Below are 72,089 nucleotides of genomic sequence, written 5' to 3'. Positions count from 1 at the left end.
TATTTTTTCAGAAACATTCCTTGCATGAAATTCTTATTCTCAAGTATCCAATGCACATCATTTATTCCTATCATCGTGAAATATTTTATAACATATGCATGGCAATCCTCAACCTTTTCGATACAATTCTTGGCACGTCGAAAATCAATGCCTTAATCCTGATAACATATAACTTTCTCCACTACGAATAGCTTACCTCATTACGTCCCACTTAACGCAACTTGATAACTTACATGTCCTAAACTTCATTCATATAAGACTATTCCTGAGAGCCTACTGACTCCGTCAACATACGTCGTCTTCTAACTATCTTGCAACCTTGTTCTGACATTCCAGAATATCATAACCCATTCCAACAACAACTTTCACCGAAACTTTCGGCCATGATTATATATATCCAACTTCGCCACTTACGGGTACATGAAGTATTGCTAACATCTTACCCGACATGGTTGGAACGTTCCTTCTTAACGTATCTTACATTCTCAGAGGATTCACACTTCTACTTGATTAGTTCACCGGCCACCTTTTGGCACGATCAAACTTCTTCATCACATACTTCGTTCCTCCTGGGTCCTATTCAGCTCTCAGGTACCTATTCCAATCGTTGAATGCTAAATTGAGTTGATCAGGCTCAACTAACAACAACAACTAGAACATTTACCTGGAACCCAATGGTCCCACTTCCTTAGTTGTAATTTAATGACCCAAGGCACGGTCTGAATCGACCTGCTCTGATACCAATTGTAACACCCATACCAGACGTATCTAGAAAGTCTGGCACGTGCGTTAATATTAGTACGGGATACATTAAAATATACAACATAAAATTTTACGAATGAATAATAATTACATCAAGTCACGTTCGTATAAATCATAATACAATACAACTCATCCATACATAAAATACATCCTTGATGTCCATATCGTCCCGTAGCTTAACGAACGAACCCTTGACGAAATATCCATCCGGCTCCGAACATGCATAACATCCTGCTTATCTGAAACAAATAAGGATTGGGATGAGACATAATGTCTCAGTGAGTTCCCCTAAATCCTAGGCTATGGGCTACCTCGAGGGGAAACCTACGGTCACCACGTGTCTACATTACAACCTGACGGTTGATTATACGTGTGTGGGGACATGCATACTTAGACGGTAGTGCATACTAGAGCCGTCTTAGTCTTACTTGTTATAGGTTTCACTTCCTATACATGTCATGGCGGCCGAGGGAACCTAGGACCGCATTGCCAAGAATACGCTCTACGTATCGAGGCCTAAACATAATATAATCATGACACGATTCTAAACCGGACGATTAGGGGAAACCTAAGATCGTCATCGGAATCATGTTCATATATTGCTCTATACATAACTTATACTTGTCTTAAAGCATCTAATGCTCTTGTCCTTAACATGGTCTTGCATGAATCATACTACATGCCATAACATAATCATAAGGAACATAATCGTATTCATATCATGCATAAACGTATCTAAGTTGATTCAATTATGTTAGCGTTGAACAAACAATTATTATCTTGATTCATTTTACGGATAGTCCCGGGTGGAGTAACCCCGAGATCAATCCCATACATGACCGATGTACGTACATCGGACTCCCTCGGTGTCGTGCGGGTCCCTTGCGGCTTAAACCGTTCCCCTTAGGTCGAGAACCTCCCGTATCCCCATGGCGTGGATAACAAGAGACACGAGCACCTACGTCTTGTTACTCAGTGACATGCGGGTCCCTTACGGCTTAAATCGTTCTCATAATGAGAACCCCTTGTATCCCCCTGATGTGGATATCAAGAGACATGTCACCTACACTTATTAGTCATGGTCTTGTCGTGCATAAGTTAAACATATACATACTTACTTGCTTATTACCTCGGACCCTTGAGTCGATCCGATTAGCGGTAATCTTATACTTGTACATACTTAGTCTTAGTGGAGAGATTAACTAATCAATCCATGGCTTAACATGCTTGAAATCTTATTCTTATTCATGTGCGAAGATATGCATTTCGCGTATGAACATTCTAGGGATTCTTGCTAACTTGCTAGTTCTCGACAGCTATATCGAGGCTCTAGTTTTCCCCTTGCTTATGGATTATCTAGCTACCCCAGTTCGTATCGTACATACATGTCATCCTCTCATATACCAAGCATCACTAAACATGTTTAATACTTGCTTCATTCATAAGAAAACTCTTTTAGAAATTCATCATATAGTACCTTGGTTTGAGGGGTTTGTTTTTATAAAAGATTGCACGGGTAACACCAGCTCGAAAGATGACAACAGGGCCTGAGGCGAGCAAGTTGTGCTCTGATGCACAAACTCACTCGCGAGGCGAGTAGCATCACTTGCCATGGCGAGTTGCTTTGCTCGCGAGGCGAGCTCAGGGCGAGTAACACCCCCCACTCGACTTTCATACTCGCCGTGGCAACCAGCTTGCTCGCGAGGCGAGTTATGACAGTCCAGCACCTGCATAATTGGTGTTTTTGACCCAAAAACCTCTAAACAAACCATCCATATGCATAACATGACACTAGAGGCCATAGAAAACTTGTAAAACATATATATAGCAAGTGTAAAACATGTTTAGCATGCATGGCATAAAAAGGGGTAATCAATTCATTCATAAACCCTAGAATTGTCATATTATCCTACAAGACATAAACATAAACCCAAAGGGTAGGATAACTACCTATGGAACTCACCTAGCATAATCTTGAAGCATTAACAAGCTCCAAGCTTCCAAGCCCAACATCAACCCTAATTTGCTTCTCTTGCAATCTTAGCTTATGCCATTCCATCTTGTTGTTTTCTTGAACTCTAGGACACCATAATCCTTGCTTTATCATAAAGAAACCATACTTGCATCATCTTAGTGTTCACCAAGAACCAAACCCTAACCTTAGCTTTCTTTCATGAGGGGAGAAGAGAAGAGATCAGACATAATACAAACTTCCTTAAGTTCAATAGGTTCATAAGGAAACATGATCTAAAGCTTGCCATGGGAGGAGAAGGATTTGAGAAGATTGATGGAGATGAAGAGAAGAGAGTGGCGTGAGGGAAAAGAAGAGAGAAGGAGAAGAAAATATTTTCCCAACCAAGAGAGAGAAAGGGATAAGGGAAATGAGATATTTTCCCACACAAAACATATAAATATTCCTTTCCATGTGATATTACCATATTGCCCTTGCCTTAAGCGTATTTAGTACAACTCTGATACTTTATCCGTATTATACTGACATGTCATAAAATATTAACCATTAACTTACTCTCCATAAATTAAATTCATTTGACACAGTCGACTGGTAATATCTCGATACTGTCAGGCGGGATATTACAAAAATAATTATAATAAATATGTTTCTAAAGAGTAATAATATATTAAAATAGGTTGGTGCTTATGGAAATAAGATTATAAAAATTAATAAAGAAAATTTTAAAATAGGTTGGTGTACGCATCCTCTGCACCCGCCTGATAGAGCCAAACCGCAAGCGCACGGCCTATCGAAGTAATAGTAGTAAGTAGAGTATCGTTCCGCTAGGGAGTTGGTCAATTCAATTAACTTTTAATGAATGATTAGAGGAGAGAAAGTTGATTAGAAAGGGTTTGATTGCTGAAGGTAAAAACAATAATAATAAAGGGCCTTAGGATCATTGGTTCATCTTAATAACTAATCCTTCACTAGACAAAACCTAAACATCTAATTTCATGATTTACACACTAATTTCTAAAGACCGGTTTCCCTTAGCCCCTCACCTTTCCGATGAAAGTCCGGTGAGAGTTTACTTCTAGCAACCAAGCCTATTTCACTGACATGATTACTAGAAGATGCATAGAGGATTGAAACTACTCTTTGTCTCAATAGTTGCAAAGACTATTTCACTGTTTTGCAACTATTGTCTAAATTCACTTGTTCCAACATCAAAGCTCCGCTCTCGCTTTATGAATTGATGTTTGGGATGATGGATTAACGATTATCAAACCCTCCGCTTTCGCTTCCACAGTTTGATAATTGTTAATCCACGTTAAGACGGTGAATCTAGATTAGAAATTAGGGTTACATAGAAATTAGGGTTTAGACATGTTTTGTTTAGGATTGAGTCATTAGACTCCCCAATAATCCTAAGACTAAGAAGTCTACTCACTCATGTTCATCGTAGACATGGAGGAAGAAGAGAGAAATGCGGTAAAATAAATTGCAAAGAAAGTAAAAGAGAAATAAAAGACTTTTATTAAAATTGCAATTGAAATAAACAAGGTAAAGCATGATTGTTTATGGTGGAGAGCTACTCTATTTATAGCTTTACAATCGACTTAGAAACTAAGCAACTAAAAGGGTAAAACAGTAAAGCCGCAACAGGGTAACTTGTCCTTGAAGAAAAAGCAGTAAAAGTGGCTCTGGGGACGGGCACGGCCGTGCCACATGTTGGCACGGGCCGTGCCAAGCTTCTGGTAAGGGGAAATGTATTTTTGCCCCGTATCTTCGTATTCTTGCGCTGTATTTTGCTCCAGTCCTCTTTCTTTTGCTTCAAGGCACCCTCCACCATATATTTATTCCTAAAATAAAATAAAAGACAATTTGAAGTAAAATATTCTAAACTAAAATAAAATGCAATAAAATAAAATCAAATCTAAAATAAAACTAAACTAAATAAGGCAATAATTAATACTATCTATGACTCATCAAACTCCCCCACACTTGAATCTTTGCTTGTCCTCAAGCAAAAGGCAGCAAACATAGTAGCAACAAAGATTGATTTATGGCAATATTAAGAACATAAGTCTCTAGAGAAAGGCCTTGCCTCAAGTACACTAATTACAATTTCAAATACTTCTCATGAACCTATTCTACCCAACATCAAGTCTCAAGTGAGTGTGTGTGTGCAGTCCAACCCTTTTCTTGCTCCTGTATAAGACAGATATTATGAGGAATAGGTTCTATCCTTAGTGCTAAAGTAACCGAGAAAAGTCCTTTCTTCATTTCATATAAGAGTGATGGGAATTTGAGTTAAAATTAAATTAGATATAACAATTAAGCACAAAGGGGTTGCAGATGCTTAGGGGCTATCTATCCTCGTAGGGAGTCTTCTCGGATGTAATTGTCCTTTCCCCCTAGATTCAAAATCACCCTAAGTAGTGCTGCAAATTTATTGTTTGTTTCATCTCCGCGTAGGAAGTCTTTTTGGATGTAATTGTCCTTTCCCCCTAGCATTGATGAATTTGTTTTACTTTAAGTTCAAATTAGGGAGTCACCACCACAATTAGGAAGTTAGGGATTGTCCTTTCCCCCACATGTTGGTGCCATTCTCCCGCCCCATTTAACATTAACAAATTAATAAGAATATAACAATTAAGAGCAATTTGATTAATTTTCCCACACAAACTTATACTACTTTTACTCTTAAGACTTTAAAGGGTCTAAGTTAACACTAAAGATAGAACGTGTTCCTTAAAATACCTATTCATACAATTACTCAAGGATTGCAACCGGGTGCTTTTCTCATTGGAGATTTTCACAATAAAACAAGATGTGGGTATAGCAAGAACATAAGAAACATAAGAAACTACTTTCATGTACAAGAGGCGACCTTTAAGAAAGAGACAAAACAAAAATTTTATGCCATATTTACATTAAAAACAAGCTACTTAGTCGTGCCTCTTGCTATAAAAACAAAACAAAAGAATAAAGTTCAAGGGAGTTTGGGAACACTACGACTCTAGACACTTTATTAGGCCCCCCCCACACTTAGGAGAAGCGTTGTCCTCAATGATTCAAAAGAAAAAGAAATTAAAAGAATAGAAGAAGTAAAGGAAGAGGAAAGAAGGAGTAGAAGAAGAGGAGTAGAGAGAGAAAAGAAGGGAAGAGAGGAAGAGGAAAGCTCACATGTTATTGAGGTCCATAAGGGGGACCTTGAAGTTGGAGGTGTTGCATCATCCGACGGAGCATCTCATTATTTTCATCATTGACACGGTTGCCCCTTTGAACTTCATTGCGAAGGCCGGAGATCTCAACACCTTGCCTTTGTTGCTCGGTGCTCATCCTCTCGATTTCATTGTGAATCCATGTCCATCTTTGATTTTCATTAAGCTCACCGGCTTCATGGCCATGGTGCCCCTCTTGGTGCAAGTTAGCACCTTCTCCTTCATCATGGTGCAAGTTAGCACCTTCTCCCTCATCATCATCTTGCTCATCAAGAACCTGCACATCATCAACATACAACCAATTTTCTTCCACCTCGGTAGTAGTCCGAGGTGGGTTAGGCAATAAAAACATGATTGGCACATTAAGCTTAAGTTGGTAATGGAGTGGTGGACGATGTTTAATGAAATTCATAGCAATGAGGGTTTCCCGGTTAAGCTTATTGTTTCCCTCAATTGGTTTGATCCCCTCATCCTCACTCACACCAAAACACCTAGCTATGTATGTAATGATGCCACCCACCACTATGTCTCCCCTACCGGCTGGTCTAGTAGCTACAAAGTCTAGGTAATCAATCAAATAAAAGCCAGTGTTGACGGGGTGGTTATAGAGCATTGCCCATAACATGAACAACTCATCGGTTCTAGTGTTTCCTATCTCGGTTCTACCCCAAATAGTGCAAGCCATGACCCTCTGAAGGTACCTAAGTACGGGGTTGTGAATGTTGCTAGCTTTGTTGGCTCTAGGGACATAGTTATCTAGACCGGTGATACGGTTCCAAAAGGCAGCTGGGTCATAGTTATCCGGTTTTAGACTATCATCCCAATGATCATGAATATACCCCTCATTGACAAAACCTAAGGCTTCACAAAAGTGCTGAAGAGACATATTATAATCAATGTTCATTAACCGGAAAACAACTCTATGGTTAGGGTTATCAAAATTCAACTTATCTTTAGTGAAAACAAGTGAGCTTAAAAATTCATAAGTAAAATTCTCATAACCCCTCATAGGTGTTAGCATATCAGTCCAACCTAGCCTACCTATCAACCTAAAAACATCATCTCTAAGCCCTAGCACTTGCAAATCATAGGAATCAGGATATCTAGAGGGATGTAAGGTTTTAGAAGTAAGAATTTTGTACCTGTCCCTTTGTTTGTTGTCTTTGAACTGAATTCCATGATTCTTGACTTGTGTTTGCTTCTTTGGGGGAGGACCGGAAGAACTTGCTGGTTCCTTTCCACTTCTTCTTCTTGAAGCCATTTGACCTTGGTTATGGTTGGTATGAAAGTTTGGGGTTTGGGAAGATTTTTGGTGGAAAGGATTGGTTTAGGGTTGGGGTGGATGTTTAAGTAAGGTTTATGGGTTTAGTTATGGAGATTGGTTGAGGTTTTGTGGTGATTGGGTTAGGTTTTGAAGGATTAGGGTTTTGGTGAATTATGGGTTTGGGTGGATGAAAGTTGTTTTTGATTGGTGGTTTTTGTTTTGGATGAAGTTTGTGATTGATTGGTGAAAGAATGGAGTAGATTGATGAAGATTTGAGTGAGATATGGAGGTTTGAAGGTTTGTAGGTTATGGAGGTTTAGAGAGAAGTTTGAAGGTAGAGAGAGGTTTGTGGTTTGAGAATGAATGGAGAAGAAGAAGAAAAATTAGGTTTATAATGGCTAGAACACGGGCACGGCCGTGCCAACCTTGGCACGGGCCGTGCCAACTTTCTGTGGCTCCCAACCTTTTTTTCTTTAAAAACACTGGCACGGCCGTGCCAGATCCAGCACGGGCCGTTCCAACACTCTGGTCAGAGGGACTTCAAAATTTTTCATTTTCTTGATTTTTCTCGAATCATACTTGGACAATTACCTACAAAACAAATTAAAACAAAGAAAAACAAAACAAAAGCAATTAAATGCGTGGGTTGCCTCCCACGAAGCGCTCTTTTAATGTCATTAGCTTGACGGTTAGAAAGAGTCCTTAGAATGGATCAAAGATATCATGTTGTGTAGATGGCGCTATAAAACGTTCTTTCACAACATGATCGTTAAGCATGCAACAAGAGTAAAGAGCAGGACCTTTCATAACGTTTTCCAACTCAAATCCTACCATCTTATCACTCACTTGAAAGACTATCCTACCAAGTTTAACATCAATGAGAGCTCCTGCAGTTGCGAGGAACGGTCTACCTAGGATTATAGGGACGTCATCGTCCTCTTCAATGTCAACGACTACAAAATCAGTGGGGATGTATATCCCTTCTATCTTAACGGGTATGTCCTCGACAAATCCTACAAGTTTCATGGTAGAACGATCAGCAATTTTCAATTCCATCTCGGTAGGTTTCAATTCTCCTATCCCTATCCTTTTAAGAAGAGACAAAGGCAGCAAACTAACACTAGCTCCTAAGTCACATAAGGCTTTGTTTATGGATTCATTCCCAATTTCACATGGTATGGCAAAGCTACCTGGATCTCTAAGCTTAGGGGGTGCTTCTTGGATGATTGCACTAGTTTCCTTAGCCAAGGCTATTGTCTCATTATGCTCTATAGCTCTTTTCTTTGAAAAAATTTCCTTTAAAAACTTGGCATATAGAGGCATCCTAGACAAAGCTTCAGCAAAGGGAAGTTTGATGCAAATCTTCCTAAGTATGGTAACAAATTTTTCAAATTTACCCTCTAGTTTAAGCTTATCAGGATTTAATGGGGATGGAGTTTTGTTTTCTCCAAGTGATTTAGCTTCGTCTATCACAACTTTATCACCTAAGGGCTTGACATTTTCTTTCCCAATGTTTTTAACCTTAGCAAAAGTTTCGCCTAACTTACTACCCCTAAAAGATATGACATTAACTTGGGCTTTGGGGTTGGCTTCGGTTTGACCAGGAAAGACTCCCGGTGTTTGGGAAGATGTAGCCACTTGTTGGGCTATTTGAGCGATTTGAGTTTCAAGCATTTTAGAGTGAGTAGCGATAGAATCAACCTTGGTATTGAGCTTGGAAAGAGAATCATTCAGAAATCCAGTTTGGTTTTTGAGTTCTTGAAGTTGTTTGTTTTGGTTGGCAATAGAGTTTTCCAACAAAATTTCCAAATTGGATTTTTGAGTGAATCTTTGGTTGTTTGCATAACCGGGTGGTGCTACTTGTTGTCCATAGGGATTTTGATTTTTATAAAAATTTTGATTTTGTCGCATCCCTTGGTTGTATTGAGCATAATTCATTTGCTCAACACCATTAATAGCACTACCTAGTTGGCAATCAACACCAGCATGACCAGCTATACCACATATTTCACAAGAAGGAGTAGATGCAGAATTGATAGCACTAACATTGAATTTTTCAAGTTTTTCAGTTAGTGTATCAATTTTAGAAGCAAGGTGATCATAGTTAGAGACTTCGTGTATACCTGCCTCCTTTTTGGAGGGTGAAGAACTAGAGATGGCTCTCTCGTCGGTCCATTTGTAATGATTCTGAGCCATGTCTTCAATCAAGGCATACGCCTCCGTGTAATTCTTGTTCATAAGTGCTCCACCTGCAGCTGCATCAACAGACATCTTAGTGGTATAAGACAAGCCATTATAAAAAGTGTGGACTATAAGCCACTTCTCTAGGCCATGGTGGGGACAAAGTCTTAGCATTTCCTTGAAACGCTCCCACGCCTCATAGAGAGATTCCCCATCTTTTTGATTGAACCGTGTGATTTGGTCTCTAAGTTTGGCGGTTTTAGATGGTGGAAAGAAACGGGCAAGGAATGCTTGCCTCATCTGATCCCATGAAGTAATGGAACCGACTTCGAGGGAATGGAACCAAGCGCTAGCTCTATCCCTTAAGGAAAAGGGAAAGAGATGAAGTCTTACGGCCTCTTGGTTCTCCTTCATGGTTCCACTAATTCGTAGGAAAACAGAGATGTGAAGATTGGGATCCTCTGTGGGGGATCCCGAGAATTGGTTTTGCTGCACCAAGTTAAGTAGGGCAGGCTTGATTTCAAAGTTGTCATCCTCAACCGTTGGGTACACAATAACAGCTTGTGGCTCAGCCGTAGACGGCGTTGCATACTCTTTGAGAGTGCGATTGGCCATGGCGGTGTTATTTTGTGCTGCTCTCCTCCTTCTATGTAAGAACCTTTCGATCTCGGGTATGAATACCGCTTGATTTCTAGTTCTTCGCATACAAGGTTGAGAACCCAAGAAGTTAACGATAACAGAAAAATAAAAAGGTAAAAATAAAAATAAAAAGAAAAGAGAAAGAAGAAGAGAGAATTCTAATCACTAAGAAAAAGCTAATCAAATTAGTTAACTCCCCGGCAACGGCGCCAAAAACTTGATAGAGCCAAACCGCAAGCGCACGGCCTATCGAAGTAATAGTAGTAAGTAGAGTATCGTTCCGCTAGGGAGTTGGTCAATTCAATTAACTTTTAATGAATGATTAGAGGAGAGAAAGTTGATTAGAAAGGGTTTGATTGCTGAAGGTAAAAACAATAATAATAAAGGGCCTTAGGATCATTGGTTCATCTTAATAACTAATCCTTCACTAGACAAAACCTAAACATCTAATTTCATGATTTACACACTAATTTCTAAAGACCGGTTTCCCTTAGCCCCTCACCTTTCCGATGAAAGTCCGGTGAGAGTTTACTTCTAGCAACCAAGCCTATTTCACTGACATGATTACTAGAAGATGCATAGAGGATTGAAACTACTCTTTGTCTCAATAGTTGCAAAGACTATTTCACTGTTTTGCAACTATTGTCTAAATTCACTTGTTCCAACATCAAAGCTCCGCTCTCGCTTTATGAATTGATGTTTGGGATGATGGATTAACGATTATCAAACCCTCCGCTTTCGCTTCCACAGTTTGATAATTGTTAATCCACGTTAAGACGGTGAATCTAGATTAGAAATTAGGGTTACATAGAAATTAGGGTTTAGACATGTTTTGTTTAGGATTGAGTCATTAGACTCCCCAATAATCCTAAGACTAAGAAGTCTACTCACTCATGTTCATCGTAGACATGGAGGAAGAAGAGAGAAATACGGTAAAATAAATTGCAAAGAAAGTAAAAGAGAAATAAAAGACTTTTATTAAAATTGCAATTGAAATAAACAAGGTAAAGCATGATTGTTTATGGTGGAGAGCTACTCTATTTATAGCTTTACAATCGACTTAGAAACTAAGCAACTAAAAGGGTAAAACAGTAAAGCCGCAACAGGGTAACTTGTCCTTGAAGAAAAAGCAGTAAAAGTGGCTCTGGGGACGGGCACGGCCGTGCCACATGTTGGCACGGGCCGTGCCAAGCTTCTGGTAAGGGGAAATGTATTTTTGCCCCGTATCTTCGTATTCTTGCGCTGTATTTTGCTCCAGTCCTCTTTCTTTTGCTTCAAGGCACCCTCCACCATATATTTATTCCTAAAATAAAATAAAAGACAATTTGAAGTAAAATATTCTAAACTAAAATAAAATGCAATAAAATAAAATCAAATCTAAAATAAAACTAAACTAAATAAGGCAATAATTAATACTATCTATGACTCATCACCGCCCCCATACTAAAACTCTAAATTTCCCCCACACCCGCACCTGCATCCGGTTAAATCGGCTTTTGCCCATTAAATTCGGGGCGGGGGTGGCCGGATCTATCGGGGACGGGGTTTGTTGTCATGTCTACATCGGACAGGTTAGAGTCTAGTTAATTAATTAATTAAAAGAAGTTAAAAGAAAATTCGCGAGACATGCCTTACGCGAGGGGGGAACAAAGACGTAACTTACCATGAGTACTATTAGCACGTTCCATTAGTACTACTAGTATTATATAAGAATATTTGCGAGACATGCCTTACGTGAGGGGGGAACAAAATACATAAGCCAAAATTATAGCCCTTACATAAATGTCATACTAGTAGCACGTTCTATTAGTACTACTCCCTCCGTCCCGGAATAACTGACCCATTTTTTAAAAAAAAAGTGTCCCAAAATAACTGACCCATTTCAATTTTCAATACAACTTTCATCATTCTCAATACAATATAACACTAAATAATACTACTTTTATCATTTCCAATACAATATATTCCACTTTCCCCTTTATTTATACATTTTTCTTAATATGTGTGAAAAACAAAATTTTGTCAATTAAATTGGGACGGAGGTAGTATTATATAAGAATTAAATAAAGACAACAATAGTTAGGCAAATATCCATCCATAATATTCACATAACGGTTCGTGGAATTTTCTCTGTAGCTTTTTCACTTTTCAAGGATTTCGTTTTTGCCATCTGTCATTGCAAGTTCTGTGGTACATTTCGCGCCTATCAATTGTTTTGAAATTTGAAATTCAATTTGAAATTCAATTGCATATGGATAATTTGGAAGCTTCTATTGTGTCATGTTTTGGCAGCTTATGTTGTGTCAGGTACAGAAATAGTACCAATTATGATTTGTCATTGTATATATGTCATGATGGTTTTTTGTTGCAAACTTCTATTTTGTCATCGTGTGGGTATGTGGGGTATGGAATTAAATTATTTTGAGTTTCAAATTTCAATTCCATAAATATAGACTTGGATTTGTGTATATATGTGATGATGGTACTTTGCTGTAAATCTTCTATTTTGTCATCGTGCGGGTATGTAGGGTATAGAACTCAATTATTTTCATTTTGAAAGTTCAATTCCTTATCATTATCAGTCTTCCGATTTTCTTATAAATAGTTGTTTACTGAAACCATTTTTTCAAACACACACACCACAGAAAATCAATTTGCGATAGGGATAATGGACAAATCGTTTGATGCGTTGTCTGATGTTGTTCCTAGAAGGGATACCTGGAGAATCAAAGTTAGAGTTGTTCGTGTGTGGGAGGTACCTACTTTTCTGAATCCCCTGCAAACCAATTCCATTGAGTTGGTTTTGGTCGACGATAAGGTTTGTATCTGAGTTTATATAATTTATATATTATTTGCAATTTCTTGTGTTTTCATATGTTGTCTGTTTCTGGAAATTAAATCGAATATTTAAAATTGTAGGGGAGTAAGATCCATGCCACAGTGAGAAAACAATTGTTGTATTTGTTTCAGCACAAACTCATTGAAGGGGAGGTCTATAAGATGTCTTATTTTTCTGTGTCTCCTGCTTCTGGATCATACCGTACGTCTACTCATCCATACAAGCTCATGTTTCAGATGAAGACTAAGGTACAGTCATGTGTGTGTCCAGATATGCCGAATTATGGGTTGGGTTTGTCGACCATAGCTGATGTTTGTAGCCATACGGTTGATCACGACTACTTGATTGGTATGAACTCCCGTACTCCTTACTTGAAGGCTCTGTTGCATTAAATGATTCCTGATTGTGTTATTGTTTTTTGCGTATGTAATATTTTTGAAGATGTCATGGGCTTCATGACTGGAATATCCGATGAAAGGGAATACGTTAGGGATGGGAAAATCACTAAGATGGTTGTCTTTGAGTTAACTGATAAAAGGTTTGATCAGACAAGTTTGTTATAAATTCTTTTAGTGTGATTTAAGTTGATTATCAAATAAAGTTGTATATTAGTTTAGTTTGTCATTTATTCTTTCTATTTTTTGTCAGTGGGAAAGTTGAATGTGCACTATTTGGTGAGTATGTTGGAATGTTGCAACAGATGATGAGCAAGGCTGTTGATGGGGTTCCTGTCGTTGTTGTTCAGTTTGCGAAGATAAAAATATTTAGGGGTTGGTAATTATTTTATATTTTTTTGTTGTTTGATTGTCATTGCGTTTTTAATTTTTATTTATCTATGTAGAAAAAGTTTCTATTCAGAATGTTAAGGGCACCAACAGGGTCATGCTTAACCCTCCAATTCCCGAGGTTCATGAATTCAAGAAGGGGTGTGTCATTTCCTTTTTCTATTAGTGATCATTGTATGTGTTGAAGTTGTGTGTTATGATGTTTTATGAGTATCCTTTTTTACAACTTATCCGGTCTTGGTGTTGAACCCTCTTCCGGTGTATCTTTGTTAACTTCGCGTTCTAAGCCTTCTTTTGAGGAGGAGTTCATTCGAATGTATCCTAAGAAGAGTCTTGCTCAGTTGAATGAGTCGGTTGAGGATGGTTGTTTTGTTTTGAGTGCTGTAGTTTCTGGATTGGCTGAAGGAGAGGAGTGGTGGTATCCTGCATGTAAGTGTCATAGGATTGTTGTACCGGATTCCGGTGCATACTATTGCAAGGGTTTTGTTAAGCATGTCTTTCATATGGTTCCCAGGTATTTGGCCTTATTTCGGTTTTTTTATCTTCTTGGGTTGTCATAGGTTGGTTTGTTTTATTGATAATGTTGGTAGTTTTTTTCATTTATTTAGATTCAAGGTGAAGTTAATTGTTGAAGATGGTACTGGGGATGCTATTTTTGTGCTTTTTGACAATGATGTGCACTACCTTTTGGAGAAACAATGTGCATCTTTGGTTGCAAATGCAAAGGTTTGTCTGGTCTTTTGTGTGTCTATGATCTTTTGGTTGTATGATATTTATTGTTAAATGGTCTGTGCCGTATGTTGTGGGTCTTTGTCGATACGTTTGTGTGTAGCTGATGCATAAGTTTTGGCCGTGCAGGCTGAGAACGCTGGGTTTTACCCACCTGAACTGGTGATGTTAAAGGGTACCAGACTTCTGTTTAAGGTTGAGAAAACGAGTGTTTCCAGTGCACTTTTTGATGGTTCTTACAGGGTGAAACGTGTTTCCAAAGATCCATATATTGTTGAGGCATTTGCTATTGTTGGGGATAATTACACCCCTTCCAAGGTATTATCTCTGACCATTCTTTGAACGTGTGCTGCCTAGATTATTCCGAATTTAGTCTATATATTTTTGTATATTGTGCAGACCGTATCTCCTGCTGAAGATAAGTCTGAACCCAATTTATCTCATGATGGTGATTATGTGAAGAGCTCACATAGTATGGTATGTGATGATGTCAATCTTGGTGACGATTGTGATTATGTTCCGGATACTCAGCCTGATGCCTTTTTGTCCGATTTGGTGGTGTTCCCTACTCATTATGCTGGTGGAACGTCCAAGTTCCCTGATGATGTTGGGGAAGCTAAGCGAAATTTAAATGTTGCATTTGATGGGGTTGTTGAGGGTCGTTCTGGGAGAAAGCTTAAGAAGGTCAAGATTGAAAAGGAATGAATTATGTTGGGCGTTTCTCCTGCTTATGTAATGGAATAAATGCTTGGAATAGTTTGTATGGTTGCTTTTCTACATTATATGCTCTGTTTGTATTTTAATTTTTAAAAAGTAGTATGATTATTTTATTCCTGCTATGTAGTTTGTTCTTATGTTTTTTGTAAGCTTAGTGCTATTAACGTGCTGGTTTGAATGTATAATATTTTGTTGTTCTGTTGTAACCCTGTTTGAATGTAATATAATTTGTTTGGTACATTTTGAATTTTTTTTGTTTGTTATTCTATTCGGGTCGTTAATGTAATCTAATGTAGTATTATTTATACACAATTTCGTATGCTTTGGCTGTCACATAGGTTGACACAGACTGGTTGTCAAAATATCATTTCTTAAAGATATAAGTGTTGTTACAGACATAAAAAAAAAAAACTATATCATTTTTTACGGCAATAATTGGTTGAAGGCTTCTAAGTCATTTTTAGTAAATTTATGAATTAGGTATTGACAAGTTTATTTTTGCGTTATATTGATATTGATTTGCATGTTTAGTAGTAGTCTATTATATCTAGCATTCATGAAAAAATGGCATGGGTTTATGAATAAAGTACTGATATAGATTTCCAAAATCTAACGCAGTCCCCTCTTTCAAAATGATCCTTTTTTGTCACATTTATTTGTACTTACAACTTCTATTGGCCATGCATTTGAAATATAAGGTCCTCATGCATTGTTACCACTTGAGTTATAATTATCTTGGGATTGTATCATAGATATATTTATATTTATTTAATAAGATTGTTTTTTGTCATACATCATAAATAGGTAAGTACTATTCTAAGTTGACTATATAACAAATTTTCATCTGTTGAATGGATAGTTTTGTAATCTATCATGTATAGTTGCTCATATCAGTATATGTTTATTGAATTATTTTACTCACAAAATTACTTCAATAAATTACTTTGTAATCTACCATTTGAAATGATTATGCTTAATTAGAATTTTTTGTATGTGCAAGGAGCAATTATAATTATATCATGGTTGTTTAAGAAATGGACCTTTTTTGTTTATTTTGTTAATTTTTTTGAATAGGAAAAATGTATATCTTAACCCAATAATATGTATTATTATTTTTGTAGTGTTTGTTTTAGCCTTCTGACAAAAAAATATTTTGTTAAATAAATCATTTGTAGACTTTAAATGAAAAGTTATTTCAAGTATCTTTTACAAAATCTTTTTTTTTTGTAAGTTCGATGAAATAAAATGTAAAAGGTTGAAATATTTAACAAATGACTTTTATGATATCAAATAGAAAAAAAATTATTAAAAGAAGGATACATTTTTTTCATAGTGCTAACTCTTTTTTTCATCTCTATAACCATTGAGTAGATAAATTATTTGTATAGAATTATGTAATTTGTCAACTATATTCTATAATAGTATTTCCAGTGTGGAATGAATTACTTTGTGATAGTTGTCCATATAAATAATTCTTTTGTGGACTGGGGTTCGAAACTCGGACTCCCCACTTCTCCACACTTAAAATGGGTGAGGTTCTGTCAATAGGCTAACTGAAGAAAAAAAAACATTAAGATTATGTAAATACGAAACTTAGTCAGTTCTTATATTTTTGCGTAGGTTAAAAAATAAAATGCAAAAGTTTGTGTAGGTGCAATAATATCTTTCCTTAATCGGTTCTTGAATTGTTAAACCGTGGAATGCTATGGGTTAAAAAATTATTGGAATTGTGTACTTTGAGATCTTCTACATACGTTTTTGCATAATGTGTTAATTATTATCTATATATTGTGTTATGTGTTTTCATTTCAGCAATATTTTGTTGATTGTCCAATTGTACATGTGTATGAGCTTGGCCAAGTATTGATTTTTACTGTCTATTACTTCTCTTAGAAGATGTTATTTTAAGTTACTATAAATAGAGCGATGTCCATGAGCTTCTATGAGTCCAATTATAGAGTTAAGGTGGTATACATGTTCTATATGATTGCCATTTAGAATGTCCATTTTTAGAAAAAAAAAATCGTAGAGAGGTTTCAAACATTTATAATTCTCCTCGGTCTCCTGTTGCAGTTTTTGAAACCGTACATGTACCGAATGAGGTAAAAGTATAATAATTTTTTTTTGTTGTTGTTATTTTTTTTGGAATGACTTTTCTATGTTAGTGAAATCTAATACATCCTTAAATGATCCATAATGATTGTAGTATTGTTTTAATTTTTTTAGGAATGTGGGGAGGTTGATCCTACCTTCTTATATAAGTTCAGTTGCAACTTTGGTAATCATTGGACTTTTCTTGATGATCGTGGTAATGTTCATGATATTATTTTTAATGGTGATTATAGACATCCTTTGATGGTTGGTGGTTGGGGCCAGTTTCGAGATTTATACCTTCTGCAAGGTTTTACAAGGGTACGAGTTTTATATTATGGAAGCGATTTATTTCAAGTGGAGTTTGGAAATCAGGTCGATGATACGCTTCACATACCAAGTTTTCACAGCCATAGTACCGTTGAAGGAGAGACCAAGTATTTTGATTTTATTCTTGAAGGGTTCGGTGGCTGCCTTGACACATATTTGGTATGGAATTTTTACATTGTGTTTTTTATTTACGTTTGTATGAAAGTATGTGTAAGTTTTTCTGTTTTTTTATAGGTTTTCGACGACTCTTTTACTGATTATGCGACGACGAATGATCTCGAATATTTGGTTTTGTCTGGATGCAATGGTCGAAAGGTTGATTGTCAATTATATACTGAATATTTTCCTGATCCATACATGTTTATTGAAGAAGGATGGATTGAGTTTTGCGAGGACAATGATTTTCAAGTTGGTGACTCCATTCGCTTTAAGTTTGCCTTAATTGATACTTCCTGCATGTTTCACGTTTTTAAAATAATGATGTAGTCTTTTGACTACCTATTTAGGTTCAAGCCCCGTGTTTTTTCGATGTAATGAAACCGGTATTCGGGTTATATATAATGTATTGTAGTGTGTTGTTGTTTGGGAATAAATAATGTATGTATTCATGTAATCTCAGTCGGTGAATATGGTAACGTGACTCTAATTGTTACCCATAATGAACGTTTATTATTGCTGTTATTTGTTCTTTTATTTTTTTAGTATTTGCTGGTCTTTTGGCATCTAGCTTAGTTAGATAATATCTTTTTTAGATGTAAAATAGTAATATTGTTATGAAAATTGTTTGTTATCCAAAATATTTTAAAAACATCTACGACCCTTGATTCAGTTATAGTTTAAAACAAATGAAGTGAAGACCTTGGAAAACTCATGTTTGCCGGAAAAAAAACGATAAAAAAATAAAAGAGTTTATTGGCTTTTGATTTTTCGAGTGTTTTGACTTGCCGTGATATGAGCGGTCAACAAATTGAATGAACGAACTAAATACATATTATTAATACACCCTCCGGTCAATATTGTGATTTAAAATTTGCATTTTAGACTTATTATAGACCACATACATCATTTAATAAATAAGTATAAAATGTAAAATTTTGCTTATAATAGTGACCGGAGGGTGTATGTTAATTCTGTTTAAATTTTTGTTGAGAAACATTTTTATTTGATAAGTTTTAAGTCATTTAATTATATCATTTATTTTCTATAATTTATGTAAGCTGAAATTGTTGATCAATTATTTCATTGAGCATAGCTAATTCTGCATGTAGTTGATGAATTCAAACATCTTATGCATATATATTTGGACAATTTTCAATGTTATATTTTGAAAGGTAAGTACAATGGGGGGATTGTTTTTTCAGATCTATGTTAGGGGGTATGATCATTGCAACTGTACTTGAGTATAATCATTGAAAGGAAGTACAATTATTGAGTTGTATTTTTGGATTTTTTGTTATTTTCTAAATTGTTATTATTATTATTATTATTATTATTTTCCCTCCAATATTTGAATTTTGAATTTTTTGTTGGTTTGTTATTTGGTTCCAATGACCTGCTCTTTATTTGCTGCAAGGTTTATACTATATATAAGGTGTTTTGTATTGCAAGTTTTTATCATTATAAGTTAGAGAGGGTAAACATTTGAGTTGTTGTGATGACTTTTTTTGACGATCATCGGAAGAATATGCATGATGCAATGACATCTTACTTGAAAAAATTCATTGGACACGATGATGTTGATAATTTTGGTTATTTTGTGTCGACTAGAGAACAAGGTGTTGCTGTCGTTGTTGCATCCTTTTTTGGTGTTGTCGAAGGTGTTGATATGTGGTCTTCTGTTGACCCTGCTGTGACTGGTCCAAGGTTTTTATGTAGCAACAATTAAATAAAGGGTTAATAGTGTTTTTCACCCCTGTAATATAGGTCATTTCCGGTTTTCGCCCTTGTAAAATTTTCGGTTTGATTTGCACCCTTGTAATTTTTTTTTTTCCGGAATACACCCCTCCAACTCAGCAGATTCGCTGACGTGGCGCTGACTTGGTTTTTTTCATTTTTTATTTTTTTTAAATGGCCAGGTGTAAAAAAAAATTGCCTTATCATATTTTTATTTTAAAAATAATTAAAAATAATTTTAAATAAATAAAAAAAATCCAAAAATAGTAAAAATATTCAGTTTTTTTCCAAAATTTTAAAAAAATAAAAAAATCCAAAAAATAATAAAAAAAATTCAGTTTTTTTCCAAAAATTTAAAAAATCAAAAAATAATTTTTAAAAAATAAAAAAATCCAAAAAATAATAAAAAAAAATCATTTTTTTTTCCAAAAAATCATAAAAATATTCAGTTTTTTTCCAAAAATTTTAAAAATCGAAAAATAATTTTTAAAAAAAATTAAAAAAATCCAAAAAACCATAAAAATATTCAGTTTTTTTTCCAAAAAATTTAAAAAAGCGAAAAATAGTTTTTATAAAATTCAGAAAAAATATTAAGATTTTTTCCGAAATATAAAAAAACAGAAAAATAGTCATATTTTTTTCCCAAAAAATTTAAAAATCGAAAAAAAAAATTAGATTTTTTTTCAAAAATTTTAAAAGTATTTTACCATCAACATTTAGAATAGCGCAGATTATATAGTATTGAAGAGTAATCAATGCTTTTTTTTAAAGTATTTTACATGCATATAAATTTTAGAATAAATATTTTGTTAACGTATCTTAGCCGTATCGTATCCTGAATTTTAAAAAATTCGCGTATCCGTGTATCCGTATCGTATCGTACATGCACCCGCACTAAATATACGGACCTCATAGATGAGAAGCTGTGACTTGTTTATTTCCCTACGGTCCATTTTTTAAAATTATTTTTCGATTTTTTAAATTTTTGGAAAAAAAACTGAATTTTTTTATGATTTTTTGGATTTTTTTAAAATTATTTTTCGATTTTTTAAATTTTTGGAAAAAAAAAACTGTATTTTTTTATTTTTTTTGGATTTTTTTATTTTTTAAAAATTATTTTTCGATTTTTAAAATTTTTGGAAAAAAACTTACAAGGGTGCAAATCAAACCGGAAATTTTACAAGGGCGAAAACCGGAAATGGCCTATATTACAGGGGTGAAAAACACTATTAACCCTTAAATAAATTAATTATTTAATTTTTATGTAAATTAATTTGTGAGGTTTTTATTAATTTATGTACACTTGCTTTAATTTACTATTATTTGATGCAGGTTTAGGCTACAGATTAAAGTTGGTGAGATAGACAATGAGGTCACTTTTGAACTGTTTGATAATGTTGTTGATAAATTGGCCCATGAGACCTGCATGGTCCTACAATCAATGGTAAATATTTCTTTTTTGTTTGGTGACGTGTTTTTACGACTATGAACTTAATTTTTTTTTTTGTAGGATGAGGATTGTTCAATTTTTCTTGATGAAACAGAGGAGTTGTTTGGTGATCACCTTATTTTCAAAGTTGATAAGAAGCGTGTCGAAGTTTCTGATCAGACAACGGTGTTTGAAGTGTTGGATGTCTGTCACGACCCTTTCATGGTTGACTTCTTTCTTAATCATTATCAACGTGATTTGATATATCATGTGAGTGTTTAATTGCTTCATCAATTTCTTTAGTGGATCCGTTATTGTAGAAATTATTGTATAATGCGTGGTTAACAACCATTAATTGCTTTTTATCCGACAGCAATCCACATGTGCTAAAGTTAAGCCTCACGATGGGGATTTGTTTGGTTCTGAGGAAAAGGTTTGTCCCTTTGTTCAAAAAGTGGAACTTAGTTCCACACCATCGTGTGATTATACTGAAGCTCAGGGTGATATTAAAGTTGGTGCCAAACGCAAGCTTGATTCGTCCTCGGTGGAATATTTGGAAGTTAATTCGACAAAGTTATCCAGAAGTGTGAAGTCTAAATAAAAATAAATATTTGTATGTGCACCCCGAGAAATAAATTGATATTATTCGTCGCAGTTAATTGTCGTTCCCTTATCAGCATTCGGTCTGAAGGTGAACGTTGATTAACTGTCATCGAAAATAGTTATTTTGTTTAGAGGGGCATATTAGTGTATGACATCATAAAATAAGTTTAGACTGATGTCCTTTCCTGTGTGTGGTTTTTTTATGTTTATTCATTTCCATATTGTTTAGTAGGTCCTTTGAGATCACATGTGAGTTTGGATGTGTTATGTATTGTTGCTCTATATAATATTTAACCATTATGGAAATGAATGAGATTTATCCATTAAGAAAATTTATTTTTGGAGTTGCTATTATGAAAATTTGCATGAGATTTGACCAAGGCTTTCCTTTGTTGCTATGTAAGAGTTGTGTCAAGATACCTATATAAATTCATCTTTCAAAAATAAAAAATACCTATATAAATTCAATCACCTTATAAAAAAATATGACAAAAACAATATGTGTTTGGATTGGGTGTAATGCGTCTAACTTTGTGGTACTAACCTTTTCTACATGTGATTAATATCCTGGTTGATAAAAGGGTTTATTTTAGTAGATGACCAGACATTATTCACCTTTTGAAGTGATTATATGTATGGGTCCAATTAAGAATATTAAGAAAAAGGTTTTGTCCAAAAATTATAGGGGACTTGGTTTTAAATAAGGGAACTTGTGGGATACATCTCACCAGTTGAGGTGGTTTCTCGCCATTGCTCCATAATTTTGTACATCATCAAATATTCTACGAAATATATATTTCGTTTGTTTGCTTTGGTATATTAAAATAGAAGATTCCGATAATAAAAACTTAATTTAATTGTCTACAAGAATGGTATAATATATTGTAACTTTTTGTCCTAAAAAGTAATCAAATTTTTCTTATCGCTAACTCTTATATAAATTAAGAAAACTTAATTTTATGCCGTTTACACTCTTGGTAATTAATATTTAATTAATAAGACTGTTAATGGCATAATGTTATTATTTTTGAAGAAAAAAACTAAATTAATTTTTTTTTTAGTAATTGGTGTATCGGTGCATTCAAATTTTTAGTCAGATCTTATAATTTAACTTATAGTTAAGTACAGGGGTTTTTTATTTACGTTAAAAACAATTTCAATAATAAAAGTCTGACAATAAATCAAATAATAATACTGCATAAATGCAATGCGGAGTTTCTACTCTATGTTTCCAATTCATTAGTAACTTATATAATTTTTTAATCTTCCTTTCATTATTAGTGTAGATTGTCATGTCATTGTTGTGTCCATAATTTGAGTGAGACTTAACAAATATACTGTATTTGAAGTCTGACAATAGTATACTGTTGTTGAAAACCATTTTTTTGGTCTACACACGTTTCATATCTACCACATTCTTGTGTAAAGCTATTACACTATCAGTAAGTAGCTATTGTATATTCAAATTATTTCTTTATTTCCGTATTTAGATTTTTTTTTTCATGAATCCTTATATTATTCTCTTATCTAAGCTAGGGACTTCATAATAATAAAGATATCATGGTCAAACATTAAAAGAAAGTTCCATCTTTATGAACAAGTGAGCAAAAGATCAGTTGCATTATGAAATTTCCAGTAAGAACTGTAACTGCGCTATTGAGGATGGTTATCAGTATAATATATGTGAGTTGTCACAAAGGGAAACAAGTCACTTATATTATTCTAGCTAGAAACTCTAAGTTTTGTAAATTGTATTATCTTTTTTTGGTTACGTAAATTGTATTATCTTATATTAAATATATATTTTCTACTGTGCAAGAAACTTATTCATGTTATGTACGTGTTCATTTTTTTTGTGTAGTGCTTAATTAATTTTTTCTTTTAATCGGTGGTACATCTTCATTGTAGAATTTGTCCTAATAAAAAAATAAAGTAAATATAACGTAAGCAAATATAAATTGGGAAAATTACCTCCAAAATGAAAATGTAGTGTAAATGATTTCCTTAGTTTTAGTATTTGCATGGTACTTGGAAATTAAAGTCGTATACATACTTTTCAATTTATAAACCTTGGGTACAATGAGTTGCCCTTGCAAAATTTGGTTCATTGTATTTTTAATATCATGGGTTTATGATTTTCTACTCTATGTTTCCCATTATTTAGTTACTTATAGAATTTTTTAATCTTCCTTCCCTTATTAGTGTTTATTGTCGTATCATTGTTGTGTCCATAATTTGAGTGAGACTTAACAAATATTCCCTCCGTTTCAAAATGAGTGTAGTTTTAGGTGTTTACACACATATTAAGAAATGCAATGATTAAATGAGATAGAATGAATATTTTACCAAATTATACTTATTAAATATTGGATAGTTTTAAAAGTAATACTTTGGGAGTAGTGTGAGTATTAATTGGGTTCAGACTATTGAAAAGAAAAAATTATTATTGCATTGTAAATTGGAAGTTATAATTATTTTTCAACAAATCTTTTTTGTCTAAATTGACACTCATCTTGAAACGGATGGAGTATACTGTATTTGAAGTGCGACAATAGTATACTGTTGTTCAAAACCAATTTGATAGTCTACACACGTTTCATATAAAGTAAGTGAACAAGTAGGTTGCTAGGTGTTTGGCTATATGGATCCATGTGTGGTAATATTAATATATTAATTTTAAAGAAATTATTTTTCCATTGTTGCACGTAAGTGGCCCCATTTTCATTCACGTGAATTGTTTTTTCCTCATAATTCAACTTTCTGTGTTGGGCTTTCTCAATTATAAATATACCACACCTTCCATCAATCTACAAGGTAAAAATAACACTATAAGGTTACAATACAAAACAGGTCACAAATTTAACACAATTCACAATTACTTGATTTTAACTTAGTGATGGGGTTCCCAGTATCCACTCTCCTAGCCCTAAGACCCGGGAAGATCAACTGGTCTGTTATGGTGAGAATTGTTCGTATGTGGGATGTTTAGAGTAGTTTAGTTCCTGGGAGAATTAACTCGGTGGAAATGATCTTGCTTGATCGCGAGGTTTGTTTTCTAAAAGTTTGGTATATAGATTATGTGATTTGTTTCGTAGTATCTTTGCATGTCTTTATGTGTACAGTTTTACGTGTGATAATTATTTAGTGTTTATTGTGTTTGTAGGGTGACCATATGCATGCTACTGTTCCTATTCAATGTGTGGATCGCCTGAAGCCACTTTTGGTTGAAAATCGTGTTTGTCTTTTGTCTATTTTCCATGTTGTTACTAACCTGTCTGAGTTCATGTCGACTCCTAGCAAGTATCGCATAATAATGCAACCAGCGACTGAGGTAATGGCCACGACGAGTTCAATCATAAAGGAGTATTGCCTCTCTGTGGTTACCTCTAAGGATATATTGCGTCGTCGATTTGGATACAGTTTCGCTGTTGGTTAGTGAATTTGCTTAAGGTTTAGCAACATGAGTTTTTTATTGTTGGTTTGTAATCTATACATTTTATGTCGTTTGTGGTTTTATTAGATAGATGTAATGGGTGTGCTTACTGCCCTTCATCATGAATACTATCTGAACTCTTCTGATGGTATGAGTACGGTTGTGAAGTTTCAGTTGACAGATCAGAGGTTTGTGATATTTTGTAGTCGATTGTTTTGTCATTGTATTTATGTCGTGTGTTAATTTGTGTGTCATTATTTATTTACGGTTTTCGTATTTATTTCTGATTTTAGAGGTAGGTTTGAGTGTGCTCTTTATGGGAATTATGTCGAAGAGTTTCAACAAATGCTTAGGAATGCATCAGACGGTTTGCCTGTAATTGTTATGCAGTTTGCTAGGATTTCGAGTGAGAGAGGTATTGTTATTTGGCTAATTTTTTTTTCATTTATTTTGATTGTGGTTGTATGTATGTCTTCTTATGCTATGTCATCGTGATATAAGGGTTGCTTTTATTAAAACTGAAAAAGACATTACAAGGGTTTTGGTGAATCATCCGATTGCAGAGGTTCTTCAGTTCAAGAAGAGGTATAATTTTGATAAGTAGCCGTGCATGTTTTTATCATTTGTTTCGAAATAATTATGTAGTTTTATCGTTTTATAATTTCTTCGCAGTATGGTTATGATGGGGAATCTATGCCCACTCAAGAAGTATAAATCGTCTATGGTACCTGTTGATAGTGGTTCTTGCTTCCTTCACCAAGATTATCCGGCTAAAAGTATAAGGGAGCTATTTTCCACTGTAGAAAATGGTATGTTCGTTGTTAGTGCAAAGGTGATTTGCGCACAACCCCTTGACAAATGGTGGTATCCTTCTTGTGAATGCGGAAGGTTTCTAAATAGCAACTTTGGATTCTACCGCTGTGATCATTGCAACCGCACTCTTTTCAATGTTACATGCAGGTGAATTATATTTTTAATTGTTGACTCTAATTGACATGTTTTATTTTTGAATATGGTATGTTATTTGATTGTTTCATGTTTGTAGATCCAGATTTGAAGTCTCTGTTTATGATGGCACCAGCAATGCAAAATTTGAGATATTCGATCATCTTTTACTCGGTGTCAACTCTGTTGGTTCTTCGATTGTTGTGAGTTCTATGTTGTGATTTGTGTTTCGTTCATGCTTTATTGATATAACCATTATTATAGTTGCATTGTCATTGTGTAGGAGGGCAAATGCCCTTTACCCCGTGGCGCACTTGGAAGGTTGAGTGGACAGAATTTTGTTTTCATTATTAGAAAAATTGCGATTCCAAGTCGTTCAATTTCTCATGCTTGTGAGGTTGTTCATGTCTCGGATGATGCTGAATTGCTCCGTCGTTACAGATTTGTTGGGAGTTGTCCTACGCCCGATCCGGTTTGTTCAACGTGCCATATTATTTTATATTGATTGATGTGTTATTATAGTATATGGTTGGGTTACATTTCAGTGGTTGTTTGTGGTGTGATCTCAGGATCTAGAAATGACGTTGTCAGATCTTGCTGCTGCCTCCAAATCTATTGCTGCTGGGAAGAATATAATGTCTGGAAAGTGTGATGTTCAGCCAACCCCTTACAATAGGGTACGTCGTCGCACCGTTTTTATGAAGACTCTTGCTAAGCGCGGATTGCTGAGGGTTATGGATAAAGTTTTCGGTGATGGTGCAGGTTGTGGGGGAACAAATTGACTTATGTCGTGTGTAGTATGTGTCTAATGTGTTATGTTTAATTATAGTATGTGTCTTATATACGTGTCATCTGTGTCTAAAACCTTTTGGATTTACGTTATAATAAAGTTTAGTCTGTAACCATGATTTGAACTTCGCGAGTCACTACTCGAAGGTTTGTTTAGTTGCGATGGATGGCCAACGACATGTGAAATTCGGGTGTTTGCCGAGTTATGATCAATGTTGAAGGGTTCGATGTGCTTGGTTGTTTGATAAATGTATTACAAAGGGTTGTATTTGGCAGATTGAGTTTATTAGTTGTTTGTTTGGGTTGGTCTGCTATGATTTATGTATGATGCTTGGAGGGAAAGGTTAGAAGATGTAGAATATGCCTCCATACAATGAGGAGAAATCCTAGCCACCGGGGATGATATCTTCATTTTCTTGCTTATCAATGCCTTCATGCTACTTTTTTCTCTTATCAGGGAATGAAGCCATATGGTCCGATTATTTGCTAGATCGAACAAGTGTTTTAATTTGTGTTGTGTAATTAGCTCATTATAATATGTAAATTGAAGATTTAAGTGAAGTATAATTTGTAATGTATTGTTGTGTATCTCATGTATAATGTATAATTTATAATGTATGCATGGTTTTGTGGCTGCGTATCCCAGGGTTTTTAATATGATACGTAATTAACTTTTAATTGGCATAAAAATACCCAAAATTATATGTAATCGTATAACATATCTTTATAATGTTCGCTAATTACCAATAATGCATCTGCTCTATCATTCTGATTGGTAATGTGATGATTGGTTTCACTCGTGGCAAGATGACTCCGTGTATGAGAGGCATGAACAATGGATTGCTAGATGACTCCATGTAAATAAAAGTCTTACAAGACAGGCATTTTTCATGTTTTTTAGATCCAAGCTTGATGTTTTAGGTAGTGATTTAAAATTTATTGTGGTGGATGTTAATCCCATTGTTATGTTTTGTGTGTTTACTGAAGTTTTTGGCCGATTTTACTTGAAATGTAAGTTTAGTACATTTCATTGGATTGTTTTGATTCAACTATGTACTGCAGTTAAGTATATCTCTATATTCACGTGTGTTATAACTCCTTGTCTTCACATACGTTGGAATATGGTACCAAAGCTTTTCATGTGATCAATTGGTTGTTATTAACAAGCATGCATGATGTTGAATTATTGTCTACCATCTCTCTTAGGCAGGGTGCGGATGTGTATTCTAAAAGTTTTAATTGTTATATTGGTTTACCTGGATTAGTAGTTTGCCTAATTATAATGAAGACTGAAGGCTGAAAATTGCAATCTAGATGTCTTGATTTTGCATTTCTTTCTTTTCTACTAATGTTATGTAAAGCAAAAATTTAATTGAGCAGCATGTTAATATTTCGTTACTTTAAATTTTTGATAATCCAAGCACCCTTTGATATACACTCTGTTGCAATAGAGGGTGAAAATTATAAATATTGTTCAAAACATACTCTCATGGATACATGATGAACTTAAACGGTTGGAACAGTAAACAAGGAACTTAAACATACTCTCATGTTTGTTCTGTTTTTTGTGTCGTTTTGTTTTTGGTGAGTTTTTTTATTCTCTCATGGAAGTTATTAACTGATTTCCTTAAAATTTAGCTCTAGGTGATTTATTGGGGTTTTGTATATTTGTTTGGTTTGTGTGAGGTGAAGGGTAATGATAATTTGGGTAATTATGTTGTTGAGGTTTTACCTTAAAAGTTGACGGGAATAGTCAACTTTTAAGGTATTTTACGAGTATCCGGCAAGGTTTTAATTCTGTGTATGGTATGGCAAAAACGCCGCGACTAAACGGTATGTTTAGTAATTTATAATGTTATTAATTGTATTGAGGGTGAGCTAAAAATTCATTTTGATACTCCCATTATGAACGTGTACTGAGGGTGAGTTAAAAAAAAATCAGTTTTGCTTTTCTTTTGGTGCCGATGAGATGTAGATGTGTGTTATTTGAAGAACCATTTAAGTGACAACTTTTGTGACAACCACTAATTTACAAAGGAAAGTAGATAGTGTCACAGAAACCAAAGTAATATAAAGAGAAAGTAAAAAAATAATGTGAGTATGAGAGATATAGTTATCACATAGGTTGTCACAAAATGATTGTCAAAATATCATTTCTCTAAGATGTAAGTGTTGTTACAAAAATAAAAAAAAACTACATCATCTTTTATGGCAATAATTGGTTGAATGCTTCCAAGTAATTTTATGATAAGGTACTGACAAGTTTCTTTTTGAGTGATAGTGATATTGCTTTGAAGGTTTAATAGTAGTCTATATTATGTAGCCTTCATGAAAAAATGCATGGGTCTATCTATAGATTTTCAAATCTAATGCAGTCCCTTATTTCAAAATGATCATTTTTTGTCACCATTATTTGTACTTACAGCTTTTTTTGGCCATGCATTTGAACGATATGGTCTTCATGCATTGTTACCACTTGATAAGATTGTTTTTTGTCATATATTATAAATAGGTATGTACTATTCTAATTTTACTCTAGAACAAATTTTCATCTATTGAATGTATAGTTTTCTAATCTATCATGTATAGTTGCTCATATCATTAGATGTTTAGTGAATTATTTTACTCACATGTGATTCACTTCAATAAATTACTTATTTAATCTACCGTGTGTGATGATTATTCTTGATTACAAGTTTTTGTATGTGCAAGGAGCAATTGTAATTATATCATGGTTGTTTAAGAAATGGACCTTTTTTTAATTTGGTTGATTTGTTTTTATAGGAAAAATGTATATATTAACCCAAGAATATCTTTTATTATTTTTGTAGTGTTTGTTTTAGCCTTCTGGTAAAAACATATTTTGTTAAATAAATCATATTCTGATTAAAAAATACGAAACTTATTTTTTTTTCGGTTTTTTTTTCAAAATGTATGAGTCTGTTGAACAAATCGTCTGTAGCTTTGAAATGAATAGGTATTTTAAGTATCTTTTGCAATATCAATTTTTTTTATAGATATAAGGAACTTAAATGTAGGAGTTTGAAGTATTTAAACAATAATTCTCTGATAGTAAATAGATAAAAATAGCTTTGTTTCTTTTTTTTTTAAATATGTAGATAAATTATGTAGATTATTTTAACTCAAGCGCCTCTTATTAAAAGACATGTATTTGTTGTGTACTTAATCGAATTCTTTAAAATCAAACGCATCTTATTAAAAAAATGCATCTTATTAATCGAGTAACTTTCAGCGTTTATTGGTCATGCATTTGAATGATATGGTCTTCATGCAGATAGAAAAAAAAATGATTAAAATAAGAATATATTTTTTTAATATTATTAAATATGTGTTTCGTCTCTTTAACCATTGAGTAGATAAATTATTTGTATAGAGTTATGTACTAGGTTAACTCTATTCTAGAATAGTATTTCCACTGTGGGAATAATAACTTTGTGATCTATCATCTATAGTTCCCTATATCAAAAATTCTTTAGTGGATCGGGGTTCGAACCCCGAACTCCCTACTTCTCGACATTTAAAATAGGTGAGCTCCATTTAATAGGCTAACTAACAAAAAAAAAATAAGATTATGTAAATACGAAAATTAGTCGGTTCTTATATTTTTGTGTAGGTTCAAAAATAAGATGCAGAAGATTGTGTATGTGCAGTCATAACATTCCTTATATTTTTTTGTGTTTTTTTTTGGTTGTTTCAAAAAATAGTATGTTGAACAAATCGTTCGTAGCTTTGAAATGAATTGGTATTTCAAGTATCTTTTGCAATATTTCTCTCCAAAAAAAAAGTATCTTTTGCAATATCTTTTTTTTTTTGTTTTATATATAAGGTACTCAAATGTAGGAGTTTGAAGTCTTTAAAAAATAAGTCTCTTATAGTAAACAAATAAAAATAGCTTTTTTTTTTTAAATATCTAGGGAAATTATGTAGATTCATTTAAATCAAGCGCATCTTATTAAAAAACATATATTTGTTATGGACTTAATCGAATTATTTAAAATCAAACGGATCTTATTAAAAACGCATCTTATTAAACGAGTAACTTTCAGCGACATGCATTTGAATGCTATGGTCTTAATGCATTATTACCACTTGAGTTCTAAATATCTTGGAGTTGTATCGTATCTATTTTTATATTTATTTATTACGATGGCTCTTTGTCATATATTGTAAATAGGTATGTACTATTCTAAGTTTACTTTATAACATATTTTCATCTGTTGAATGAATAGTTTTGTAGTCTAACATGTGTTGTTGCTCATATCAGTAGATGTTTAGTGAACTATTGTACTCATGAAGATAATTTAATAAATAACTTTGCAATCTACCATGTGTGATGTTTCTTCTTAATTAGAAGTTTTTGTATGTTCAAGGAGCAATTATAATTATATCATGTTCGTTTAAGAAATGAACCTTTTTTTTTAATGTTTTGATTTTTTTTGAAAATGAAAAATATGTATCTTAACCCATGATTTTTTTGCAGTATCTATATTTTATATATATATATATAAGGAACTCAAATGTAGAAGTTTGAAGTCTTTAAAAAATGATTCTGTGATAGTGAACAGACCAAACTAGCTTTGTATTTTTTTTAAAATATCGATAGAATTTAAGTACATTCTTTTAACTCAAACGCATTATAACGCAATAGAATGTTTTTTTTTTTACAAAAACACAACAGCATCTTATTAAAAAACATATATTTGTTATGGACTTAATTGAATTCTTAATAATCAAACGCATCTTATTAACGGAGTAAGTATTTGTAATCTTCTTAACATGTACTAGAAAGATTATGGCTATAAATGTTTAATAGTCTAGAATAATTAAACAAAATTAGATTTGGTATGTAGGTAGTTGGATTGACAGCATAAATTATTTGTAGGTATTTAAAAAGCCATTGAGATCCCCCGTGAGCTTAGCTCAGTTGGTTGAGACAGAAGCATTTTATATGCAGGGGGTGTGGTTCGAACCCCGGACACCCCAGTTCTCCACATTTAAAATGGGTGAGCTCCAGTCAATAGGCCATACAAAAAAAAAAGATTGTTAAATACGAAACTTAGTTGGTTCTTATTATGTAGGGATCAGTATTGTAATTGACCACGGTTTATATTTATTTTTGCAATAATTTATTTTATTTTTTGTTAAAACATGTAATGCCTATGTGGTGGAAAGCACCGAATGGCATAATAATAGACGTAATTTATCCTCTTGAGATATCTCAATTATAGCCAACAGTTATAAACCATTAGAGGAGCCAAAGAAAAAAGACTACATATCAATTGAAAAGCTTTAGTCTTAAAGCATGGTACGTGAACAGTGTTGTTAACGTTAACAGACAAATGGTAATGGTAACAGTAACTGTCAAAATTACTGTGCAAAATCACACCATAAATAGGGCAATTTCGTTCAGAATTTCATACCATTCTCAAAATATTTCACCATATTCTCAAAATGGCTAAATTTTTTCTTCTCTGCATCACTCTAATTGTCATCGTTATGTTCGTCGTCAGTATCATCAAGATGGAAGAGTTGGGAATGATTTTTCTGGGATTAATCGTGTTTCACGTTTTTCCATTGTTAGCCTTAGCTTGGTCTATTGCCCTTAACGCTGATAAAGACAGAGACAGGGATTAGGATATTGTCTTGATGACTGTAGTTGTTCTTGAAGAAGATAATATTGTATTTTTTTTATCCTAATTTGTACTTTAGATGTTTATTTTAATTAGGTGATGATCCATCTGTGTCATGTTTATCTTATTTTTCGTTTACTGGGTTAGGTTAATGTTCGTCTGGTGTTTATGTAATTTTTCCGTTTATTTTTAATAATATATGAGGTCTTATGTTGATGTAATCTTGCTCTTATATTATCTAAATAAATGTTGATTATGAAGATTATTCTTTATTTTTTCGTCTTATTTTAACTAATAATTGATGTCCTTGGAACCTTACCCACTTGATCTTATCCTCCCTTCAATCAATTTAGATGCCAATTCTTTGGATTTGGTCATATTATTATATGATTTATTTTCACTAAGTTGTTATATTCCCTGCAATGTACTATGTTTGAAAATATTTTTGCGTGAGTCAGTTTTTTTGTAAGAAATTGTTACTGTTTGTCATCAGTGGAAAAAACAAGATCAATAATTGTTTGTACTTCAATGTCTTAAGTTAGAAACAAAAAGAATAATTATTTGTACTTCAATCTCTTATAGTGTTTTAACTATTGTATATTTTGTACATGCAGAAGTGGGCCAATGAATTTTGTTGCCATATGTAATTGCAATTTGAATTTGAATGATATCTTCCGCGCTATCTGTTGGATAGTAACCTATTTATAGAAACCTATTTATATAGTTGAATGATATGTGTTCAATCCGTGTGTTTGGTAGCATTGTGCAATTTTTTCATTTTCAGTTTTTTCAAATACATTGAAGTACACAGGATGGACATCTTTACTTCTCTGATTCGTGCATAGGATGCCAGGGCAAAGCGGGCTGAAAGAAGAGAGAAACTAAAGCTCAGGAGATGTGTGATTCAGTCCGATGGCTTGGTGTATAGCGTTAATCATGGTGGTTAGTTGAATTTGTACGTTTTTTTTTAAATCAACTAAATTTTTTATTAAAGTTCATGTCTCTGCACAAGACCAAGAGTGACCCATATTACAGAAATACAAACTAATGCGTCGTATATGGGCGGAACACCCGTAGATAAACATTATCAAACACATCCATTCAATATCATTTACATTTGATTTGTTGTTAGTTAAATATGATTTAATTTCAGTGCCTACCGAGGATATGCGGGCGAGTGACCAAGATGCTATCGACCGTGCCCGCATTGCTAGATTAAAAAGAGCAGAGAGAAGAGAGAAGTTAAACCTCAGAAGATGTGAAATTCAGTCCGGATTTATTCTATCTGGTGTCAGGCGAGAGTGTAAGTTTTTTTGTTTGTTTTAGACATGTATGTGATTATTTTGTTTGACAAGTTTGATTATAAGTAGATGCACTTATTTATTTATTTTTTTGTTGAAATAAACATTAGTGTCAAGGAGTGGTAGACTTATTCATCAAAGTTTTAATTTAAATCCATCCACCTCAAGGGTAACACTCTCAGGTTGGATATTTATGTAAAAGTTATTTCTTTTGTTTGGTAGTATTTGATGGCCTATCTTTTCGACATGTATCTATATTTGGTGTCTAATTTTAGTTTGTGTTTTTTTGTAATTATTATGATAGATGTCATGGATGATTTGTCTGATCATGTGACTTCGCCAGATGATCCCCGTTCAAGTAATGTTGATATTTTTCGTGCTGCTGAGGAACAAGGTAAATTTGTTACTTACTGATTTGATGAAACATGTGCATGTTCTTAATCAATTTGTGACATTTTCCAATGTAATACAATAATTTTTTCAAATTGGATAATTAGTCTTTATTATTTTTATATAAAATATAATTCATGTTGATCATTTTGTATGATCATTTGCTATTATTCATAGAGTTATCAGACATCGGTGATATGACAACTGTTTGCCGGGATTGTGGCGCATTGGTTTGGTATGCTGAGAGGGCTGAGAAACGTATGAATTCTGTTACGCCCAAGGTGTCCATATGTTGTATGAAAGGAAAGATAATTATTCCCTTCATGCCTCAACCACCGAGTTTGATAAGAAATCTGTTCATTGGTAATGATCCTCGCAGTACCCACTTCGTTGCAAATCTTAGGTCCTACAACAATATGTTTGCTTTTACTTCACTTGGTGGGAGGATTGAACATGGTATGAACGATGGTCGTGGTCCTCCCCAGTTTGTGATATCTGGTCAGAATTATCATAGGATTGGAAGTTTGGTTCCCATTGACGGTGGCAGGCCCAAGTTTGCTCAATTGTATATATATGATACAGAGAATGAAATCTCAAATCGTTTGTCTCACTTTAGGTGGGGATATGATTGTTTTTTTACTATTATCTCTTGATTTCCTTTGATCGGATTTGTTTTGGAATTTATTAAAAATTAATTGATAGTTACTATTTTTGTGTTTCAGCTCTCTTCCTAACGATCAACGACTCGATGAGTTCTTGATTAATGATTTGTTGGGTGTTATGGATCAGAGTAATGTATTGGTTAAAAGTTTTAGGATGGTTCGTGATTTAAGGGAGGTTCATGCTAATGTTCTGGTTCGGCTACGTCTATTTCGTAATAGAAATTACGACCCTCGGACGTATAATGTCCCCGAAGTTGGTGAGGTTGCGGCTTTGATTGTCGGAGATTTTGATAGTGCTGAAGATGGACGAGATATTATTGTTAGAGAGAATGATGGTAATCTACAACGGATACACGAAACCCATGCAAAATACCTTCCTTTACAATATCCATTGCTATTTCCTTTTGATGAAGATCAGTACCAAGAACACATTGAACTTAATGCATTGACGGTATTGTCCTCAGTTAAAAAACATGTTCGTGTTTCAATGAGGGAGTTTATTGCCTTTAGATTGCAAGAGAGGGATAACGAAGATTCAGTTATTTTCCGGGCAAGACGGTTGTTTCAGCAGTTCATTGTTGATTCATATTCTATGATTGAATCCCAGAGGTTGTCTTGGATTAAGAATAACCAGGGTAAGATTCGGTCAGGATTCTTATTAGGTGTTGAGGATGTTGTTAATCGTGGGGATATTGATGCGTCTTCTATTGGGGCCCGTGTTGTACTTCCATCTTCGTTTACAGGTGGTAAGAGGTACATGTTTAACAACTGTCAGGATGCAATGGCAATATGTAAGAAAAATGGATATCCTGATCTATTTTTGACCGTTACGTGTAACCCCAATTGGCCTGAGATTCAACGTCATTTATCAAGAAGTGGGAATCATGCTGCCTACAGGCCAGATATTAGTTGCAGAGTATTCCAGTGTAAACTGGATGAGATGATGAAAGATTTTAAAAATGGAGTCTTTTTTGGAAGGGTAATTGGAAGTAAGTTTTCTATATTTATACTATTTATTGTTAACTATATTGGATTATAGATTTTGTTATTTTTTGTTGGAAGTGTTTTTGTTAATACAATATTTGTTTTGTCAGGTCTATATACAATTGAATTTCAGAAAAGAGGTTTGCCGCATGCTCATATACTTCTTTGGTTGGACCCACGCGATAAGCTTGATACAGCTGAATCGATAAATTATGTAATATGTGCTGAAATACCTGATGAGACAATGTTTCCGAAACTATATTATGTTGTTGCAAGCTTCATGATACATGGTCCTTGTGGGTTTGCGAGGCCCAATTCCCCATGTATGAAGGACAGGCGATGCTCCAAGTTTTACCCTAAGAAATTTATTAATCAAACCAGTTTTGATGAGAGTGGCTATCCTGTGTATCGTCGTCGAGATCTTGGTTTTACTGTTTTGAAAAATGGCGTTGAGTTGGATAACAGGAGTGTTGTTCCGTATAATCTGGCTTTGATCATGAAGTATCAGGCTCATGTGAATATTGAATATTGTAACAAGTCAAACTGCATCAAGTATTTATTCAAGTACATCACAAAGGGTGTTGATAGGGTCACAGCTGTATTTCAACAAGGAGATGATGAGTGTATCGATGAGATACAACAATATTATGACTGTCGATATTTGTCTCCTTCTGAATCTGTATGGAGGATTTTTGCATATGATATCCATCATCGGTGGCCTTCTGTGCAGCGATTGACTTTTCATTTGGAGGGTGATCAGCGCGTTGTTTTTAATGATGATGCAGATTTAGACTCTGTGTTGCTACGGAACAGAGATAAGAATACCATGTTTCTTGCTTAGATGGAGGCAAATCGAGAATATGATGTTTGGGCGTTCTCTGACTTATATTCAGTTTCCAGGAATGTTTACATATGATTCAACTGAGGGAAGGTCGAATCCACGGCAAAGAGGTCAATCTGTTGGAAGGTTAACTTTTGTACCTCCAAGTACTCGAGAATTGTATTATATGAGGTTATTGCTTAATGTTCAGGTTGGATGTACCAGTTATGAGGATATTCGAACTATTTATGGTGTTGTGTTCAATACTTTTCGTGAGGCATGTGATGCTTTAGGGTTGTTGGCTGATGATCGTGAATATATTGATGTTATAAAGGAAGTTTATGTTGTTGCTTCTGGTCGTACTCTTCGTAAAATTTTTGCAAATTTGTTGCTCTCTATGTCCATGAGTGACCCTGTGAGGGTATGGGAACAGACTTGGGAGGTGTTGGTTGACAGAATTTTGTATGCTAGACGTCGAATTTTAAATATGCCAGGTTTGTTTGTCGTTGACAACGATGGTGTATTTTTATTTATGTTTCTAAACTGGTTGATAATTTTATATTGATTTTGTTTTTTATTTTTACATTATAATGTTTATGAGTTTTTGTATTGTTTATTGTAGAGTTGATAATTTCTCCAGAAAACTTGAAGCAAATGTGTTTAAAGGAGATTGACGAATTTCTTCATCCAAATGGAAAATGCTTAGCTGACTTCGATTGTATGCCCCAGGTTGCTTCATCAGCTTCTTATGATAATTTGTTGTTGGTCAATGAGTTGTCTTATGATCATGCAGAAATGCTGCACAAACATGATCATTATTTCAGCACCTTAAATCCAGAACAATTATCTGCATATGAACAAATTGTTTGTGTTGTTGAAGGTGATTTGGGGTCTATGTTTTTTGTGGATGGTTATGGTGGAACTGGCAAAACTTATCTTTGGAATGCACTTTCATTTCGTTTTCGATCGGAGGGAAAGGTTGTGCTCAACGTAGCTTCAAGTGGAATTGCATCATTACTTCTACCTGGTGGTAGAACTGCTCACTCACAATTTGCGATTCCATTAGATTTATCTGAAGAGTCGTGTTGTAGGATTGAGAAAGATAGTAAAAAGGCACTTTTGTTGATTATGACCAGTCTAATCATATGGGACGAAGCGCCTATGATCAATCGATGGGCATTCGAGGCCTTTGATAGGACTTTGCGGGATGTAATGACCAGTGTTGTAGATGGTGCAGGAGATTTACCATTCGGTGGAAAGACAATTGTCTTTGGTGGTGATTTTCGACAGATCTTGCCAGTAGTTCCCAGAGGTGGACGGGCTGATATTGTTCATGCCACCATTAATTCTTCTCCACTCTGGCGTATATGCAAAGTGTTGAAACTAACAAGGAATATGAGATTGCAATTTTCAGAAGATCCATATGAGAATGAATCTTTCTTTTTGCTAAATGGATACTTGACATCGGAGATGGAAGGTTGGGTATTGACGATGATTGTGAAGCTATTATTGATATACCTGACGATATATGTATCCAATCTTCTCGGAACCATATAGGTGATATTGTTGACTCTACTTATCCACTTTTGCTTGATAACATGAATAATTCCAGTTTTTTCAAAGATCAAGCTATTTTAACCCCTACTTTGGATTTAGTTGAAAAGGTAAATGATTACGTAATGTCTTTGATTCAAGAAGAAGGCAAGGAGTACTTTAGATGTGACACAATCTGCAAGGCTGATGAAGATGTTGGTATTGATCGTAGGTGGATAACGACTGAGTTTCTGAATGACATTAAATGTTCAGGAATGTCGAACCATAGATTACATTTCAAAATTGGTGTTCCTGTGATGTTGATGAGGAACATTGATGTTGCATCTGGTCTTTGCAATGGAACACGTTTAATTATTGTAGGATTAGGACAAAATGTCATACATGCTCAGATTCTAAATGGTCCTCATGGCGGAGAACGTATTTATATTCCACGCATGAATTTGATACCTTCTGATTCAAATGTAGCTATCACGTTTCAGAGGAGGCAATTTCCTTTGGTTTTGTGTTTTGCAACGACTATTAACAAGAGTCAAGGACAAACGTTGTCGAGTGTTGGAATTTATTTACCTCGACCTGTGTTTTCTCATGGTCAATTATATGTTGCCGTTTCTAGGGTGAGAACGAGGGAAGGTCTGAAAATATTAATAGTTGATGATGAAGGCCATTCAATGAAATCCACTCTCAATGTCGTGTATAAGGAGGTTTTCCAAAGGATTTGACAACACCATGTATATTATGGTTTTGTATTTCCGTGGTGAGTCCTATGAGTTATCTATGTATCATTAGTGTTAGTTTTTAGTGAAGATTAATTAATTATTTTATAATTTTGTTTTTATATGCAGGTTTAATAGTGGATTGGAGTCCCACATAGTTTGGAAATCAGTTTGATGTTGTTCGATCAATGTAGTTCACAAAAGGTCTTTCAAAAAATTTAATGCCTCTAAGCGTGTTAGTTTTATTTCTTTCTGTCTATCTGTTGAATAAATTGTAATCTGTTTATATTTTATGTTGGGTTACTGCATGTTTAATGTGGGAGTTATCTAGTTTTTTTATATATTTATTTGCAAGGGTAAATCACGTTTTGTACCATACGGTGTGGCTTATAATTATCAATATCTATAAGGATATGTCACGATATGTGCCGTATATTGTAGTATAAATTATTTGGTTAATGACTAGTTACGTGCTAAATGTGTTGTGGTTCGTAGGCTCTGTATTTCTATATAAGTCATTGTATGTGAGAAATATATATTGGCTCCAAGCCTCCAATACACCTTCAATTGTCATGAACTCAACCCCATGTTCTGGATCATGTTACTTGGCCCATGGAAGTATAGGTCCAACTTGGGCCACAATTTCTCTTTATTAGATTTATCTATGAACGATACACCACCTGCACTTGATTTCTGATCTTATTTCTCTTCCGGTTTTCTCCACCAGTAACAAATATACCAGCCACAATCAACAGCTTTTATCGCGGAGTCATCCTTCACAACCACGCTTAAATTTACCAAAGCAACAATGTTAACCTTGTGATCGCCTCAGTCACATCGTCTTTAACTCCTCGAACCTCATTACTCAACGCAAGTTTCGCCACATTCTCACAGTCCTGTTCAATCTGAAGACCATCATTCAATCCAAAAACCAAACCTTTATCAGACTCTGCACCTCCATCAGAAGATTGAATCACATTATTCTCATCATCATTTTTCACCAACCCACATGAGGATTTTCCTCCTTTACCATCACACCCTCCATCAACAACATCAAACACTCCACCATCCTCAAAACCATTAAGTTTTTAACCACAAAACCCTTATGAAACCCAACCACATTAGTTCCAGAAAGCATTTCAACAAATCCATCATTGGTTCCTCAAACATCACTAATTAGGGTTTCATCAAAAGAAACACCAACACCAACATTAGACCTTAAAGATTTAAACCCCAAAACATCCTTCTCTTGATCAAATAAAACAGTATCAGCATTCAAATCAATTTGTTCTTAATTCACAGCCATTGTAGCATAAAACCTAAAACACAAAACAAAAACACGTGCATGCATTCATATTACAATTATAACAATGTAAATTGTAAAAATCTTTATAATATAATAGTATAAAGATGAATGATGGAAAATTCAATCCTGTTAACAGAGATAGAGTACCGGGACAAAGATGAAGACAGAGGCTTTGTTGTGTTTGTGTTGTTTGAGTTAGAGAGGAAAGATATTGTTGTTGTTGTTTGTGAATTTAATGAAGGAGAGTGAAACGTTATAAGAGTGAGAAAATCTCGAGGGATTTAGATATAGAAAATTGGAGTGAAGAGTGCCATAATTTGTTGTTGTGGTTTGGATTGGCTTCGTACCATAAACAAACGTAGTTATAGCTAGGGGTGGAAATAGGCTAGGCCGGGCCGGGCTTTGTAAGACCCAAGCCTGGCCTACTTCAAAAATTATAGGCCTGAGCCTGGCCTATTATCCGTCATAGGCTCAATTTCGAGGCCTGGCCTGGCCTATTTAAAGGCCTGATGAAGCCCGAAAGCCTATTTAAAAGCCTATTTTGCACTAAAGTCTAGCAACACATGTAAGCCTACTACTAAATAGGCCAAAATTTACGAAGGCCTAAAGCACATGAATATATGTGCTACTAAATAATGAAATCTTACAAAGGTCTAATCACACCAATATATCTACTACTAAATAACCAATCATATGAAGGCTTGAGTTTATGAGAAAAAACTTCAACGATATCAATAATGGAAGATATATTATACATAAAAAGCTTAATAGGCCGGCCCAACGGGCTTAATAGGCTTTTTTGTAAGCCTTAGCCTGGCCTATTTAATTAAATAGGCTTTATAAAAAGTTTGAGCCTGGCCTTGTTAATAAACGAGCTGGGCCGAGTTAGGCTTTAAATAGGCTAGGCCATAGGCCCCTGTCGGACGGCCTGGCCTGTTCCCACCCCTAGTTATAGCTATGTGTCATGGCAGTCACTTTCTTTGACGCGTGGGAGGCTTTTATAGTAATTTAACGTTTATGACCCAGAGCAATCTATATCAATACGTGTACAGCAAATCCACACATCTATTTATCTCTCTATATATAAGAATTCTAAGTTCCAGGTAAATACCTAAAATACCCCTACTTAATAATGTGCCACCTCATCAAACATAAGGGTCAAGTTGTCTATTTTGTTATTAACATTTATCCTTTTTTCCAATTATAAACGTTATTTTATACAAAAAAAAATCTATACAAGCCACTCATAGATATTATGCTTATTGATTAAAAGAGGTGTGAAAATACTTGCTATTATTCACAAGCAGTTGGTGTATTTCTTTCAACACAAATTTATATAAGCTCAAGTTTACAAGTTATCAAACTTTACTGTGTTGCTCAATGGTTAAATCTCATTCATTTCAATCCATGGATTAACTCTTACTAACATTTCGGTAGTAATCAGCCATACTCAAGAGTATGAATATTTAGCTCTTCTCATTTTATATATTTTTTAAGCAGAATCTTCTCATTTTATATTATTATATATTCAATTTTATAGAAGTTTATAATATGTCAATTCTCTTAAACCCTCTCACCTATGCTTTGTAGAGACTTCAATCCAACTGCACACACTCCAACTGCACTGATCCGTTAGCACTAGACACACTATAATAACAGTAACTATGAGTCCCAACTGTTGTGATATTTTTATAGAAATTTATAATATGTCAATTAACTTTTTTTTATCAATTGAAAGATTTTCAAATTACTTTGAATTCTCCCCTTTATTTCGTCTCTCCTCTATTTCCTACATTTTGTCCTTATTTTTAAAGTTTTCACGCCAAACACAAGTTCAGATGATCTTCTCATTGCATTTGGTTATGGATAAGTCAATTGACAATCTGTGTGATGTTGTTCCTGGTATGAATGTCATTGCATGCAGATTTGTTGTTCGAGTTATTTGGTTGTGGGAAGTTCGGTTAGTAAACTCTATAGGTATGATGTTTGTTGATTAAAATAGGGGTGAAAATACTTGCTGTTATTCACCAGCAGTTGGTGTATTTCCTTCAACAAAAATTTATATAAGCTCAAAATTACAAGTTATCAAACTTTACTGTGTTGCTCAATATTGATGTTATTGGACCAATACTTTCCTTGCAGGCCGAAGTTTGATTTTTGAAGCTATATTGGATTTTCATAATGGTTGAATCTCATTCATTTGAACGCATGGATTAACTTCCACTAACATTAATCAGATAAATTATATCTAACATTAATAAGATAACCAGCCATAATTATTTTCAGATTTTGTTTTCTATATAAGCTGCTCATTGCTGTATGTTTTTGCATAAAAATTATATAGTAAGTATGTTTGGCATTTTGCATTTGGTTGTTTGTTGAAAAAATAGCGAAAATACACGATACTATCCATGTGGGACCTGTCTAAGTACTTAAGATTAAGGGTTCCTACTCTTGATTGTTTAATAGCTCACTGAACATGATTTTGTAGCATAAAGGTGTCTTATTAAAAATGTTTGCCACACTACTCTGTAACTCAGGCTTCTTAGATTTTGCCACGTGTAATAAAACAAGTAATCCAACCGCTTAGATATTTCCTATAATGTCATCCAATATCCAATCCATAATATTCACATAGCGGTTAGGGGAAATTTAACTGTAGCTTTTTCCATTTTGAAGGATTTCGCCTTCTCGAAGCTTGGCGAGTCACTTTCAGCCAAGTACATGAATAGGTGCTACTGTAGTGCTGTTTGCTATATTTTTGGTGAAAATAATTTTGTTTTGTAGTGCTGTGTGCTACTGCTGTAGTGTTGTGTGCTATATTTATGGTGTGAGTAATTTTGTTTTGTAGTGTTGTGTGATACTCCAAGGCCCTTTCTCTCTCTCACGCAAGGCCTTTCTCTCTCTCTCTCTCTCTCTCTCTCTCTCTCTCTCTCTCTCTCTCTCTCTCTTATACATTTTGCAAGCCAGGTAAACTTATGCCTTTTTTTTTGTCTAATTTATGCTTCTTTTTACTTCATGTTGTTTTGTATTATGCATTTTCATGATGTTTGATAAATTTACATTTACATACCATACAATTGATGATGCAGGTTATATGTGATACAACAACTTATCTCATTGGTATGCATTTTTTTATTCTTCTTTACAGGACAAGTACACGAACATATCTACGTCATTGTTCATTATGCAACTTTTTGACTCTTCTTTGTCTCCCATCCATAGGTTTCCACAGCCAGCTCAAGTCATTCTTGAAGGAGGAAACCACGGCAGCAGCAAGCAGCATGAAGGCAAGTCAAAAGAATACTATGATTTGAATATTTAACAAAGTGTGGCGAAGAAAAATTGAATTTTAGTTCACAAAACTCATGGTGCTCATAAAATTTTTGTTATTCTCTTCATTATTTCAGCTGGAAGCCCTTATGAAAGCAAATGATATAGCAAACGAGAATTTGTCATCCTTACCACTGCTTCTTCCTTTGTCATTCTGCTTGATATGCTCAACAACATTGAATCTGCTTTGGCACATTCTATGCAGCTTTTGGTGCTTTTGCGTTGCCTGTCGGTTGGCCAATGAGGGAATATGTAATGACACAGGTTGTCGTTGTAGGAAATAAATTTGCATGGTTTCAATGTGATATTGGTTTGGAATTTTTTTGTTTAAATACTCGCTGGTGTTTTTATTTTCCCTATTGTGTTTGTGTAATATGCACTTCATATGGATTGGAATGATTTTGATTCTAGGTCGATGCATATTTTATTTATTTTTGAATCTACGCGTTGTTTATCGATATTGGTTTGATGCCGATGTGTTGTTGTGTTTTCGATGATGTAGTAAGCCGTGCGATCGCACGGGTTAGACACTAGTACATTGTCATGATTGTACAAAATCATTTATAACATACCATGAGTAAACCAAAGTTAATTCACTCTCTCTTAGCTTTTACAATAAGAGAATGGCAGAACTTAGTCCAACCGTTCCGAAACATCCCCTCGAAACACGAACTTCTCCTCTTCGTTGAAAAATCGCAAACACAATTAACACAAACGAATTTTAAAAAAAAATAGCATTGAAATGGAACTCACATCCACCCCACATCCACACTTTCAACATGATCAATTACAACATTACTCAAATATTTAGATGAAAATAAAAAATAAATAAAAAAATAAAGGCAAGAAGAAAACATCAAACATATGGTGATGCTAATTTTGATTAGAATATTTTATCAAACATATGTGATGCTAATTTTGATTAGAATTCACTACGACATTTTATCAAACTTACGGTGTGCAATGTGCAATGAAAGAACCCAAAAAATAAAGATGGAGGAAACTAAAAACATTGGAGCAAAAAGAGGCTAACCATTTAGAGAGGAGTTTATTCAAGTTAAGCACAAAATTAAACTGCATATAGCAACAATTGTTACTAAGTTGATCTTCAAATGAATGTAGAACTCTGTCAAAACAAATGCACATAAAAACTTAAAAATATTTATAAAAAAAAAAATGAAAAATGGAGGAAAGAAATAGGGGAGAGGAGCGTGGGAGAGAGAAAGAAGTGGGAATGAACAGAAAAGAAGGAAAAAAAAGACTGTAGATTACTACCTGACATCAGCAGACAGAGAAAAAGAAACACCAGCACAGTCGGTGGTACCCACGTACAAACAAAATTTGAAAATAAAGTTACAGAACAAAAGAAAATTAGAGATTTCAATGGATATACTCCCTCGCTCAGTCCCGTTTTATCTGAATCAGTTTGATTTTTCACATAGATTAAGAAAAATGTATAAATAAAGAGAAAAGTGGAATATATTATATTGGAAATGATGGAAGTAGTATTAATTAGAGTTATATTGTATTGGGAATGATGAAAGTTGTATTGAAAATTGAAATAACTCAAGTTATTTTGGGACACTTTTTTTTAGAAAATGGGTCAGATATTCCGGGAGGGAGTACTAATAAGTTTCTAATCATTAGGGAACAATTCTGACAACAAAAACCCATTAACCATTCTGCTGCACCACACAAACCCTATCTTCCTCCCAATTTCAACGTAGTAACTTATCCTGTTTCAAAGCTCACCAATGGCTTCCAATGGCCAAAACAAATCAAAAAACCAAGTGGTGGTTATTGTGGTACCTTTCCCAGCACAAGGCCATTTGAATCAACTTCTACACTTCTCACGCTTAATCTTATCACACAACATACCTGTCCACTATGTTGGCACTTCCATACACAACCGTCAAGCCACAAATCGTGTCCAAGGTTGGGATCCAAACTCCATTTCAAACATCCATTTTCATCACTTCAAAGTTCCTCCCTTTGTTTCACCTCCTCCTAACCCAAATGCAGAAAACAAATTTCCTTCTCATATGGTTCCTTCTTTTCTAGCCTCTTCACATCTTCGTGAGCCAGTGGTAGAACTCATGCAATCACTTTCATCTGTTTTCAAAAGGGTTGTTGTGATTCATGATAGTCTAATGGCATCAGTGGTACAAGATGCTAAAAGCATAGAAAATGTTGAGAATTACTCATTTCTCAGTACATGTGCTTTTACAATTTTCACTTCCATTTGGGAGAAAGTGGGAAAACCTCCGATTGAAAGCTCGCATATTATTGATGTTCCTTCTATGGAGGATGGATGCTTCACAGCTGAAATCAGTGACTTCTTTAATGCACAAAAAGAATTCTATGCATTAAATGATGGGAGCATCTACAATACAAGCAGAGTCATTGAAAGTCCTTACTTGGAGTTGATAGAGAGAATCACTTGCAGTAAGAAGCATTGGGCAGTGGGACCCTTCAACCCTCTTACCATTGAGAAGAAGAAAGATTCAAAGGGTAGGCATTCATGTATGGAATGGCTTGATAAACAAGAACCAAACTCAGTTATATATGTATCTTTTGGAACAACAACAACCTTGACAGATGAAGAAATTGAACAGATTGCAACTGGGTTGGAACAAAGCAAGATAAAGTTCATTTGGGTGTTGAGAGATGCTGATAAAGGAGACATATTTGATGGAAATGAAGGGAAAAGAGGTGAACTTGCAAAAGGGTTTGAAGAGAGAGTCGAAGGAATGGGGTTTGTTGTGAGAGATTGGGCACCCCAGTTGGAAATTCTAAGCCACCCTTCAACAGGAGGGTTTATGAGTCATTGTGGATGGAACTCTACTTTTGAGAGCATTTCAATGGGGGTGCCAATAGCAGCATGGCCTATGCATTCTGACCAGCCAAGAAACTGTGTTTTCATAACACAAGTGTTAAAGATTGGTTTGGTTGTGATGGATTGGGCTAAAAGACATGAGTTGGTTACTGCTTCAGATATTGAGAATGTTGTTAGAAGGTTGATGGATACAAAGGAAGGTGATGAGATGCGCGAGAGAGCAATGAAACTTAAAAATGCTATTGCTATGTCTATGGATGAAGGCGGAGTTTCTCGTATGGAAATGGATTCTTTCATCGCTCATGTCACTCGATAATTGCAGTCTGTTAATGTTAGTAAGTTAATTGTTATGTTAATTTCCGACTGAATCTTGTTAGGTGGAGGATTATTCCTGAAGTTAGTGGCTGAAATTGTGCTTTTTGCTCCAATACTTCAGAATTTGAGATCCATTTATTTGTCTGGTTTAGTTTTTCCATTTCAATTTCGTATGCTTTTTTTATGTGGGTAAGGGATACTTGGCTCAGATTTTATGCTCTTTATTTGTGGCACATTGTATGCTCTTTAATTATCCATATATTTATATTTAATTACTTAATTTGTGGCACCCTTTATGCTCTACTATATATCTAATTACTTTTCAGTTTCAAAAATAACTAGATAGTATGGTCCATGATGGTCTTACAATGGTGAGGAAGTAAAAAAAAAAAAAAAAAAAAAAATCATACCAGATGAAGTAATTGCAAACAGGTTTGGCTGCTAAATATGCAGATCGTTAAGTGTTTCTATGCATCGTCCTGTGAAATTTTGGATAAATATGTTGTACGAACAAAAAAAAAATTGTTCATAAAGGAAACATAAGCTGTCAATCTGTATATCTTAAAACAAAAATATCAATTATTGAGAATTATTTTTAAGTTTTTTAGTGTTTATTAGTGAATATGTTATATCATTGCACTGAAGCTACTAGATTACTTTGCTATTGCTGTAACTATAATAGTTGTTGCGATTCCTGAAGGATTACAGTTAGCTGTAACATTTAGTCTTGCTTTTGTAATGAAAAAATTAATGAATGATGGGGCGCTTCTGCATGTGAGACTATGGGTTCAGCTAGTTGCATTTGCACTGATAAGACAGGAACGTTGACGACCATCCATATGGTGGTTGATAAAATTTGGATATGTGAAAAGACTGTGGAGATGAAAGGTGATGAAAGTACCGATAAGTTGAAATCAAAGATTTCTGATAAAGTTCTAAGCATCCTTTTGCAGGCTATATTTCAGAATACTTCTTCGGAAGTAGTTAAAGACAAAGAAGGAAAACAGACAATACTGGGAACACCAACAGAATCAGCAATATTGGAATTTGGCTTGGTTTCAGGTGGTGATTTCAATGCACAGCGTAGATCCTGTAAGGTACTTAAGGTTGAGCCTTTCAATTCAGACAGGAAGAAGATGTCGGTGCTAGTAGGTCTTCCTGATGGAGGTGTCCGAGCTTTCTGCACAGGTGCATCAGAAATGTTGCCAATTTGGGGGATTTTAATACGAGGGAATGTCATTGGTCGTTTTCTTGGAGACGCTCTCTTTTTGTTTGGGAGAATGATTTGATAAGGGAGTTGTTTGTGGAGTTGGAAGGCTTTAGAGGGACTCTAGAGGAGGATGTTTGGGTTTGGAGATTGGAATAGAGCGGAGTCTTTACGGTGAAGTCTGTATAAGAAGTTGGAGGGTAGAATGCTTGAGGAGAGAACGATATCGGAGGTCCAAGGTAAGGTGTTTTCAAATATTTGGAAAAGTCCGGCACCGTCCAAAGTGGTGGCCTTCACTTGGAAGCTTTTTCATGATAGAATACCGTCAAAAGTGAATTTGGCGCACAAGCATGTGCTTCCGCCAGAAGCTTCTTTAAATTGTGTTTTGTGTGAGGGGAGGATTGAGTCGGCAAATCATTTATTTATTCACTGTGTGTTCGCCTCGGAGGTGTGGCAAGGTTTTGTTGACTTGGCTTAATTTCAACTTTGTGTCACCGCCGAACTTATGCGTTCACTGGGAGTGTTGGAACGGGGCAGTGACAAATAAGGTGGTTCGTAAAGGGTATCAGTTGATTTGGCATGCCGCAGTTTGGAGTATTTGGAGGGGGAGGAATGATCGCATTTTTAATAATGTAATGTGGGGCGTCGGAGTTAGTGGAGGCGATTAAGGTGTTGTCGTGGAGGTGCATGTTGAGTCGTTTTGAACTTGCCGGCGAGTTTGTTTACGAATGGTGTTCGTGTCCTAGAGAGTGTCTTAGGCGTTAATGGGACTGTTTCGGTACAGAGGAGGTTGAGGCTGGGGTATGCGGTGTTTTTCTGTATGCGGTTCTGCTGTTCTGCTGTATTGCTGTTCGGTATGTGCCAGCCTCATGTTTCTGTTTTGTTGCTGGCTGGTTCCTGTTTTGTGATAACAGCAGATTTTATTTCTGTTCTGTTGGATTTATTTGTGTCTGCTGTTGTGTTTTTGGGGGTTTCTGGTCTATCAGTGCCTCTTGTATTTGCTATTGCTGATCACGAGTTTTAGCTGTGTTAATTACACGTGCTCGTGGGAATAAATTTTGCCGATTCTAATAAAATAAAAAATAAAAGAAATCGTGCTGAAAATGTGTGATAAATTCATTGATAGTAATGGAACAACTATTGATCTTCCTGAAGAGAAAGCAAAAATTGTGAATGACATTATAGATGGATTTGCCAATGAAGCTTTGAGAACTCTTTCTTTGGCTGTCAAAGACATAGATGAAGAAGATGAAACACAAGGAGAAACCAACATCCCCGAGAATGGATATACTTTGATAGCCATTGTGGGAATCAAGGATCCTGTGCACCCTGGAGTTAAGGAAGCTGTTCAGAAATGGTTAGTAGCAGGAATAAGCGTTTGCATGGTCACCGGTGATAACATAAATACAGCTAAGGCTATAGCTAAAGAATGCGGTATACTTACTGAGGGAGGTGTATCTATAGTAGAACCCAAGCACTTGTATCATTTCACTCTTTAGCTCTCACTTTAGTGAACAAGTAAACCTTATATCTCCCATGAAACCTAGATGTTTTTGAATCAAGTAGCAAGTGGCTTGTATATTAAGTTTAAACACCTTTTATGGAATGTTGGTTCTGCTTATGAATGGTTATGCAATATGTTTATACAATTCCGCTTCTTAAGGTTTCAATCTAGAAGGCCAGGCAATTTGATAATGGTTTCATTTTAACAAATATGTTTATACAATTCCGCTTCTTAAGGTTTCAATCTAGAAGGCCAGGCAATTTGATAATGGTTTCATTTTAACATGATGAACCAATGCAATGCCTAATTCTTTGCTTAAAACAATAGAAGTTATGCTGATATGTCTGTGCACGATGTTCACTTACTGTTAGCAATTTATGATACTATGTTTTTTCTTTCTCTATGAAGTTCATGTTGAAAATTAAACTACTTATGAGTCATAAAGAAGATCAAGCATACTTTACAGCTTAATTAAAATCAGTTATATTTTTTCCCTTGCTCTCAAATTTTGTTCACTGCTCAAGTCTTATTTTGTTATAAACTAGTTATGAATTCAAGGGCTCTTTCTGCCTATATGGAATTGATATTACTGATCATTTGGGAAGAAATTAAATCTGTCAGAATCTGCAAAAGTTCTTCTAGACGATACTATTCATGTATGCGTGTGGACTAACCTTCAGGTACCCTATAATTTAGAAAATGTATGGCACCTTCAGGTAACCGAGTGAAGTGCGAGTGAAAGTAAATATAGAAAATGTTTGTGTGAACAAGAAAGTGCTGTCAACTACAGGTTATGTGTCAAGCATTTTACAGCATGAATGTATAATCAGAGGGAGATAAAACATACGGGTTTTGTTTATAACTGCTCTCATAATTTTACAAGCATTTTGCTACATTTTACTATTCTTGACTAAGCACTTCACTCGCACTCCACTTGGTTATATGAAGGTTAAGGATAACCTGTAGGTGAAATAATGTGAGTCCAACCATTTAATGCGAGTTTCATTCCCAAAATGGTACAAAATCAATATCTAGGCACTATTGGCCAACATAAGTAGTTTAGTTTAGATTGTACAAAAACAATATTTTTCCTTGGTTGAACCTTTGTCTAGTATTATTAGGTTACTGGTTTAGATTGGAAATAAAAATCTATTGGCCACTACTGCATTGTTGGTTCTTATGAATATAGTACAACAATAAAATGCATATCACCTTGCTATCTTGGCCTTGATAACCAAAGGAGAGACAAAAATTCTAGGCAAACCATTACGAAAACCAAAATACTCTCAAAAAGATAATTGTTGTTTAGCCCGTCAAAATTGCTGGAAAACCATATCATAACAAACATACATATCGTAAAAACCATATCATAAGTTAGTTTCTGATGGAACAAACATATCATAACATAAGTTCCTAGAACTCCCCACAAAACTCCCCACTCAAACTAGTGAAACTGTTAATATGACTTAAGACCTATTTCCTCCACTTGACACAGGAGAATAATGTTTTTTATGAATATTTTCTGTGAACTTGTGTGTTCTGTCACCCTGTGTACCACTCAGCTATGTTCTAGTGTCTTGGCAGCTAGAAAAAAGCAGCCTTGATGATAGAAAAAAAAAAAAATAGACTTGCTGGTTAACTTGGCGACTGATTTTTATGTAATGATCTAATCAGATTTTGAAAAATTATTTGCACTTTCATGAACCCTGTTTTTATTCTTCAAAATTTGCTTCTCTCAAGAATTTAGACACGGAAACGCTGAATATCATGAAAAGTGTCGGCAAGAAAAAAAAACGAAACACTCATTGGGCTGTGATTCACGATTTCTGCAAATTGGTGTGATTTCCTCCGATTTGGTTGTCTCTATTTACAAAAATTTGGCAACATACATTCTTGCTAACACTTGTGTTCATGAGTTATGATTCTAAAATATAAATTACAACTTTTTGTTCTTTAGACCACTGTAATATTGTCAATTATGACAGATGCAAATATTTTGCCAAATTTTACGTATGTCATTGATCTTGTTAAGGCATTGGCTAAATTTGCAGCAATTAACATTCAAGCATCAGCTCAAGAAAACTTCACTGTGAACATTGCCATCCTCCATCCTTATCCATGATCGTAGAGAAAAGGGCTTGTGAGTGATCTCTAAAATTCGAGCTCCTCTAGGCCAATCACCATAGCCAGTGTGTCTAGCATAGCATAGCCATAGTTTCTTGTATGGGCAGCACCAATCCAATCCATGGTTGTGTCCTACAAATACTGCCTGCCATTATCAAAAGGAAAAGAACTTCAACAGGATTCCAATATTCAATATCATATTGTAAGAAATACCATCACAAAAATAAAACATTTATCTAGCTTCTCTAAAGTATACAATCCACAATAACAAAATTGGTTCACATCGTCTAAGATTTAAAGTTTATATTTTTTCCTCAATAAAACATAGAATAATATACTTTAGAATAATAAAACATTTATCTAGAATAATAAAACATAGTCTAAAGTATACCATCACAAAAATAAAACATTTATCTAGCTTCTCTAAAGTATATCACAAAAATAAAACATTTATCTAGCTTCTCTAAAGTGTATATATATATATATATATATATATATATATATATATATATATATATATATATATATCAAAGTATATGTATGAGAAATAACAAAATTGGTGTTTGGCAAACCTGAAGAAGGAAAAATGTTAGATGAAAAGAAGGTTTGAGGTTTCTGCTTGTGGTCAAAGTATGTAAATATGTGATTAACGAAAATTTATTTATTTATAGTTAACATTTGCATTAGAATATGCTGCTAATAACTAACTGAACATTTTTTTATCAAAAAAAAAAACTAATTGAACATTTTTTTCCTCAAACATAAAAATTAATTGAATGATATAGTGCTAAAAGATTAGTAATAATTAATTGAAGCTTAACAAATAAACAAATTGGAGTCTTTTAATCATAAAATAAGATCGTATATATATAAACTTTGTTGAAAGTATTATGTGTAGTTTGTTGAGATATTTCTGCTACATAAAATATTAGAAATTCAATAAAAATTAAAAAAAATTTAATGAGTGCATAAGATCAAAAGTTTGTTGAAATATTTATGTGAAATAAAATATTGGTTTTTAAAAATAGAAAAAATAATAAAAATATTGAGAATGAATGTGGAAGTGACACGTGGCATAAAAAACGTTACTTATATATATATATATATATATATATATATATATATATATATATATATATATATATATATATATATATATATATATATATATAGGGTTATGTTACAAGCCACCCTTTGGTGGTGTCTTTTATCAAGTCACACCTTAAGGTGTGATTTTCACTTTTTAGTTATAACTTTGATAAAAGACACCTTCCTAAAAGTAAGTTGGTGTCTTTTCGCAAATGCTCATAGAGTAACTTGATAAAAGACACCTTCATAAAAGGTGTCTTCTATCATAACCCATATATATATATATATATATATATATATATATATATATATGCTATTGATAAGTGTACACAATATTTCCTTAAAAAAAAGTGTACAAAATATTGTCAAAAAAAAGGCTTAAAATTGTTGCGACGCATTTTTTTAGTATTAAATAAGTGCACAGAATATTTCTTAAAAAAAAAAAAGTGCACAAAATATTGTCAAAAAAAAAGAGGCATGAAATTGGTTAAAAAAAAATGTACAAAAAATTGTAAAGAAAAAAAGGCATGAAATTAGTGATGAATTTTTCTAGTATTATGTACAAAATATTGTCAAAAACAAAAGAGGCAAGAGGATAGCAAAAAAAAAAAAAAGGCAAGATGATAAGAATGAAACTGGTGCGATGCATTTTTTTAAATGAAATTCGTTAGGTTAAATTACTGCTAACCTAATACAGCAAATGAGCGGGAAAATATTACGTTAAATTGCTGCAGACCTAACAAAATTAAAAAAGAGGGAAAAAAGGCAAGATGATAGGAATGAAATTGGTGCGATGCATTTTTTTAGATGGAATTTGCTAGGGTAAAATGAGAGGGAAAATATTAGGTTAAAATGTTGCAGACCTAACAAAATTAATAAATAAAAAAAGGCAAGAGGATATGAATGAAATTAGTGCGATGCATTTTTTTAGATGAAATTTATTAGGTTAAAATGAGAGGGAAAATATTAGATTAAAATGTTGCAGACTTAACAAAATTAATAAATAAAGACTTCCCCAAAATATATAAATAAAAAAGAACAACAATAGTTCTCATTACACAAAGAGCTAATATAAATTTTCAAGTTCGGGGGGCATTTTGCACATAAGTGTAAAACTTCATGAGGGTATTTGCAAAACATCATGTTCACTAACAGAAAAATTTGACGGGGTGTAAATTGATTAACGTTGTGCAATTTCAGGAGGGTAATTGAAGTTTTATTAATTTCAAACAGGTAATTGACAAAACTTACAATTTCACGAGTAATTGAGTATTTACTCGATAAAAATTTGATATTTTTGTCATTTTTAATTTTTTTTTGACATGGAATTGACTGATTTTTTTATTATTAATTATAAAATAACCCTATATCTCTGAAACTGAAACTTGAAACCGCCGCCGTACTTATTTCTTCTTTTCTGAACATATCTTTCATGCTCTTCTTCAATTTTTTTTTTATATTTTCTTTCAAGTGAAGCTACGATACACTGCAACGTCGGGACTCGGATCACTACATATCCGATTACAGCTTGTTTGAAATTAACCATAAAAGAAAATCACAAAATTATCAGAGTACAATTTTCTTAATACTAGACATCACTTTTTCGAAGAAGAACAGGACGATGGAAAAGGCAGAAAACCATAAACAGTAACCCGCGGGAGGGTTTGGCGGTCTCCACTCTTCGCACGGTTTCCGCCCTTCTCTGTGCCTCCTTCTATTCGTAGGTTCTCTTTTCCCTGTTGTTTCTGTTTCTTGATCGAATTTTGCTTCACAAAGATCTTCTGTTTCCAATTTCGAATTATAAGTTTGGTTTATATCTATTCGATTGCAGCATACAATTCTGTTTATTGTTGTTTCGGATTAGTTTACACTGCAACGTCGTTCCTACACTTCTTCTTCTTCTTCTTCTTCTTGTTTTTTTAAAGAATTGCTTGACCCGGTCCGAGTTGTGTAACCGCCGGTTCACGCCGAGTCAACTTCATACCGATCCAATTTGAGACTCGAACCGCTTAGGTTTGTTTTGTTATGGTTTTACACTGTGAATAATAACAGAAAAACAAAACAGATTGAAATCGATGGAAGGTTTTCTGAAGGATTTCGAATTGGAAGACAAGGATCGTTCAATCGAAGCTCTCAGTAGATGGAGATCTGCCGTTTCTTTGGTCAAGAATCCTCGCCGGAGGTTTCGCAACGTTGCAGATCTCGCCAAACGTGCTTTAGCTCAGGAAAAGCAGAAGAAAATTCAGGTTTCTTTCTTCCAAGATTTTCTTCTCAATCTCTTTTTCCTTTTTTTTTTTTCCTTCTTCTTCTTCTGTGGTTTTGTTGTTTTCAATATGACAATAAATAAATAAATAAATTAAAGAAAGAACAAAAAGAGTAACGTATAAGTGAAAAGTGATACTAATTCACTTTTGGTAGAACGGAAAATAATGAAATATTGAAATTAATCTCTGCATAATAATGAATTTTTTTTTTGTCATAGTTGAAAGTCAAATTCTGTGTGCAAACAGAGTGGGGACTGAATTTACAAATTTATAATGCTGTTTATCTATTTATTTATTATAAAAATTAATTTTAATTGCTAGAGTTTACTATTATTAAATGATTTTTAATTTGGAGAAAATATTAAACTAAATGAAGAAACGGTGTTCATGTCTGTTTGGCTGGCTGGCCCATAAATGAATTAATACGAATGACGCATAATTAAAACCATTTCTATTTTTGAATATAATGTCATTTTCACATGCCTAGTAGTGTGTGGCCATCACTACTGACTTAGTGCTCTGCATTTTTATTTTTATGCTAATGTTTTAGCACTTTCTATTTTAATAACTAACTTTAGCATATGCTCATCACATGTGATAATGAAGAATTTTTTACTTTTAAGGATATCTAATGTGATAATGAAGAATATATAATGCACAATTGTCAATTTGTAAAGGGTAACCCGGTGCACTAAATAAATATTATTATTTCACACTACAACGGAATCCCAAGACTTTCTAATTTTCGGAGTATATTTCTTCTATAATTATTGACATGTTTAGTTAATGTATAGTTTACACTAATATGGTAAAAAAATAATATGAGAAATGCTGATCAGGATACTAAAACTTTTTTAATATTAATTTTATTTTTTAGTATCTGTTTGATGGTACCGGTTAACATATGACCCAATATTTGTTAAAGTTGTTTTGAAATTGTAGTATTATCCTCGTCATGACTTACTTTTTTTTTTTTGGTTCAATAGCCTAGTGGCTAGATCACACACTTTTAAAGTGTTGAGAAGTGGGAATCTGGGGTTCGAACCCCGGCCCCTGCAAACATTGTCCCTGATAGCTACCAACTGAGCTACACTTACGGGACCTCGTCATGACTTACTTAATCTTTTGAAATTGTAGGCTTAGACCGTTAGACTTGCCCCACTTTTTTTTTTTTTTTTTGAGTAAAGACTTGCCCCACTTTTTGAAATGTACCTTTTCTTTTTCTTTTTTAAGGTTAACTTTATTACTTTTATCAACTTTATCACTTTTTATAAATGTATTAAAAAAAAACTTTTATGTTTACTTTTCAACCAACCATGTTCACTATTGACGGCATCAAATCAAATTAAAAGGAGTCGACGAAATATTAGAACCTTATGTGATGAGAAAAATATACTATTGGGTAAGTCAAATTACTCATGCTAATTCGTGATTTATGACTATAATAATTTCGTGCACTCCATAATTGTCATATCATTTAAATTAATTTGTTTTTTACGGAAAAAAAAATAGTTTTGTTTTTTTGTCAACAAAATCAAATTGCCACGTTGTTCCCTTCGATGCATTCAAGACCCCAAAAACATTTTGTTTGCAAGTGTTATTTAATTATTACGTTGGGTTGGACGGCAATTAACGTGGTCTCTCTTGAGCCTTTTGTCAAAGAATAAAATAAATAACGTAGCTATAGGTGTGCATCATCACCATGTGGAATTCTCATTTTCGTGTATCTTTTGTGGCATAGGAATGAGTATTCAACAAAAGATCTAAATTATATTAAAAATTATTTAATCAATTGTTTTTTGATATTAACATTGAGTTGTCAGGTTCATAAGTCTTAGCTCAACTAGAAAAATGTCGAAATTGTTAGGCGGACGTCTTGATTGGGGTTCAAACTGTCATTCCTTCTGTGTACAAAAATTTGAGTTACCAGTAAAAAGGGGTTTGTGGTGGCCGGGGTTCGAACCCCGAAACTTGCATATTTTATACATTATCCCTACCAACTGATTAACTCACGAGGACAGCAAAAAGGGGTTTTAATAATCTGAACTTGGACCCAAAAATAACTAAAACCCTGAATAAGAATATTTTACGGTTATTGTTAACCTGGTTAATTGGTGGATTTAAAGCTATTTTGCATACCGCCAAAAACGAAGTTTCGTGGAACTTTCCATGACCAAGATAGAAAGAGAGATCGAACTCATTCCTTAACACTATTCATAATGTACTTTGCCACATAAAAAATAGGACCCGCAGGAGGTTCCAATCAATTGCAGCAAATAGCATAATAAAAAAAAAAAAAAACAGAGAGAGAGAGAGAGAGAGAGAGAGAGAGAGAAAAAAATTATAAATTGAGTTTTGACATTTGAAATACAATAATAAGTTTTTCTTGTTTATGTCAAACAATGTCACTATCTTAGATGTTGCAACAAGAATAACAGTAAATTTTTGTCAAACACAAGTTATTAAAATAGAAAAACAACAAAAAAGGAGAAGAAAAGATCGATGATTTTATATTTTTCAAAACAATGTATGAGTGTATTACTATATTTGATTTAATTAGATAGAAAAACTAAAATATGTCTATTTATTTAAACAAGTAATACATCCATTTATTTGATATTAATTTATTATTTGGCAAAATTACACAATTAGCCGCTTAACTTAATTTTAGGTAACACTTTCGTCCTTTTTTTTTTGTAACGATTTAGTCCTTTATGTTATAAAATAACAACATAGTTATCCTTTTTTATGAAAAAAATAATCAAAAACTCCCAAAAAAATTCATCAAACTCAATAGACAAACGCAAATCTTCATTATACAAGCCTAGAAAATCAAATTTCATTGAAAAAATCTCATAAAAAATGATAAAATATTGTCATTTTATAACATAAAGGACTAATTCGTTACAAAAAAAAGATAAAGGACGAAAGTGTTATCTAAAATTAAGTTAAGGGACTAATTGTGTAATTTTGCCTTATTATTTTTATGTTTTTTTTTCTCTATTTACTCTTTCAACTGAATTTAAAAAAGGATTTAATTATATATATATATATATATATATATATATATATATATATATATATATATATGTATGTATGTATATCACGGAGATTTAATAAATATATATTATGTATTGACAGTAATTTTTTTGTCTATCTTAACACAATTTATTTTTTGAATTTGGTTCTGAATTGCCATTTGCTAACTGCTTCTTTGGAGTTTAAGATCTACGGTCCTCTTTCTCTAAAAAATGGACTACTTACATATCATTTAAGAGAATTGATAAAAGATTGCAGGTTAAGAATTAAAAAAATGTATCTGTATTTTACTCAACATTTATTCTATTTTACCAAATTTTTCAGTATAAAATCTTCAACATTTCCTCTTGTTACTAACTAGCTAGGCACATTGTCAGAATCTTTAAAGTGGAAGCAGATTATTTGCTTGAAAAATTTCCCATAATGTTCAAGTCGTTCACTTTTTGCATGAGTTTTATTAATACAGTATCTTTTTTGTTTTAGAGGGGAAAGGACAGTATCTTTTATTAAGTTTTTTCTTCAGATACATATTGTCAATTTGTTATTTACTAATTTTAATATATTATTTTTATATCTAACACCAGGGAAAATTTCGGGCTGTTATCAACGTTCAACGAGCAGCACTGCATTTTACGGATGGTAAGGTGCTCTAGTTTCTATAATAATTGAAATTCATAAATTTTCCAATTAGCAGTTATTGGAAAAGACAAGTTTTCTATTCACCACAAGTCTTCTAGATGTAGGATTCCTACAGTAGTTAAAATTATCTTTTGTATCGATTGATTTATAGAGGAGTGGTAGCAAAAGACGATTTTAAGCGCCCCTAGCTTCAATTTCATTATAATTTTTTCCATAAGCTAATTCAAACTGGTCTGGTTTTCTTATGCAGCTATTGGTACACCTGAATTCAAGGTATCAGAAAAGACGAGAGCAGCTGGTTTTGGTATCGAACCGGATGATATTGCATCAGTTGTTCGAAGCCATGATTTCAAGAACTATAAAAAGGTTGGTGAAGTTCAAGGGATTACAAGTAAACTTTCCGTCTCAGTTGATGAAGGTGTCAGTCAAGACAGTATACATAGTAGGCAAGAGATTTATGGACTCAACTGTTATACCGAGAAACCATCTAAAAGTTTTCTGATGTTTGTTTGGGATGCACTGCATGACTTAACACTGATCATTCTAATAGTTTGTGCTTTAGTTTCCATAGGCATAGGACTTCCCACTGAAGGGTGGCCAAAAGGTGTTTATGATGGTGTTGGAATCTTACTTAGTATATTCTTGGTTGTCACTGTTACTGCTGTCAGTGACTATCAGCAATCTCTGCAATTCTTAGATTTGGACAAAGAGAAGAAAAAGATTTCTATTCATGTTACCAGGGATGGTAAAAGACAGAAGGTTTCAATTTATGACTTGGTAGTTGGAGATATAGTTCATTTGTCAACTGGTGATCAAGTTCCAGCTGATGGAATTTTCATTCAAGGATATTCATTGCTAATTGATGAATCAAGTTTGTCAGGTGAGAGTGAACCTGTAGATATAGACAATCGAAGACCTTTTCTTCTTTCGGGAACCAAAGTGCAAGATGGTCAAGCGAAGATGATAGTTACAACTGTTGGCATGAGGACTGAATGGGGAAAGCTGATGGAAACTTTGAGTGAGGGAGGAGAAGATGAGACTCCACTGCAGGTGAAATTGAATGGAGTTGCTACAGTAATTGGTAAAATCGGTTTGACTTTTGCTGTGCTGACGTTTTTGGTCTTGACAGCAAGGTTTGTGATTGAAAAAGCAGTTAATGGAGACTTCGCTAGTTGGTCTTCAGAGGATGCACTGAAGCTACTAGATTACTTTGCCATTGCTGTAACTATAATAGTTGTTGCGATTCCTGAAGGATTACCGTTAGCTGTAACACTTAGTCTTGCATTTGCAATGAAAAAATTAATGAATGATAGGGCACTTGTCAGACATCTTTCTGCATGTGAGACTATGGGTTCAGCTAGTTGCATTTGCACTGATAAGACAGGAACGTTGACGACCAACCATATGGTGGTTGATAAAATTTGGATATGTGAAAAGACTGTGGAGATGAAAGGTGATGAAAGTACCGATAAGTTGAAATCAGAGATTTCTGATGAAGTTCTTAGCATCCTTTTGCAGGCTATATTTCAGAATACTTCTTCGGAAGTAGTTAAAGACAAAGAAGGAAAACAGACAATACTGGGAACACCAACAGAATCAGCAATATTGGAATTTGGCTTGGTTTCAGGTGGTGATTTCGATGCACAGCGTAGATCCTGTAAGGTACTTAAGGTTGAGCCTTTCAATTCAGACAGGAAGAAGATGTCGGTGCTAGTGGGTCTTCCTGATGGAGGGGTCCGAGCTTTCTGCAAAGGTGCATCAGAAATCGTGCTGAAAATGTGTGATAAAATCATTGATAGTAATGGAACAACTACTGATCTTCCTGAAGAGAAAGCAAAGATTGTGAATGACATTATAGATGGATTTGCCCATGAAGCTTTGAGAACTCTTTGTTTGGCTGTCAAAGACATAGATGAAACCCAAGGAGAAACCAACATCCCGGAGAATGGATATACTTTGATAGCCATTGTGGGAATCAAGGATCCTGTGCGCCCTGGAGTTAAGGAAGCTGTTCAAAAATGTTTAGCAGCAGGAATAAGCGTTCGCATGGTCACCGGCGATAACATAAATACAGCTAAGGCTATAGCTAAAGAATGCGGTATACTTACTGAGGGAGGTGTAGCTATAGAAGGACCAGAGTTTCGCAATCTGTCTGAGGAGCAAATGAAGGATATCATACCTAGAATTCAGGTTTTGTTCTCGTGTTATGTTTGAGACTTTCAAATCTTTTTTGATATGCATTTCTTTCGTATGTTATTAATTTATATGGTTTCAGGTAATGGCACGATCCTTGCCTCTTGACAAGCATACCTTGGTAACCCGTTTGAGGAATATGTTTGGTGAGGTTGTTGCTGTTACTGGTGATGGAACCAACGATGCTCCTGCACTGCACGAGTCAGACATTGGACTTGCCATGGGCATTGCCGGAACCGAGGTTTGTCTCTAGTAATTATTGGTTTACCATGGTGAATCGTAATGTTAATGTGACAATCCACTGCACTGTTCTTATGTAGTTCGTTAATTGAATCTTGTTTAAGGCTCACAAATGTTATCTTCTGTTCTAGACTTCTAGTTATATTATGTTTTGCTCAATTCTTTTACATTTCTTTTCCCTCTTGTACTTCCTCCCCTCCACTTTTTAGAGTGGTGGAGGCGTCTTAAATAATATGTATGACTGATTGTTGAACAATTCTGTCATTTTGTCTATTAAGGAAGCAGTAGATAATCAAAAATTAAGCATTGATGTCTTTCGAGACATAAGTTCATCTTCTTACCTTTTGTACCTTGTAAATGTTTCCACATGTTTGCTACATGTTATTTTATTTGGTAATCCAGTTATTCCCCAAGAATCAAGCATTTTTCTTGAACGTGTCCTAAAAAGTTATGGCTTTTGGGCATCACTTATCTTCTTTCTAGAATCTGTTCTACTTGTTCAGCCACCTATGTTTTATTAATCCCTAATTCATGTTTAAGTTAACTTTCCTTAAATTACACCTTTTTCAGGTTGCCAAAGAAAATGCTGATGTCATTATAATGGACGACAACTTCACTACTATTGTCAAAGTGGCAAAATGGGGACGAGCCATATACATAAACATTCAAAAATTTGTGCAGTTTCAGTTAACAGTCAATGTTGTTGCTCTGATTACTAACTTCGTTTCTGCATGCATCACTGGTTTGTTGATTTATACAAGTTTTGTTTCCACTGAAATGTTGAATACTATGTTTCAAGAAACTGAGATTAAACTTTCTTCATTATTTTCAGGTGCTGCTCCACTAACTGCTGTTCAATTGCTTTGGGTTAACTTGATTATGGACACTCTTGGTGCATTGGCTTTGGCTACTGAACCTCCTAATGATGGACTTATGGAAAGACAACCAGTTGGAAAGAAAGCAAGTTTTATTACCAAACCAATGTGGAGGAATATCTTCGGTCAAAGTTTGTATCAACTGATTGTCCTTGGAGTTCTAAATTTTGAGGGGAAGAGGCTGCTGGGACTAAGTGGCCCAGATTCAACTGCTGTACTCAACACTTTGATATTCAACTCCTTTGTATTTTGCCAGGTAATGTGTCTCATCAACGTCATCGAAATCAACTACGATTTATTGTAACACATTTTAAATACCGAACCGGACATCAAACCGGCGAGACCTCCGGTTCATTGTTCAGCTGCTTTAAACTGCTCGAACAGAGACGAAACCATAATCAAACTGCCTAATGCCTATATAACAGACAAAGTAGATAAAATGTATTTAAGAAGATAAAATGAATTGTAGGAAACTAATTGATCATAGTTCTTTTACCAATAAAATAACTGAGTTAGAATCAAATTCTAATCTAGTTTCAACAATTATCTTAAGTTTTGAAAACTTAAAATTGTTAAAAGAGGATTTCACCAACTATTCTGGCATTTTCATATGAAAATATCAACTATTGAAGAAAATGAAAATTGCCATTTGTTATTACGTGTTAACGCGACTTGAATAAACTGAAAACACTTGCTAACATGTTTTGACAATGCATGTTACTGTAGTTTTGTGGATAACAAGTCCTAGTATTCTACTCTTGTATCTATGGATTATAAATAAATTGAGAAGTTTTAATGTGCTTATAACTTTGTTTTTATGAGGGGAACTCTGTTATTGACGCCTCTATGATCTATCAATTTTCCTTAAATACTAGGTGTGACGCATTCAAGAAAATGTACATAAAATAAACTTGTTCCAATTTCTTAAGCTTACTTTGTTGTTTTCCTTTTGTCTTTTACCAGGTGTTCAATGAGATAAACAGCAGAGAAATTGAAAAGATAAACATATTCAGAGGCATGTTTGACAGCTGGATATTTTTAAGTGTTATTCTCGCCACAGCGGTATTTCAAGTAATCATAGTTGAGTTCCTGGGAACATTTGCCAGCACTGTCCCTCTAACCTGGGAATTCTGGTTACTCAGTTTGTTATTTGGTGTACTTAGCATGCCTTTAGCTGCTATCCTCAAATGCATACCAGTTGAAAGAGATACCACAACAAAGCATCATGATGGTTATGAGGCACTGCCTTCTGGTCCTGAAAGAGTGTGATTTTGTTCTCTTTTCATTTTCTGTTGTGCAAAAACGTGGATGAAATTTTGGTTCTTGTTTTTTCATTTGTAGTTTTTGAGAAACTATCTCACGGAAAAAGTGGAAGAAAACCCACACCAACTTCTCACCAAAGTATTTTTGGTAGGATTATATTGTAAAAATACTTTGATGTGCTACACGTTTTGGAGTTTTTGTTAAAAATGTCACATTTTTAATCACACGATCAATTACAATTTTGTAGAGTTGAAACTATCAAGTTGTGTGCATGCTTATTGAACTTTAAGATGTCAGTCCACTTTAGCAGCTACAGATTGAATTTTATGATATGAATTGACCAAGTAGTGAACACTTATTGAATGTTGGTGCAAAAATGATTTGCATTGATGGAGTATGTCCAATCTAAAATTCAACTTTCAAAATACTTGTTATTTTTTAGGCCTGTATGGAAATATTTTCACATCGACAAATCCAATTCATATATATTTTATACATTATGATTCTAAAACGAAGGTGTCGCTCAATCATTGTTCAATCATCGATGATAGGATTCAACTATCGAGATGTATGTTTTTTTTTTGGCAGATGACAATTGAAACCTATCACCGATTATTGAGGGACAATATGAATGGGAGGTTGGTGACAAACGCATATAACTTCCACATGAGTAGAAGCAAGATAGAGTATATGAAACACAATTTTTTGCAACATGTGAAGTATTTCTATCATAGTTTACAAGTTTGAGATCATGTCGTGCCACAAGTTACATAGTTTAAATATCTTGAATTCATAGTACAAAACGATGGAGAAATAGAGCAGATGTAGATCATCGTATTCAACCTGTGTGGTTGAAATGGAGAAGAACCTCAAGTGTTTTATGTGATACGAAAGTACCACTCAAATTAAAGGAACAATTTTATCAGGCAAATGTAGGAAAAGAGACTCTTATTAAGGCAATGGCCCAAGCCTTACCAAATTACATCATATTATAAGATCCCATAAGGTTGTTGTGACAATATTGAAGCCATGCTATCAAAGTTTTGGTGGGGTTCCTGAACAAAAAATGAAAATTCATTGGATGAGTTTGGACAGATAAGGGAGAGTCAAAAGCAAAGGGAAACTCGGTTTTAAAGGCTTCAGCGAATTCAATAGAGTTGTGTTATTTGAACAACCATTTGGTTGACAACTTCTTTGACAACCATATATATTTACAAAGAGAAAGTGGGTCTTGACACAAAAACTAAAACAATAGAGAGATAAAGTAAAAACATAATGTGAGTATGAGAGATAAAGTTGTCACAAAAGTTGTCATAAAATAGTTGTACAAATATCATTTCTCAATTCAATAAGGCCCTCCTAGCCAAGCAATGTTGGAGGCAAATGTTCCCAGATCATGTTTTTTTAAGAGCATGTACTTTCCTAGATCATGTTTATCTTTTTTTTTGCTCTTGATCAATTATTTTTTTTTTTTTGCAAACTCGTTACGAGCCTAGCTATGCTTGGAGAAGTTTGGTTATGTAAAATCAGTGCTTGATCTTGATCTTAGATGGTCAATTGGAAATGGTTAGAAAGTTAAAATCCAGAAAGAACCGTGGCTTCCAGAATTATCTAACTTTAAGGTGTGGAGCCTCATTGTGCAACGTTGAAAAGCACACTATGAATAGCAATGGAAGAGAGAGCATGTGCTTAATAGCTTTATTGCTTTTGAGGCCAATCAAATCCTAAACATCCCTCGCTCTTGGCGCCTACCTGAGGACAAGACACAAGAGGATTTGGAGCTGGGAAAGGAGTGGTCTTTATTCTGTTTGATCGGCATATCATCTATTCAAGGCGAGATACTCAGAGGTAACCCTGAACCATCAACACCGAGAGAATATCTGATATGTGGAAGGCAATTTGGAAAATTCAAGCGTCTAAATGGGTTAAAAGTTTCTTGTGTAGAGCTGCTAAAAAAATCATGTCTGCTAGACTGGAATAAAAAGGGATCAGATTGGATCCGGGAAACTCAACCTAGGTGAAATTGATCTTATTGTTGTTGATAGCTTAGATATTTTGTTTAGCTTGTTAAATTTTAGTGTTTTGGTTGTCAAAATATGTAAAACACAAGGTTGTTCGTGGCCTAGTAGTAGCAGTTAGAAATGTGGGCTCTATGTCCTGGTTTGGAAATGTTCCTAAACCTGTCTCATCATCTATTGTATTCTCTGAACTTATTGATTCCAAAAAAAAAGAAAGATGTTGAGATCCTACAAACTTCTTCCTATGATCGAAAGACATAATTTGACCTTGCCAAAAAAGTGCAGCTTCAATATGATAGTCCAAGGAGATTCAATATGGTTTAAATTTCTATTGTTTCACAGTCCAACAATGCTTCAATTTGTGAAATTTTGTTTGATTGACGTTGTTTCTTAAATTGACGCTGCTCTGCTTCCAATTCCCCAAGCCACTGCATTGTATCTATAGCCAGATATAATGCTATTATGCTAAACAAATAATCTTGTAGATTTCATAAACATGCGATTAGTTTTTTGAACTGGCATGAAGACATGAAATTCCATAGTCAAATATAAACAACCAAAGTATCACAAATCACATGTAAATATAATTCGCAGATTCAGTGAAGTTTAACTGAAGTACAGAACAATTTTAGATCATCAGAGTGCACAGAACTTAATTAAGCCTAAGAGCTTGAGCATGATGTCGGATGTGATCATCGATGAATGTAGCAATAAAATAATAAGAGTGATCATAACCAGGTTGAAAGCGTAACAGCAGTGGAACATTTGCATTCTTGCACGCCTCTTCAAACTTGCCAGGTAGCAGTTGATCATGCAGAAATTTGTCATCTTCCCCCTGAAAAGTAGGGCAATAGTAAGATGCAGTTAAAAACCAGCAAGAATTAAAAAGAGTAATAATAGCATGTTAATAATAAATTGTGATCTTAGTGTATTATAAACAGCATTATATCTGGCTGACCATTTTGGTTCATTCAACTTGCAACTACAACGGATTTCTTAAGCAACACAAATTTAATGAAATCAAAGCTGATACCAGCAACTACAATTGTAACTTCTATCATCACTCAAAAGTTTCTTTAAATAAGAAAAAACACACACATGATCTTTTACCTGATCAATCAAAATGCTGGCAGATACACCAGGAAACTTTGTTACCAAGTGAGTAGCATCGTAATCCTGCATTCTTCAACTGCTTAGTATAGTGAAATATAAGAATTAGTTTAATAATGCAACATGCAAGTTTGAATTTCCCCTTCTAGCTTACCTCCCATTCAGATTTATTGTCACCTAGATAATTTGTGAATGCCTTCTGTCCCCAAGGACAATTTGTAGGATTTGCTACCGGTGCAAAGGCAGAAACTGACTGTAACAATATTGCAAAGTAACATAGAAGTAGAAAAATAAGTTAGAATCCCAATCATAAATACACTACTTATCATGACATGTACATTCCCATAAGTTAGAATCCCATAAATGTCACCAAAAGAAGGATGACATTTTTACTTCTAATTTACAACAATCATAAACGGTTATCAATACAAAAAGTATGTGCAGATTACAGTTCCATCTTCCATGGAGTTTGAACAATAAACTTTAAATGAAATGAGTTTCTATCATCTCCTCAACAAGTGCTACTCCAACATTCTCATATCCAGCACACCTAGTTTTTGCTCTTGCTGGAACTTTACTCCTAAGAGGTCAGAGCATTGCAGGGCTTATGGTTATAACTGATTAAAGTTTAGCTTCAGAACGTTGGACATTTGCAATCACAAGTTAAGTTGAATCATTCTTTATTTCATCAACCCAACAAAAATTGTATGTGTTGCAGTTCCATATTCTTGCAAGATGGATCTAAGATGGCTTCCCCCTGCAACCTGTGCTAATCTGCAATCCCAAATTTAGCTCCAATACATTGCTAACTAGCTAAGCTTTCATTTCATACTTTCTCTTACTCCTACTTAAATGAAAACCACTCGTTCTAGTGTTTCTATTTAAGTTTAGAATAGAAAATAAATTGACTCCTAGCTCTTAAACTAATAAGTACATCCAGCTATACACAAAACCTTCTGTTGCACACTGAAATTCCAATTCATAAGCTTCTCCAACACTCAGAGATATGGAAGTTCTAAAGAAATGTCATCATATCCAAGTTTAGAATGGAGATTTGATATAAAGAAGAAAGATAATAGCGATAGAAATACCAGGTATCCTAACAACTATCTGATATTACTAGCCCATGTGAAAAATACATATGATGGATGGAATGTTTCTCAACTGTCCAAATGTAAAATAGATTAATGAAAATGACAAACACATTCATAGACATAATACCGATACAGTCAGCTTGTTGCAGAGAGATACAGTATGTTCACAATCTCAGTTAGGGAATGTCCATAACTTTCAAAACATTGCCAAAATTATCAAAGTAACTCCTTTGAATGTATTATGAAAAATGATAATTTTTCAATAGAATAATCATCAATACCTTATATTTATCCAGATTTTTCAGGTAGATAGTCAATGCGCCATGCCCACCCATAGAATGGCCAAATATAGAAGCTTTTGATGTGTCAAGCTGTGGAAAGTTATCACTTAGAAGCTTTGGCAATTCCTTGACAACATAGTCATACATGCGCCAATTCTTCCATTTCTCTTGCGTAGCATTGAGATAAAAACCCGCACCTGTTCCGTAGATTAAATAAATATGCAATTAAGATATCTTTTGTAAAGGAAAATGTACATCGCACATCTGAAGGTAATCTCATCTATAGCCAATAACTGTTCCGTAAAGTAAATAAATCAGTATCTTTCATAAAGAAATGCGTGTTTTTTTCCTATCTAAAAATGATGAGTTGAATGCGTAAAAAAAAAACTGATGGGTTGAAGAAGAAATATTATTACAAATAAGCTAAAATTCAGGGACAGATACAACAACTTCTCATCTATCTCGTTCTTAGAAATCTACGAGTACAAATTATATTATCTATGCATGTTTTTTTTTTTTTTTTTTTTTTTTGAAGAAGCTTAATATGCGCTAGTAACACCGAATTATCCCACTCCATACAACCAGAACTTTACCTCTACTCATCCTATTCAACTGTACATGAAGAATTTCTAGGGCTGCAAGTGGCCGACTGTCATGTCACAACAAGCTTCATCATTCATTGTGATATTATGGTAAAGCAAATTCCTTAATATTTCATTAATTGAATTTCACATGCTAGGTAACAATACAGGCATAGATAGTAGATACTTTAAAAAAATAGGAATTCAGCAATCTGCAAGGAAATTTCACAATATAACATTATCAGGTATATTCTAAAAAGGACTATAATGTTGGTGGTAGAAATTTGAAGTCATGTTGTTTTGGGTGCGCATATAGGAGTAGGTGAAGTGTCACTGCAGATTTGGTGGATATAATAGCATATATTTTCTCGTCTAAAAGCCTCTGCATACAACAACAAAAAAAACCACCAAGTAGGATAAACTCCATAATATATGAAACAATGACACTATGTTCTATTATGAGGCAAGCCTTCACAAAGGTTATCTAGTGAGATCTAAGCTTTTCGTAATAGTTTCTCTAACTGATTTTTTCCTGTCTTAATGACTATATAAGAAGTTTTTGAGAGTTGGAGAGGAGAGAATGTGAGAGTTGAAGAGCAACGGGGAGGGTGAAGGCGAAATGGTATCTTGAAGAGGGGGGGAGAATAAGCAAAAACGACCGAAGCACACAGATCAATATAACCAACTGGCACACAGATATTACAAACTATTCCTGGAGCATTTGAGAGACTCTATTCAGACTCTCCCAATTGCAAAAACGGCCCCGTGGAATTGATGCTCTATCCACATTCTCTTTTTTATATGCCTCATTATATATGTTAACTAACTAACTAACTAACCAACTTAACTGCTCTCAATTAACTAAGCTACCACCTACTTGATGAGATTGATACACTTTTCCAAATCAATTTAACCAAATAGAATAATAACAACAACAATAGAAGAATATGGGGGGTTTTATAGAATACTCTCAACTGCGACAGTAGCTTCATAAAACGTCTTAAGGCTTTGTTTGCGAGTTTTGAGGGGAGGGGAAGGAAAGGCTTAGGAGGGGAAGGGAAGGGAAGGAAGGGGAGGGAGAAAGGAGGGAAAGCCTTCCCCTTGTTTGAGAGTTAAAAAACCAACAAGGAAAAGAGATGGAGGACTTACGTGAAAATTTTACTATTTTACCATTTTTTTTTCTCTTAAAATCAATACATTGTGTTATACTTTGGAATTTATCTTGTAAATTATAATTGGAATTTTGAATTATTATGAGGACAAAATTGTCAATTTGTATGTTTAACCCCCCAAAACGCCCCAATTTGGGGGAACTTTAAAATTGGACAAATGAAGCCCTTCAAAACCCCCCAAAACCTTTCCCTATTTTTTTAAAACTCCCAAACAAGGGTTTATCTCTCCATAAGCCTTTCCTTCCCTTCCCCTCCCCTCCAAAACCCAACTCGCAAACAAAGCCTAAATCAACCAATATGAGTTAGTAGATTTTCAAGTGAAACATGTTTCCATGTCAATAGCAAACCTCCAATAGTTTACATTACTATATGATCTTCTTCACTAATAAAACACAAAGTCATTTCAGAATAGATTCTCCCAAATTGATTTTTAACTTAAAACTAAAACACATAGTCACACATAGTTATACATATAACAATAGTATCAATTATTTTCACTACGCAGTCGCTGTACAATAATCTCTTGTAAAAGAAAATACTATTTGAAACGAAAAGGTAAAAATGATACATACCAACACCAAAGTCCCAGGAATCAGCTTCACCTTCAACATTCAACCCTCCTGTATGTATGTTTGTTGAAATAATTGAATTCAATTTCATAATCAATTTATTCATTAATTAATTATATATAAAAAGTAAGCAAGAATATAATAAAATTACTGGGAGAGGTGTCGGGGGCGATCAAGGCAACACCGTGTTCGGAAGCGGCACGTTGAGCACCTGATTTGAAAATGAAATTCTCGTCGGTGCAAGTGAGACCGGAGAGCCAATAAAGAACTGGGAATGATTTGTTGTTGTTGGAATCAGAAGAATTGGGAAAGTAAATGTGAAAGTTCATTGAACAGTCAAGTGTGTTGCTGTAATGTTTGTATCTCTTATTGTATCCTCCGAACATCTTCCCACTACTCAACTCCGTCACTGCTCCTCCTGCCATCTTCTTCCTTTCTCTCCGGTGTCTTTGGTTTGCCGCTGCATGATCTCTATTGAAATTTTTTCTAGTACGAGATGCACTACCTTCCTCTATTTTTTTTCGACGCTGAATGAACCAGTTGACCATATAAGTGTCTTCAATATCACGTTTTTGGAAGTAGGCTTCCATATCAAAAAGTTTCATTGATAGTTTTTTGGAAGTAGATTGAATAGTTTTTTGTGATATTGGAAGTAGATATAAATGAGATTTGTGAAATTGGAAGTAGATATGAATGAGATTTGTGAAATTGAAAATAGATATGAGTCCCTATATATAAGTACATTGTGTGGTGGACACCGACGGATTCGAAATAAGTTATTGTATTGTATTAAAGCAATAGTATTTGAAATAATGGGCACACAGTGGGGATAATTATTAAAACAAATAGTATGTGAAATAATAGGCATACAGCGGGGATAATTATTAAAGCAAATAGTATGTGAAAATGATGAGTGTGCTAGTTGGAGCTCATGACCATCCTGGCTCCGTTAAAATATGTCAGCAAAGGTGTTTGATGACATATTCTCTATTGTTATTTGTTGTGTAATGTGTGTTGCTTCTTCTGCTAACCATTTTTGCTCAATGCAACAAAAAGAGAATGAATAGTTACAAACTATCCAAGACATACCAATCTAAATTAAGACTTTCACTTAACTCAAAGCACTCAAGGAAAACCTAAAGGACTCTTAACACAATTGAAGATACTCAGGATTAGTGGCACTGTCTACAAACGCCAGAACCAAAATTTTGTTCTTCAATCATATTTTGTGGGTCCATGAATGTCAGATAAGATTTAAGAACCATAACTCATTTCTACACCATCGTAAGAATCATATTTGTTCACTTATAGGGTCCCAAAATTTGACAATAATAATAATAATAATAATAATAATAATAATAATAATAATAATAATAATAATAATAATAATAATAATAATAATAATGCATATTGTTATTTTATTTTTTTTTGAAGAAATACATATTAATATATAAAATGATCGGAATTGCACCAAAAAAAAAAAAGGACCAGGATTAAATTTATAACACATTTTCTTATTTAGAAAAATAAAAATTATAACACATTTTCTAAAAGATGCATAAATTTTAATTGTTGAATAGTAATATTTTAATAAGAAAATCGCTTGTAATTTTTCCCCTCTTCACACCACAACCGACTTTTCTTCATTTCATATATGTAGTTTTTCTCCTCCATTTTGTAATTTTTTTTCCTTTATTATCTCTCTCCCTCTTCTACTTTTCCTGACACAAAACCTATTGGAACGTGTTTCGCCCAGGAAACTGTTCTCCAACATGTCTTCCAGGTCACTCTTCTCCAATGGAGTAAAAATTAAGAACACGTTTTTACATTTTAAAAACCGTGTGGAACATAGTGATAAAGATGCTCTAAAAGCATGATAATAATAAAATTATGGGATAATTTTTCATTTTTAAAACACTCTTATCCATGGAGAATAATATCACTTCACAAACTTGTGGATATCATCAAAATTCAAAGAGTACAACCTGAATTAGTTCGTCACATTATACATAGTTGACCCCAAATATAAACTCAAATGTCATCCCATAAACGATAGCTGAATTATTCATTACGTAAATTAAATCTAAATATATTGTGATAATGGCATGTTGATCATTCCTTGTCTTTATCTTAAATCTCCTTTTTAGAAGTTGTTATATCATCATCTACTTGAACAAAGAATTACGAAAGTAGACACACAGAAATATACAAAGTGAGTTATCATTTTCAGAATATACCCAAAAGAGATAAAGCGTATCAATTACATGTAACCATCATGAAACACAATCACACAATTATTACACAAAAATAATATACACGGCATGTAAGACCACGATTTATTTTTAAGATTAT

At 34.1% G+C, this 72,089-nt stretch overlaps 4 protein-coding genes, 1 long non-coding RNA gene, 1 other non-coding gene and 1 pseudogene across 8 annotated transcripts; 5 read left to right on the top strand and 2 right to left on the bottom strand.

Annotated features, from left to right (window-relative positions):
• The first annotated feature begins 9,533 nt into the window (after positions 1 to 9,533).
• LOC146954941 (small nucleolar RNA R71) lies at positions 9,534 to 9,640 on the top strand. Its single transcript, XR_015025105.1, has one exon. It is a non-coding gene; the product is annotated as a small nucleolar RNA R71 (small nucleolar RNA).
• A 3,016-nt stretch (positions 9,641 to 12,656) lies between these two features.
• LOC146954940 (replication protein A 70 kDa DNA-binding subunit B-like) lies at positions 12,657 to 15,307 on the top strand. Its single transcript, XM_085704806.1, has 9 exons — positions 12,657 to 12,845; positions 12,947 to 13,214; positions 13,308 to 13,404; positions 13,515 to 13,636; positions 13,708 to 13,792; positions 13,863 to 14,165; positions 14,260 to 14,377; positions 14,510 to 14,698; positions 14,780 to 15,307. Exons 1-9 carry the CDS (start codon positions 12,696 to 12,698, stop codon positions 15,083 to 15,085), a joined length of 1,638 nt encoding a protein of 545 aa, XP_085560932.1. The 5' UTR covers positions 12,657 to 12,695; the 3' UTR covers positions 15,086 to 15,307.
• Positions 15,308 to 17,023: 1,716 nt separating this feature from the next.
• On the top strand, positions 17,024 to 38,692 carry LOC146954939 (uncharacterized; annotated as a pseudogene).
• A 6,261-nt stretch (positions 38,693 to 44,953) lies between these two features.
• Positions 44,954 to 46,764, top strand: LOC146954938 (zeatin O-glucosyltransferase-like). Its single transcript, XM_085719249.1, has one exon. It carries the CDS (start codon positions 45,079 to 45,081, stop codon positions 46,474 to 46,476), a length of 1,398 nt encoding a protein of 465 aa, XP_085575375.1. The 5' UTR covers positions 44,954 to 45,078; the 3' UTR covers positions 46,477 to 46,764.
• A 7,023-nt stretch (positions 46,765 to 53,787) lies between these two features.
• Positions 53,788 to 63,201, top strand: LOC146954936 (calcium-transporting ATPase 4, plasma membrane-type-like). Of its 3 annotated transcripts, none has more exons than XM_085719202.1 (8): positions 53,788 to 54,119; positions 54,465 to 54,645; positions 58,287 to 58,341; positions 58,592 to 60,531; positions 60,617 to 60,775; positions 61,345 to 61,516; positions 61,607 to 61,905; positions 62,613 to 63,201. In XM_085719202.1, the coding sequence occupies exons 2-8, from the start codon at positions 54,475 to 54,477 to the stop codon at positions 62,916 to 62,918; spliced, it is 3,102 nt and encodes a 1,033-aa protein (XP_085575328.1). In that variant the 5' UTR covers positions 53,788 to 54,119; positions 54,465 to 54,474; the 3' UTR covers positions 62,919 to 63,201. The 3 variants fall into 3 exon arrangements, with proteins under 3 accessions (XP_085575328.1, XP_085575334.1, XP_085575343.1); XM_085719208.1 differs by having other exon boundaries at positions 54,231 to 54,645; XM_085719217.1 differs by lacking the exon at positions 54,465 to 54,645.
• Positions 53,806 to 57,149, bottom strand: LOC146954937 (uncharacterized). Its single transcript, XR_015015610.1, has 2 exons — positions 55,766 to 57,149; positions 53,806 to 55,612 (listed from the first exon to the last, which is right to left on the bottom strand). It is a non-coding gene; the product is annotated as an uncharacterized LOC146954937 (long non-coding RNA).
• Positions 63,202 to 65,535: 2,334 nt separating the features above from the next.
• On the bottom strand, positions 65,536 to 70,369 carry LOC146954935 (S-formylglutathione hydrolase-like). Its single transcript, XM_085719230.1, has 6 exons — positions 69,889 to 70,369; positions 69,741 to 69,788; positions 67,416 to 67,612; positions 66,195 to 66,293; positions 66,041 to 66,106; positions 65,536 to 65,765 (listed from the first exon to the last, which is right to left on the bottom strand). Exons 1-6 carry the CDS (start codon positions 70,340 to 70,342, stop codon positions 65,583 to 65,585), a joined length of 1,047 nt encoding a protein of 348 aa, XP_085575356.1. The 5' UTR covers positions 70,343 to 70,369; the 3' UTR covers positions 65,536 to 65,582.
• Between the last annotated feature and the right edge of the window lie 1,720 nt (positions 70,370 to 72,089).

The sequence above is a fragment of the Medicago sativa genome, chromosome 1, assembly GCF_051527215.1.
Source record: "Medicago sativa cultivar Bolivia chromosome 1, Bolivia_mono, whole genome shotgun sequence".
Taxonomy (NCBI): Eukaryota; Viridiplantae; Streptophyta; class Magnoliopsida; order Fabales; family Fabaceae; genus Medicago; species Medicago sativa.
Note: the sequence above shows the minus strand (reverse complement) of the source record. Positions and strands in the feature narration are given on the sequence as shown.

Excerpts from the sequence above, each read along its gene's own strand:
- LOC146954940 (XM_085704806.1), top strand. The coding sequence starts at position 12,696 with ATGGACAAATCGTTTGATGCGTTGTCTGATGTTGTTCCTAGAAGGGAT. Across the intron at positions 12,846-12,946 it reads TGGTTTTGGTCGACGATAAG|GGGAGTAAGATCCATGCCAC; the intron begins GTTTGTATCTGA and ends TTAAAATTGTAG. Across the intron at positions 14,699-14,779 it reads ATAATTACACCCCTTCCAAG|ACCGTATCTCCTGCTGAAGA; the intron begins GTATTATCTCTG and ends TATATTGTGCAG.
- LOC146954935 (XM_085719230.1), bottom strand. The coding sequence starts at position 70,342 with ATGAAACTTTTTGATATGGAAGCCTACTTCCAAAAACGTGATATTGAA. Across the intron at positions 67,613-69,740 it reads TTCCTGGGACTTTGGTGTTG|GTGCGGGTTTTTATCTCAAT; the intron begins GTATGTATCATT and ends TCTACGGAACAG. Across the intron at positions 65,766-66,040 it reads CCAGCATTTTGATTGATCAG|GGGGAAGATGACAAATTTCT; the intron begins GTAAAAGATCAT and ends CCTACTTTTCAG.
- LOC146954938 (XM_085719249.1), top strand. The coding sequence starts at position 45,079 with ATGGCTTCCAATGGCCAAAACAAATCAAAAAACCAAGTGGTGGTTATT.
- LOC146954936 (XM_085719202.1), top strand. The coding sequence starts at position 54,475 with ATGGAAGGTTTTCTGAAGGATTTCGAATTGGAAGACAAGGATCGTTCA. Across the intron at positions 60,776-61,344 it reads TGGGCATTGCCGGAACCGAG|GTTGCCAAAGAAAATGCTGA; the intron begins GTTTGTCTCTAG and ends CACCTTTTTCAG. Across the intron at positions 61,517-61,606 it reads CGTTTCTGCATGCATCACTG|GTGCTGCTCCACTAACTGCT; the intron begins GTTTGTTGATTT and ends CATTATTTTCAG.